The sequence below is a fragment of the Juglans microcarpa x Juglans regia genome, chromosome 1S (assembly GCF_004785595.1).
Source record: "Juglans microcarpa x Juglans regia isolate MS1-56 chromosome 1S, Jm3101_v1.0, whole genome shotgun sequence".
Lineage (NCBI taxonomy): Eukaryota > Viridiplantae > Streptophyta > Magnoliopsida > Fagales > Juglandaceae > Juglans > Juglans microcarpa x Juglans regia.
The window spans coordinates 2,678,977-2,751,065 of record NC_054595.1 but is presented as its reverse complement, the minus strand read 5'-3'; the positions used below and the strand labels follow the sequence as shown (position 1 = coordinate 2,751,065).

Sequence of the window (72,089 nt, the reverse complement as noted above, 5' to 3'; positions counted from 1 at the left end):
TAGTTATGAAAAGAAACGAAACTTTAGATACAGTAACAACGTTCAATATAGTCCCAATGAGGGGAATACGTGTAATGTTTTTAATAAAATATCTCTACGCAAACAGTTTAGTTTCAAGACAAAGTAATACTAATATTAAAAATAAAAGGAATAAACATACTTATATAGATTGTATCCATATCGCTCTCTTTTATTGTTTTAAAAATAGACATTATAAGTGATATCTGAGATAGAGAGACAGAGATTGTTGAGGGGTATCCATAATCTCCATATATCTTTATCACTACTACTCTAAAAATATGCATGTCATGTGGATCGATCTTTGTACGTAGGTTGATCGAAATCAGTAAACTTAATGCTTGGGCTAAGCTCAATATTCCCATGCATGCAGCCATGTGTGAATGGGAAGAGTAAAGTGGGAATGAAAGTAAAAGAAATGGGAGATGAGTAAAGTGGTCATCTTGATCATCTTGACGCGCTAGCTATGGGAGGGTAGGTAGTCATGTAATGGCAATGATTTCATGTGTGACGCTCAAGTATTTTCTCTCAACAGAACAATGACCAGTGCTGATCTGTTATAGAGAGCACATCCCCCCAACTCCGTAAGTTGTTATAGGGCGTCCAATCGGTCAATATCTCGAAGGAACAACAACAAGAACAACAGCCAGTTTTGAGATTATTTCCAGCAGTATCCGTACCGTGGGAATCACGTGAACCGAACAAAGCCAATTTGGTCATGATAATCACCTCAAGTCCCGAATCCGAAAGCCATCACAACATTTCTACCTTTTGGTGGGTAGTAGCAGTACTGGAATAGTAGAAGATCCGGAGATTTTGATCAGAGAGAAAATGAAAAAAAAAGCTAAAGAGAGTGAGAGAGAGATATTAAAGTATCCCAAATGTGATACTCTGCAATCATCAAAGCAACATCTGTTTCTTCTTCTTGGCTTAGCGTGAGAGAGGAAGATCTCTTGGGTCAAAGATACAAATTCTAAAAAGAAAAAGGGTCTAAGAATTTAGAAAATTAAGAAAAAAATAAACTAGAAACAGTAAAAAATAAATAAAAGGATGACCCACATCCATCATGGCCAAGTCCGAACAAACTCCTCTGGAATATCGACCCCATTCGATCAAAAGATTCAAAAAAACATATAGGGAGAGGGAGAGAGAGAGAGAGAATCCGATCGTCTAGAGATTGGTGAGCCACACAGTTCGACAAACGGGACGACCACCGCTTTCCAAAAGATGCTCTCTATTCGTTTTGTAAACTACGAGATAGAGCTTAGCAAACTACGATTAGCCCAAGACAAAACTAGCGTTTACGTTGTCATTTACACATGCACTTGCTTCGCGTGCATAGATCCCTACGCGACCACATTCCACGTGAGTCTTACCCTCCCCATGAAACACGTACTAGTACCGATCGCTAGTTTAATTCTGGCCTCACTCATGGGTACGTTGTTTGAGGAGCTAGCATGCATGGTATTGGTGCAGGTTTTTAAGTCGGTGTAGTACTCCTCTCGATCTCTCATGCTCTAATGCCAATAAATTCAGTACTTAATGAGGATCTGTTTATTCTCTTTTTAATGAAACTCTGGGATTTGCTTAATCCTCCTCCAAACCAACGAAAATAATTAGACGCTCCGGCCTTAATCATGATGTTATGTGGCTCGTTGGATTTGGTGGGACCCGGCCAGTTGGTTTTTGGTTCACACTTTTCCAAGGTTTAAGCAGAATATCGATCGTATCTGCTGCTGCCTAGCTAAAACCGATGGGATTAAATAAAGAATAAATATAGATAGAAATTATTATTGGAGCATCTATTTTACACACATGATATGGCATTATCTAGACCACACATCTTCTAAGTGAATGTTGGAAATAATCAACTAGAAGTAGCTATGCAGTGAGTATAAAGTGTACACTGCTAGAATAGCTTCTCTCTAACGTTACTCTTAAATAAATGCACAACATGTAATTATTATATTATCGTTAATCTAAGTGCCACGTGGGCTTCGTGGGGTGAAGATTTTCCTTTGCATGCATGCAAATGTGTTTATAAACAAGCCCTAGACGGACGGGCATGATAAGAATTTATTAATGAGCTTTGGTAGACAAAACAATTACTACATTCCTCAAAAGCAACGAGATACAACTGGAATGTTTGTCTATGTCTGTTTCTTTCTCAATTACATATTGTCTTTCTCTTTTTTATATTTGGCTAGCTGATCTGGGATTGGTCTAGTGATTTTGTTGTTGACCGAAATTTGTCTAAAGTTGCAGTATTTAAGTGCTGTAGAGATAAAGAAAAAGCGAAATCAGAGATCACTTCATGTGGACCAGCGTTTTGGAAAAGGGGTTGTAGGACTAGAAGCCTCTACTAAGCCGTATTTTGAAAGTTCAAGTTTTTTTTTTTTTTTTTGTCAGTGTGATGACCTAAGGGACACTGTACCCCCCCTAATTGTCTCCTCTAAGGAGGTCCAAGTGTCTTACTACTTTAGGCCAAGAAAATTACCCCCCCCCCCCCCCCCCCCCCCTCCTCTTTTCTTTTGCATTTATGAATTCTAACGTTGGTATGAAATAGTCATCATTTTAAGCAAATTTGGTTCTTGTTTCCTTGCTAATTTGATGGGAATTCATATTGAAAGATGTTCAAGATAACTGGCATCCTTTCAATGTGATTATATCTCTCAATATATATATATATATATGAAAAATGTTAATATACTTTTAAAAAAATATATAAACAACTTACTTCAATACGTATCAGTTATTAATTCGTTGAAAATCATAAAATTTGATATTTAAAATTTAAATTTAAAAAAAACCTAATAAAGTGAGTCTTACAACTAACTAAAAGTATAAGTAAAATCTTAAGTAAATGTAATATAGACAATTACTTGATCAGCATGTGCCAGAAAGTACGTACGTAGCTAGGTACCACCTTGCATGAACTCTATGTATATATCGTACCAGCTTGTATTCTGCATGCATGAGAGCATTTATGAAGCGACAAAGGCTAATTACGGTCCTTGATCAGCCTCCACATGATATATAGGCCGTAAATATAGCCATGCAGTACAGTGATCAGGAATTAACCAGTTAGCTAGCTTGGGTTCAGCTACGTACGTATGTACCGGCCTTTAGCCACCATTTCGATCCATCATGTGCAACTCCTAAAAAGCTACGTGCATGCATATGAGATATTCTATCCAACGTACGTACGCTAGCTCCTTATAACTATATAACATCTCGAGCTAGCTTTCACTAATTTTCTTTGGTAGTACTTTTTGGTCTCCTGTGATAAAGAATGAGCATTTATATATATATATATATATATATATATATATTTATACATACACGTATTTTCCCTTTTTTTAACAAGTTATAAAACATCCTAGATAGCTGATAATTTCATTAAAGATGACCAAGAAGTAGTAAAGTTAACTCACCGACATCCCGGTTTGCCCTAAAGTGGGGATAAGTAGGGTCGTACAATCTCTCAATCATTGTCTCGGATCTATGATCTCTCCTTTTTCTTAATTTCCTGTACCTTCGAATCTAGATCTTTAGCTAGCCATGCATGAGGCATCCAAGATCATTAATTAATAAGGGGTAGACTAATATATGCGAGCAATACCTAATTCACCATTGATCATGAAAATAAGTAAAAATAAAATTTGAAAGAGACTTATATATTTTTAAATGGATGTTATGTATAGTAAGATGACCTATTTATATGAAAAGATGTGAAATGAAATAGGGAAGTAAATAAATATAAGATCTGCTAATCAAGATAGTATTTTAATCAAAGTAATATGCATTAACATTCTCCCTCAAACTCTAGATGGTGGAACCAACTTGAGGTTGAAAACAAGATCATCGCGAAGTCAACCATGTGGATGAGATTTGGTGAAAATGTTAATAAGCTGGTCTTTAGAGGAGATGAAGCAAACAAGCAAGATGCCTTGCTTAAGAAGATGCCTAATGAAAGCAAGATGCCTTGCTTAAGAAGATGCCTAATGAAGTTACAAATCTGGATATGTTCAATATGTTCATGGAAAACGTTATTATGAGCATTTGTATGGCACTTTCATTGTCACAACAAATGGGAGAACAAATCGTTTGAGGACACTCATATCTGCCACAAGCCAATGCAACCATGCATACAAGCTCAGATGTAGTGTCAGCAAGAACATGATACTCAGATTATGTACTAGAGCAAGCAATAACAAGTTGTTTCTTACTATATCAAGAAATTAGAGAAGTCCCTAGTAATTAGAAGCAATAACTGATTGTAGATCGATGATCAGTAGGATCTTCAGCCCAATTTGCATCAGAATAAGCTTGAAACTCAAAAGATGAGTGAAAAGAAAAATGAAGTCCATGAAACAAAGTTCCTTTGATGTAACGCAAGATATGAAGAACGACAACATAGTGGGTAGTTCAAGGAGTACTCATAAATGTACCGCATAGAAAATATATGGTTGTGTGATGGTGAGATAAATAAGATTACCCCAAGTGCCTATAAAGAGTCACATCAGAAAGGGGAACACCATCAGTGGCAAGAAGCTTGACATTGGTCTCAATGATTGTTGACAGTCTTACTGTCAGTCAAACCAGTCTGAGAAAGCAAATCAAAAGCATATTTAGATTGAGAAATGTAACAACCGTCTATGCCAAAAGTAACCTCAATTCCAAGAAAATAGTTCAGTTTGCCCAAGTCCTTTATCTTGAAATTTTGACTCATAAAGGTTTGAAGACTTTGTTTCCCAGAAATGTCATACCCAGTGATCATCATGCCGTCAACATATAGAAAGATGATAATAATACCTGCATCAATAGTCCATAGAAACTATGTAAAGCCATATAAGCCATATAAGCAGGGAACAAACCCTTGTTGGGTGACCATAGAACTGAATTTGGCAAACCACGCATGAAGAGCTTGCTTGATACCATAAAGTGCACAACGAAGGCGGTAGACTTTGTGAGGAGGATGCTCATAGCCAGGTGGATGTTGCTTATATATACTTTTTCAACTAGATCATCATTCAAAAAGTCATTCTTGATATCCATTTGAAATCATTGTGATCGACAAACTACAGTAACTATAAGCAAAGACATAACAAAAGTAAGTCTTGCAACAGCTGCAAAATCTTCCTCCTAGTCAATATCGGATTCTAGGGAAAAATCATTGACAACGAGGCAAGCCTTGTATCGCTCCATTGGTCCATTTGCATGAGCCTTAATTTTAAATACCTACTTGCATCTAACTGCAGATTTTCCAGGAGGCAAATCAACTAGGTCCCAAGTAGGGCTGAAAACCGACACTATCGATGCGGTTTTGATTTTGAATCAAAACCGCATTGATAGTTTTTTAAAGAGGAGGTGCCAACCGAAACCGGCCAATTAAGGGGGAGAAAACCGGTGACATCAATCTCGATGTGATTTCGATCGGTTCGCCGGTTTCTAATCGATTATGCAAACACACACAAAGTTACGAACCCAGAAAATGACCAAGGTCCAAAACTCAATCACGATCCCCGATTGGTAACGGAAGCAACAAATATGGAAATTTTCAAAAACATACTACATATTCAATGATTTATATTGTAAAATTTCATAATAAACCGACTCAAAAAATCAAAATCATATCGATATAGACATACAGACTTTGGAGTCACAAACGTCAGACATAGAAATTCGCCAAGAGAGAGAGAGATCAGACATGAGCTTTGGAGATGACATCGAGGCGGGATGGATCTCACCGGCAACATGAAAAAGGAGAGATGATGTGCGGCTGCCGACTTGTGAGAGAGGAGAGAGTCTGAAAGAGAAAATGATAAAGAGAATCAGCAGGAGGAGGAGGAGGAGGAGGGGAATGGGTAATAGATACTAAATCCAAATGACGTTGTTTGGTGCATTAAACCAAACAACGCTATTTCGTATTATTATTCTTCTAAAACTTTGGTGTAAAACGATGTCGTTTAACTCACTTAAGTTAAACGACATCGTTTTAAGCAAGATATATATATAAAATATATATATATTTTCTATCGGTCTTTTCGGCAGTTTGACATTGGTTCAAACAGGGACCAAACCAATCGACGCCAATTTTACCAAATTCCTATGGTCGGCCAACCAGTTCCTGACTCCGGCGGCCAATTCCTGTCAATGATGATCGGTTTGATCGGTTCCTATACACCCCTAGTCCTAAGTACGAGTTCTGGTAAGTGCAACTAATTCATCTGACATGGGTTTTTGCCAAAGTGGATCATAACTAGTTTCACAATAAGTGCAAGGTTTATGAAAAGCAACAAGAGTATAAAAACAATGATAATCTTAGAGATGTGCAGGAGTTGCTCTTACCTAACTAGAGTGATGAAATTCAAATACTTGGGAGGGCTCTAGGACATGTGATGCAGTTGGAGGATCACTAGCCCTATCAAGTGTATCAGGAAGGGCCATAGAAAGACTATATGATGTGCAAGACGTCTCTACAATGATTTAGGGATTGAATCAATGGAAATGTTAGTGAAAATAAGAAAATACTACGAAGGTGAAGAAGAGAAACGAGAAAAACTTATAAACGTTTGATGTTCCAAGAACATCATGTGAAGAGAAACACGATGATTCAAATTTGGTGCATTCATGTAGAGGCAAGGTGATAAAACAAGCACACTAAAAAACATGAAGTAAAGAATATTGAGGGATTTTACCGTAAAGAAGCTCAGAAGGTGTGTGTAGTTGTGAATAGTTTGTAAGGGAACCCGATTAAGAGTGTATACTATTGTGAGAGCAACTTCACCCCAAAATAGTTCAAGAGCATATGCAGCGACAAGAAGAGTATGTATAGTGTCTACGATGTGTCTATGTGTTTCTTTTGACACGTCCATTCTGTTAAGAAGTGTAGGGACAAGATCTTTAGAAAATGGTCCCATGTTGGGATAAATAGTCAAGAAAATAATTTTCATTATACTCCATGTCATTGTTTAACGGAATATTTTGATGGAACAAGATAATTGAGTTTGGATCATTCTACATTAGACTTATTTATAATGTCTAATTACAAGTTATTATACTTTAGTAAATTGATATTATGTGTTATTAACTTATTATACTAGAGTTATTAGTTATTTATATACTTTAGTAATTTATTTCTATATAAGACTTATACTATAGTGTCTAATTACATGTTATTATACTAATGTCTAACTTATTTCTGACCTAATTATATACTAGACTTTCTAGTGTCTAATTATATGTTATTATATTTTAATAAATTAGGTTATGTGTTATTAACTTATTATACTAGACTTATTTTAATACTTGTGTCTAACGTATTTCTATACTTGATTATGTATGGTAGTAATATTATGATGTTTACATATACTAAACTATCATTATAGTCTATTCATATTATGATATAAGTATATTATTTTATAATAATTAGCTCATACTAGTATATTATTTAATTTAACTCTATAAAATCTAGTTAAATATTATATAACTATACTAGTATATATAATAAATATATAGATAAATACATATTTTTATAACATATTGTAATGTTGGAGTCAGATTTAAAGTTAGAGTCGGAGGGCAAAGTCGGAGTCGAAGCATAAAGTCAGAGTCGGATTCGATCGGAGTCAGAGTTGGTCTAGCGACACCTCTGACTTCGACTGAAAAATTAAAAAAGAAATCCGACTATGACCCCGTTTTGTCAAAGTCGGAGTAGAGCCGTAGCAGAGTTAGATTTTTGGACTTTTGCTTAGCCCTAATTAGCAGCACAAATGGCAGGATTAGAAGAAATCGTAGTTTTGTGGGAAAACAAGATAGGGTCATAAGAATATGGGAAAACATGCAGATTTGATGAACCATAAAGACTTTCCTAAAGTGACAAACAACACAATAGAAGATCGAGACAAAACCTAGTGGATTAGTGTCTCAACAGTAGACTCAATTGTAGATAGAGCAGATGGAGCAACTGCGATAGCCTATTGAGTGAAAGCCCATTTTTTTTTTTTTTTGTATTGTAGCTTGTGACATTTATTGATAGAGAGTCTAGTCTTTTTGCAGTACTTGGATAAAACTGACTTGGAGAGTAACTATGTAGGTGAGCGGCTAAATGAAGGCTAGGGGAGCATATGGAGAATTTGTTGCCACAACCATATCCATATATTGGATTTTCAGGATGGAACGATGGTTTTCTTCAAGGATGAGCTCAGAAACAGCAACCTCTAGATTTAGGATAGGTGTGCAATGCAAAAGGAAAGTCCAAGTTGGATCAAAATCTTTATGCAGTGTCATCATGAATTGCACAGATTTTCAACGATCATGATAGGTCGAAAATAATTCTAGCTCTTAAGGGCAGTTCAATTGAGGGTCTGTATTAGATAATTGTTCCCGAATTTGCATACTTAAGAATAAGAATAAGAAATAGGTTGACTTGATTCTTAACGCGTTTGGTAAAATTTAGCCTCTAGTTAAAACTCTAGCTCCAAGAAAGCATCATGAATGTAGTTGTATCGACGTGCTAGGAAATTTTAAGCAATGTTTCCATTCTCAAGCTTTGGAAACGGGCTATGAATAGAAAGAACTAAAGTATTGATAAACTAGGAAAATATCTTAAAGTGCATACTATCCCAATTCTCAAGATGTGAAGCAAAATCATCTTCTGTCTTGCCATCTTTAGGCTTAGGTGGAGAGATTTTGCCAAATACATAACCCCACAATCGACGTCCTCATAGGAAAACCTTCATATGTTAAGCCCACATATTGTAGTTGGGTTCATTTAAAATAGGATTGATTGAATGAATAATATTGTCTAAATTATAAGAATTTTGAGGCATTGAGAGAAGTTTAATGCAAAAACAAACATAAAATATGAAGCCAGTGCAAAATATTGAGTAGAGACCACCTGGACAAAGTCAGCAGTCAACGATTGATGTGGCACATTGGGATGGTGACACGTGTCTTGCATCTTAGTCCTGCATGTGGAGAAGTTTGACTTCTAGCGCATGGTCGGTGGCCAAATTCTTTGATTGGAGCGTGCGAGATCCTCTGGTGAAAATTTTGGTCTTGTTGAACTAGCCAACAACTTTTCTATCAGGAGGAAAATACTTGTGGTTGATCATGGTGTTGAGAGCCGAACATTGTGGTGGGCCATTGTGGTGGGCCTTGCAAGAAAAATAAATGTCGAAAAAACGACACAAAGAGTCTATAGGGAACATGTGGCTCTGAGGTCATGATGAAAATAAGTAAAAATAGAATTTGAAATACACTTTTATATTTTTGAATGAATGTTATGTATACTAAGATGGTCTATTTATAGGGAAAGAAGCCAAGTGAAATAAGAAAGTAAATAAATACATGATCTCCTAATCAAGGTAGTATTCTATATATACATATATACACATGTCGTACATGTGAATTTTCTTACCTCGCGCGCGCGTGTGTGTATATATATATATATATATATATCCGCGTATATATTGACCATATTTGCTGCATATATGTTTGGAGCACACTAAATCATGATCATTTTATACGCAACTCAAGATCGTATAGGAAATATCTATGCCTTCTCGTTTCCATTTTTAATGTTGCTAATTCTATCAAAAGTTGTTGGGCCACAAGCGAGACAAGACACAACGAATGTAACCATGCATGCATGGCTAATAGCTCATATAAATGGTTTGGACATTACCATTACAAGTAGTTTAATCATCATTTGCATAGGAAACTCAAACTGATAGGAAGTGGTAGAATTTATTACTCGAGAGTTCGAAATTAGGATATCTACTTTGATAGCATATGAAATCACTATTTATCAAAAAAGTTTAAATTAATGAAAAATTAATGGAAAGTGATAGATTTAGTTATTTGTATTATATTCTCTGTATTGCTCAACGATTCATCTATGTCACATTTGGAAACTCATTGGATTTTTTTTTTTTTTTTTTTTTGGGTGATCTAAATTATAACATAGACCATTCATCCATTTTTTTTTTTTTATGAATTATGGTTCAATGTATGGGGTGATTTATTGTTAAAATTAAGAATTAAGATAACTATTTTGAAAATGATTCAGACCTTGTATGCAATGAACTTAATAATTGATAATTCAGGCCAAATTGTATGCAACCCATTTGTTAAATGGATTGATGGCCAAGGATAAACCTTTATAGTTGAAATTCTTATATTCAATGTATATCGAGGAATTGGATGTACTGATTTCGATCATTTCCAAAGGTTTGTTATTTGTAAATCTGGTATGTTGAGCATGTAAAAAAAAAAAAAAAAAAAATAGGCTTGCAAATAATTTTTTTAATAATTTTATGTCGTTGTTTCCAAAGTGAATCATCAGTTATTATTATTGTAATTATTTTTATTTTCAATTTGACATAAATCATATAGGGAGGAAGGTGGAACTTGAATTGTAATTGCTTTTAGGCTTTAATCGTATCTGAAAACTTATATTATTAGGTATGACTCGGTCATATAGGGAGAAACATGGAACTTGTATTGTAAATATTTATGGGATTTTAGCCCCATCGAGAACTTATATTAATAATCAATTGTTGCGCAAAATGATTTTGGGCTTGTGCTTTTTGGCAAAACTCCATCTCCCACCTCGTTTTTTTGTTAAAACCTTAATTCTTTCCAAAACCATCTTTTTGCTTCTCACTCCCAAAATCGTTGCTATGTAGTGAAAACTAGTGAGGGCAAATAAGTCTTGTACATTATGTTGCACACCAGAGCTGTAAGGAAAAGATCCAGATAAACTCACTTCGAGTGGAGCACCTCTGTAGAGAAGAAGAATGGAAAAAGAGGAATGAGAAATTCTACTACTTTACTGGCATTTTCGTTGGCAAAACCAATAAAATCGCTGCCATTGACCTTTCCCAGCGATTTAAAACTCGCTGTATGTTAGCCGATATTATTCCCTGCTTCTGATCAACCCCAATGGAAGCCAAAAATCGCTGCTAAAAAGGTTATCTTCTCCGGCGATTTTGTTTCGCCGCAAATCTGAAATAAAACGCTGCAAATACCTATTTCGTTTGTCTATTAAATCACCGGAAAATATTTTTGCAGTGAATTATAGTTGTCGCTAAAAGTTAATTAATCGCCGCTAATAAAGAACTCTATTCCAACGACCAATTTAAATCGCTGGTAAAACTATTTGTGGCGACTATTAATCACCGCAAATAATATAAAAAGCGACGGTAAAAAGTATTTACGGCGAATTTTATCGCCGAAAAAGATATTTCACAAAATAAAAAAAAAAATCTACAAAATTATCCCTGATGAACTATACCCAAGCTATACTTTATATTAGAGACCCTTATATATAATATAATACACATCCAAATTATATTCACTATGAAATTTCTGGATGGCCACACAAAACTCAAGCTAATTGCAATTTAACATTTATATCAAACAATAATGTGAACTACTAAATAAATAAATAAATAAACACCCAAACAAGCAACATCAAGCAACAACTTTGACTCAAAATCTAGGTGCTCAAGCCTTTCGACTAAATTGCCACCTAAACCTCTGCATTCCACCAGTCTCTTTGGACAATGGTCCACCAGACTTACCAAGTACCTTTTTGGCCACTAGTCAATAGAATCAGTTCTACATCTTCTAATACTAACAGATGGCAATACCAACCTAAGATGAGTGATTATGCTCTCTCTCCAGGAATCGCTTTAAAATCTTAACAACATGCACTATCAAACTTTAAACAATTTGTCTGACAACTGATTCATTTTTATAGGTTATAAAGAGTGATCTCTCTTGTTAAACCAGTTCATTGCCAACAATAAACAACGAGCAAATTAAGCTACCAATATAAATGTAACACATAGTTCCGCTTCTCATGCATTTAATGCATGGAGCACGTCCTCAGAGTCTTTCATATCATTATAAATCTCTTTCCCTCTTTTCTCTATTAACTTAACTTACATATTTGATCACTAATCTTTATCCAACTGTCCAAGCTGTCATTTTAATCTTTTTTGCATTATCACTGGTTAATTTATTTTTTGATTCATGTAATGTTGAGTTACAAGATAAAGAGAAAATAGAAGGCTAGAAGTGAAGAGGGAAGACTAACCTTTGATAATGCATTGCAGCCTAAGAGAACAAAGGCCATGGAGGCAAGAAAATCTGTTCAGAACCTTGCTGAAACAATTCATTCTCTACTAGGACTAAAAGCCCATTTTACCTCCAGCTGGGTCAAATCGGTTTGTGATATAATAAGACACTTGCCATCCGAAGGACCATCCAATGACTTGAAAGCAGAAAATTCTAAAACAAGTGTTTCTTTTGGCAACAAAGAAGATGATTTGGCCAGTGCAATCTCAAAAATCAAACGTAAATCCTTTGTTTTCAAGTATGAAAATGTATCCGTGGGTACGGGAAAATTTCACTCTCTCAATTTCCTCCTTATGCTAATGCCAAAACTTTTCTTTTCCCATGAACAGATGAACTTGCTGCCTTAACTGCAAACATAAATCAATTAAATATTCAGAGAAGGCAGGTCCTCAATGATTTTTTGGACTTGAAAGGTTAGTCTTATTTGGCTGAAATTATTATTCTGTACATCTAAGTATGATATTTCGGCTAACTTTTTGTGAAAGATCAGTATTGCTTGCTTCAACTCATAAAATTTGAGTGGCCACCTTAGAAGGGTTCGATTCATTAGATAATAGGGGTCATCTTTAATCGGAAAAATCTATGTAAATTCTTTACTGAGACACACTAATATATGTTGTAGTAATATGCTCATCATACTTGCACTGCAGGGAACATTCGTGTATTTTGTCGCATAAGACTCGTCGCATTGGGGGAGAATTTTGGCAATTTTAAACCTATTGTAGCTATGGATTCAAGTTATGTTCTTCTAAGGCTTTCAGATAATAAGAGTTACAGTTTCGACAAGGTTTTCCTACCAAGTTCATCACAGTTTCGATAAAGTGAGAAAGGGATACCATTAAAGTCAGTACCTTCTTAAGAACATTTTAAAAACAACAAAAGTAAGGATGTTCCCATTAAAAGCATGCAAGCATTAAAAGCAGTTCATAGGAGCTTGTCCCAGATGTAGGGTATGCCATTCAGTTCAGCAGCAAACAACTTGGTGGTATGCTAGCCTAATCCGCGACCAACTTCACATGCTTACAATTGGAATCAAGTCTGAGCTTTGGAACTACTTAGTTTAAGCCTTAAAATCAAATTGAGACCTGAACAACTAACATTATCGGACATTAACCAACATAGAGATTCACAACTGTATGTGTTTACAAAGTGTCTTGCAAAAAAAATAAAAGCATATAAATCTCTTAAACAAAAAATCAAAGCATTTTAAAAGTGATATTGAATCTCAAATAAACAAAAAATAATTTGAATTGGTTGCATAGAAAATATTCTCAAGGAAAAAGAATCCATTTCTATAGTAACTTATTCACGGGATCCCAAGATAGGTATCCCTCAAATGTTTCAATCTTCAAATTGAACAAAGACCTCAGTAAAAGCTGCAAAAAAAAAAAAAAAAAAAAAAAAAAAACAACAACAACAACAAAAATGATGGGTACAAGGAGAAAACAACGCATCCCTAAACGAGAACCCACAACTTTTCTAGAGACATTACATACAAAAATCTACGGGAAGAAAAAACAAAAGAAAAGAAGAATCGGAACTCACAAGAGAGTGGCTGTGACGCCCCGACTCCCACGTACAAAAAAACAAGAGAATCGTGACGTCAGGATGGTGACAACACGGTCACGCATCCCAACGAAATGTGCTCAAGTGTGTGTGCAACATGCAAAGGTGCACAATAAAAGTCGCAGCGGATAATATAAATAAGTCAACTAAGTACCAGAAATTTAAATACAAATATTTAACACAATTCATCTTTAAAAAATTATACAGTCATCCCAAATATAATACAAAAGGTAAATACATAAATTGATAAAAAACGTAACTCACTAAACAGGAGCAATCCCAGATCACTCCTCCAACGGAGCCAAGCTAAGGCTCGTCATCATCATCTGCATCAAAATCTGCAATACCATAAAATGGTACCACAGGTAAGTATAAACCAAACAACTCTCGGGATAAAAATACATTAATGCAACCAACAATACGACAAAATACATTTAGCCATAAAATACCATTTTTTTCCAGAAAAATGATTATTTCCAACACACGCAAAAAATCCCATTTTGGCCCAAAATATCCGTAAAATATTTTCCCATAAAATGATTCACACAAACAACCCATTTATCGGACACTGTAGGCGGGAATCGCAGGCGGGACTCTACCACCGTCCCTGCTTACCACCATCCCTACGGCGTGCACCGTAGGCGGGAATCACAGGCGGGACACAACTACTGTCCCTGCTTACCACCATCCCTATCGCGTGCACCGTAGGCGGGAATCGCAGGCGGGAATCGCAGGCGGAACTCTACCACCATCCCTGCTTACCACCATCCCTACAGTTCCTTTACACACAATGAATACTTAACAGAGCACTGTAGGCGGGAATCACAGGCGGGACACAACCACCATCCCTGCTTACCACCATCCCTACAGTCTATTTTCCTTTTACTCACATGAAAATCCAATTCCAATAAACACATGAACATGTATGCAATCATGCGAAAACCCAGTTTTCTTTACAAACATGATCATGCATGCAATATGCGATGTACATGAACAAGCCATAACCAACAACCAACAACCACAATTCACAATGCAAACAAACACACAACTCCATCCACAATCCATCCGACCCCCGAAACTCCTCGGACTCAGTCCGGCAAAACAAACCAATTCACAGATAATATGTGTTAGTGCAAAAATATATTTAAATCACGAAAGTTCTTTAAGGAAAATACTGACAGTGCAATATAACAATTTCCGAAGGATCACGAAGTTGCAAGTGGTGATGTCTGAGCAACACCACAGTGTAAAATACACTGTGGCCGTGGGTCACAGATACCCACTTTTCAACGAGGACAAACGAAGACCCAAAAATGGTAGGGTAGGGCCTAGGGAGGTCGGTGAAGCCAATGGTGGTGGTGGTTTGTCGTAGGTGGCGGCGAAATGGGCGGTAGAAGACCAAAATTCCCAAATCGGAAATGTAGATGGTAGAGCTTCACCGGTGACGGATCGGAGCTGGGGTTGGGTCCAATGGGTTGCCAAGAGGTTGGGGATGAAGTGGTAGGAAGATGGTGGCCAATGGCGGTGCGACGGTGGCGCAACGACGGAAAGAGTGCCGCAGCTTCGTGGGCTTCGTGGGGCTAACGGCGGCACGAATGGAGGTGATATTGGTGGGGTGAGGTCGCCGGCGGCTGGGGAAGCTAGCGGGCTGGGCGGTGAAGGCCACCGCCGGCTCACGGCGGAGCTGGCGTGATAGTGGCCCGCGGCTTCGTGGGGTGGTGTGGGCTACCGGCGGCGAGATAGGGGCTGAGATTTGGGAGGTGAGGTCGCCGAAGGGAGGGGGAGCTGGTCGGCTGGGCGGTGTCGCGCACGGCGGCGCGACGGCGGCGGGCTGGGGGAGAGGAAGAACGGACGGAGAGAGAGGGAGGGAGAGGGAGTTGCGCGCGGGGAGGGGAAAAATAAAGAAGAAAAAGAAAAGAAAGAAAAGAAAAGGAATGAAAGAAAAATGGAGGGAAAAGAAATGAGGTTCAATCCTCATAACTTGGGTCACAAAAATGATCCAACGGAGATGATTTTAAAACCACAAGTTAAATAAAATAATTTAAACGTAATGGTAAAGTCAAATTGAAATAATTAAATCCCACGGTAATTAATTTAAATATTAAAAGAAATTTAAATGCATAACAATAAATAAATATTAAGAAAGCACATAAAAATAATTTTCACCAATTTAAAATCATAGAAATAAACTCACTAAAAATCCAACCAATTTAAAATAAGAGAATAAATTTTGATTACATAAAAATAATTCCTTCAGTAAAAATACACTAAAATACGGGGTGTTACATCCTCCCCCCTTAAAATAAAATTTCGTCCTCGAAATTTGTAGGGTCAAACATCACTCTAAAGCAGGATACCAAATACAACCAGAACACTCTTAAGAAAATCACACAACCTCCAACACCCAACGGGCATGGGTACAGCTTGCATAACTTTCCAAAACCCAAGAATAAACCACACATGGCATCCATTACGAAAGGTAAGATTAGACCCATACCTGCCATAACTCCAGCGTCCTGAGTCCCTGGAATCTCGTCGCCAGCACTACCAGGAGTCACCGCATACACCCGAGCCTGAACTAGTTGCCTCTGATTAGTCCTACCACCGCGATGACCACCCTGACTTCCTTGGGTCCAATTAGGGCACTCACGAGCAAAGTGTCCTGCCTGACCACACTCAAAGCACTGGTTCCAACCCTGACGACACTCGCCCTCGTGGGCTCTATTACATCTACCACAAACTGGAGCTCGACCCCCAATACGTATACCGGAAGCTGCCTGCGCTCTGGCCCCGATCCTTTGCACAAACTTCTGTGGCGACCCGGAGCTGCTCCCTTCACCATCAACGTTCAGTCGCTTCTTACCCGGAGGGGAACCTACCACAGCACCTCGCTCTCGCTCAGCAATTGAGGCCACATTGACCAACCTCTGAAAGTTCTGGATTTCTAGGCATGCGACCTGCCTGCGGATTTGAGGGCGCAACCCTTCTTGGAAACGTTCAGCCCGCATCTCTTCCGTAGCAATGAGGTGAGGAGCGAACCGTCCAAGCTCCATAAATTTCCTTGCATACTGCTCGACAGTCATGTCTCCTTGAACCAAATTATTGAAATCCCGAGCCATTTGCCGTCTCACCGAAACAGGAAAGAATCGATCATCAAATTCTTTCTTAAAACGCTGCCAAGACACAGCAGCCAAGGATCCCAACTCCATCTCTAAAAGTGACCGCTTGGTCTCCCACCAATTTGCCGCTTCACCTTGCAGCATATAGCTCCCATATAATACCCTCTGGAACTCAGTGCATCCACAGACTTCAAACGTTCTTTCCAGATCTTGAATCTACCTTCTAGCCCGTAATGGATCCTCTTCACCAGAAAAAGTAGGGGTCCTATGCGCTAAGAAGCGCTCATAGGTGCACCCGGCCTGCATCGCCCTGTACTGCTCTCCTTGCTGTGGACGAAAATTCTGCTGAAGAAACTCCGTCATCCTATTCAACGCCCTTGCCATGGCATAATTTCCATCACCCCTCGGTAATTCATCCTCGGGCTCATTAGCTTGCCTTCTTGGTCGTACCATTTTCCTGCCATAGCGTAACCCTTAACCCCACTATCAGCTTAAAACAAACTAAAAATATAATTATAGTAAAATAAATTAAAATACAACAATACCACATAAAATAAAATAAAATAAAACCAACAAAATAAAATATCATAAGACAAAAGGGATAAAACAAATGAAATAGTACACAAGAAAATAATTGAAACAAGTAAAATTGCCTGAAATATATAAAATAACTAAGTAAACTAAAATAACAAAAATAAGATAATTAAACAAACAATTAACGTACAATAAAATAAATAAATTAAATTAAAATAATATACTCCCAACAAAATAATTTCAAATCAAAATTTTAAAATTTTCTGGTACTACACCTATGGGACATGTGGTTTTACGCAGAGCCGAACTGCTCTGATACCACCTGTGACGCCCCGACTCCCACGTACAAAAAAACAAGGGAATCGTGACGTCAGGATGGTGACAACACGGTCACGCATCCTAACGAAATGTGCTCAAGTGTGTGTGCAACATGCAAAGGTGCACAATAAAAGTCGCAGCGGATAATTTAAATAAGTCAACTAAGTACCAGAAATTTAAATACAAATATTTAACACAATTCATCTTTAAAAAATTATACAGTCATCTCAAATATAATACAAAAGGTAAATACATAAATTGATAAAAAAACATAACTCACTAAACAGGAGCAATCCCAGATCACTCCTCCAACGGAGCCAAGCTAAGGCTCGTCATCATCATCTGCATCAAAATCTGCGATACCATAAAATGGTACCACAGGTAAGTATAAACCAAACAACTCTCGGGATAAAAATACATTAATGCAACCAACAATACGACAAAATACATTTAGCCATAAAATACCATTTTTTCCCAGAAAAATGATTATTTCCAACACACGCCAAAAATTCCATTTTGGCCCAAAATATCCGTAAAACATTTTCCCATAAAATGATTCACACAAACAACCCATTTATCGGACACTGTAGGCGGGAATCACAGGCGGGACTCTACCACCGTCCCTGCTTACCACCATCCCTACGGCGTGCACCGTAAGCGGGAATCACAGGCGGGACACAACCACCATCCCTGCTTACCACCATCCCTATCGCGTGCACCGTAGACGGGAATCGCAGGCGGGACTCTACCACCATCCCTGCTTACCACCATCCCTACAGTTCCTTTACACACAATGAATACTTAACAGAGCACTGTAGGCGGGAATCACAGGCGGGACACAACCACCATCCCTGCTTACTACCATCCCTACAGTCTCTTTTCTTTTTACTCACATGAAAATCCAATTCCAATAAACACATGAACATGTATGCAATCATGCGAAAACCCAATTTTCTTTACAAACATGATCATGCATGCAATATGCGATGTACATGAACAAGCCATAACCAACAACCAACAACCACAATTCACAATGCAAACAAACACACAACTCCGTCCACAATCCATCCGACCCCCGAAACTCCTCGGACTCAGTCCGGCAAAACAAACCAATTCACAGATAATATGTGTTAGTGCAAAAATATATTTAAATCACGAAAGTTCTTTAAGGAAAATACTGACAGTGCAATATAACAATTTTCGAAGGATCACGAAGTTGCAAGTGGTGATGTCTGAGCAACACCACAGTGTAAAATACACTGTGGCCGTGGGTCACAGATACCCACTTTTCAACGAGGACAAACGAAGACCCAAAAATGGTAGGGTAGGGCCTAGGGAGGTCGGTGAAGCCAATGGTGGTGCTGGTTTGCCGTGGGTGGCGGCGAAATGGGCGGTAGAAGACCAAAATGCCCAAATCGGAAATGTAGATGGTGGAGCTTCACCGGTGACGGATCGGAGCTGGGGTTGGGTCCAATGGGTTGCCAAGAGGTCGGGGATGAAGTGGTAGGAAGATGGTGGCCAATGGCGGTGCGACGGCGGCGCAAGGCGGAAAGAGTGCCGCGGCTTCGTGTGCTTCATGGGCTTCGTGGGGGCTAACGGCGGCACGAACGGAGGTGATATTGGTGGGGTGAGGTCGCCGGCGGCTGGGGAAGCTAGCGGGCTGGGCGGTGAAGGCCACCGCCGGCTCACGACGGCGCTGGCGTGAAAGTGGCCCGCGGCTTCGTGGGGTGCGTGTGGGCTACCGGCGACGAGGTAGGGGCTGAGATTTGGGAGGTGAGGTCGCCGGAGGGAGGGGGAGCTGGTCGGCTGGGCGGTGTCGCGCACGGCGACGCGACGGCGGCGGGCTGGGGGAGAGGAAGAACGGACGGAGAGAGAGGGAGGGAGAGGGAGTTGCGCGCGGGGAGGGGAAAAATAGAGAAGAAAAAGAAAAGAAAGAAAAGAAAAGGAAGGAAAGAAAAATGGAGGGAAAAGAAATGAGGTTCAATCCTCATAACTTGGGTCACAAAAATGATCCAACGGAGATGATTTTAAAACCACAAGTTAAATAAAATAATTTAAACGTAATGGTAAAGTCAAATTGAAATAATTAAATCCCACGGTAATTAATTTAAATATTAAAAGAAATTTAAATGCATAACAATAAATAAATATTAAGAAAGCACATAAAAATAATTTTCACCAATTTAAAATCATACAAAAAAACTCACTAAAAATCCAACCAATTTAAAATAAGAGAATAAATTTTGATTACATAAAAATAATTCTTTCAGTAAAAATACACTAAAATACGGGGTGTTACAGTGGCAGATCAGTAGCAAACCGCGTGGGGGCCGTGGTTTGTGAACAGAGCAAGGGAGAGAGGGAGGGCCTCGGGCTGCTGGGCTAGGCGTGGAGGAGAAGGGAGCTCCGACGGAGGACTGGCGATGGCGTCGAGGTGTGAGTGGTGGCGAACGGTGCCCCTAGCGGCAACGATATAGAGAAATTCGAGAGAGAGAGAGGTCGAGGCCAGATTCGGGGGAAAGGACATTCCCGCCGTGGGGGCTAAGAAGGAGGGGCTGGCCGTCGAGGTGAGGTGGCAGTGGCATGGTGGGGTTGCTGGCGACGGGCTGTGTGCGGCGGCGTGGGTTGAGGGAGAAGAGGGATTGGGGAGGCAGAGTGGGAGATGGAAAGAAATTAGGGGAAAATATAAAGCGGGTGGTTTAAATTTAATTTCACTTTTCGGCAATTTGGATTTGCCGCTAATAACATTTAATTTACTTAGATATGCTCTTGCGGCGAAAATACAGTGAATATTTTCGCCGCAAATAGTATCTGTTGCTTGATTTCTCTAATCCATGGAAATGTTTGTCGCTTACTCAATTTGCGTCGAAATTAAAATCGCTGCAAAAAGTAAAAGTAATTACTTCTCCACCAGCTCAAAAATTCGAGATGGAAAGCAAGCGGCAGCTTAGAAATCGCCGGAAAAAATGTTTATTAGTGGTATTTTTTGCTGTGACGATATTAAAATTGTTGGGAAAGGCCTATTTTTATAAAAGGCTATTTCCATCGCTTTTTATTCGCCGCAAACTAACTATTATGGCAATTTTCTCATTCGCCGCAATTAAAATACTGCTACAGTTTCTAATATTATTTGCGGCGATTTTATGTCGCCGCAAATGAGTGAACAGTAATTTTGCATCAGATTTTCGTCTACATGGCTTTGGATTTCAGCGGCGATAAGAAAATCACCGTAAGTAAGGGTTAATTGCAGCGATTTTTATTGTGGAGGTAATAAAATCCCTGGAAAAGACGTTTTTTTCTTGTAGTGAATTTCCACATGCCTTTACAATGTTCCCCAACAGTAATATACTGTCAGAGTCCCTTTACTATATCCCTATTTCTATGGCCATAGGCTAATATAAGCAAATAAGTGAAAAGGTCATGGGTCAACTCTAGTAACAAGGCAAATAAACAACAAGTCCAACTTTATTAGACCGGGTCACTAACGAACAACCTTCTCGACCCACTATGACAATCTACATAATAAGTAACATAAAGACCCATTAAGACAAGTCTATTGAACAAGTAAACATAAAGTAACTAGTTAACATAAGTTAACTGACTCAATAAAGAACAAAAACCACGAGAACTAAGGCCTTCTCCTACTTTCTTTCATCTCGAACCACCTCACACAAGCTTCTCCATTACTCAAAATACCTTACTCGCAAGGTGGGGAAAAGCTTCATTTAGCTGTGAGTAAGTTTTCCACGTTGTGTTGTCAGCTCCTTACCCATGTTAGTGAATCAACAACTCTACCTTCACTCTATTCCCAACCTTGGTCATTCAGCACTGCAGGACTTCCTTTGGTTCAGGGCTAAGGACCCATTGGTCATTGTTACACCCTCTTTTCTGATATTAGGAATGTCACGTGTTTTCATAAAATAGCTAGGCATGACATTTCATAATTTAATAAAATAAATATTTATTTAATAAAAAGAACTATTTAATAAAGCGTGTCTCCAGTAATATTAAAAAAAACTTCAATAACTGAATAAAATGTCTTTCACCAAAATAAGTTATTCTAAGAAGTTTGGGGGAACTAAATCAACTGCTTCATCTAAGCTTGACCTGCTTGCTCATACTCATCATCCTTACCTGGGTAGTTAAAAAATATAAAACAAAAATAAAATGAGTCGAAAGCACAGTAAAAAACCCATCACACATAAACATAATAAATATAAGGATTTCATAAAAATTTTCATACATAAGAGAATTAAAATTCATGATTGTTTTTACTAATATTTATGCTATGCATGACTTGTCTTGAATTATTTGATTTATTTGACTGGTTAACACACTTATCCTAATGTGCAAGATTGTGCACTGGCTTCACATCATATGGCCACAAGGGGAACCGCTAATAGAATTATAATATACTTTGGTAGACCATGTTTAGGTCTGTGGCTTGATCCACCCTTAAATCGCATGGGTACCACACATCTGAATAACCATCTTATTATATAGTTTGATCTTATCTTATACTTGATTATAAGAAACTTATGTGTCTTATACAACGTGAAATACATGACATACAAAATATGTACATAATTATAAATGCTTAATTAAACATGATGCGGAACTAACATGATCATTTACTATCATGAATGACATGCTTGTATAAAATCATAACATGCGTGGTACATAAAAATTGCCTAACAAAAAATGGCCTTAAATAGTAATCTATCTAACTAACTAATGTGCTAATCTTAATTTATGAACAAGCTACTTACTTCAATGCACTGCTTCTTGAATATTATTTTGTAGCTCATTAGTCGTTACCTCTATGAAATGCGAATCGTTAATAACATTTCTAGAAAAATGTGTCGTAACATTCTACTTAATTAAATTCATACTTGGAAAATTAAGCTAATAAAATATTAAGTTATATACTAAAATTAATAACTACTAATATCCTATAATTATTTAAATACTAATATAATATATAATCTTTCAAATATACTTAAGAATATATATTTATATCTAAGTCTATAAGAATAACGGTGAAAATATTCATTTCATAAAATAAACTTAATAATACTCAATATTAAAATTCTTGTAAACTATTATTATAGTCTAATTATAATTTAATACTTAATAATATATTTTAAATCCCTTAAATATTTTTTGTAAATAAAGTTTATAAGTTAACATATTTATTCAATTAACAACTAAGTCAACATAAAATATTAAGCTCAGCCCAATTTAAATATTATAACAATAAAATATTAAGTCCAATGCAATTTAAATATTATAACAGTTTATGTAATAAAAATATAACCAAGCCCAACATGCTTTAAAAAACATAAGTCCAATTTAAAAGTCAAGCCCAACCCAACTTAAAATATTATAACAGTTTATGTAATAAAAAAAAAAAAAAAACCAAGCCCAACCCAAATTAAAAAAAAAAAAAAAAAAGAACACAAGTCAAATTTAGAAGTCAAGCCCAATCCAAGCCAATATGTATTCTACCAAGGGTGACCTACTAAGGGCAACAACACACTTAAGCCCTCAAGGTCTTCCTTTATTAACAGAGACTGTACGATAATTGTGAAAGGAAGAGCAATGGTGCTAGCGTTCGATAGACTCACCAATGGAGAAAACATACAAGGGAGCTGGGGCTGAGGTGAGATCGATGGCAATGAAGCTTTGAGAGGTACTAGCCAAGGTGAATCGAGAGAGCTTGAGAAAGAGAGAGAGGGAATAATGTGAGAGGTGTTAATCGAGAGGTAAAGAGGGAGCACAGACTGAGAGAAAGTTTACGTAAAGGAAGAGGCTTACCATGAATGGAATTTTGTCCAGCGACAGCAACAATGGGTTGGGTGCAACTTGGGCCATCCGTGGTGGGAGTTGGTTGTGTATGTAGTCGATTTCAGTGGCTGGTTCCTTCCATGAGGTTGCCTCAGTTCCATTAGCTTGGGTCTTCTATGGAGTTAGCGTATGGTGATTGTTGCGGTTCACAGTTGGTGGCTAGTCGACTACACTTGATTCTTCATGGTAGTCAATTCTTGGTGATAACAGCTAAGTGGAAGGTTGTTCTATTTTTGCTATCGTACAATAGAGGATGTGGGAGAGGCTTGCAGTAGTTCTACGACAACGTGGCTCTCGATGGTTGGCTTTCAAAGGTGCTAGCAGAGGAAGGGGTGCTGTGAACATTCACGTGCATGGAAGGTGGACGTATGATGATGTGGTCTACAATGCAAAGGGCTGTTGCGATTTGTGAGGGCTTTATACGGTGGTCTCTGTGGCAGCTTCGATTTGTTTGCTTCATGGTGATTCATGGTGGAGGTCGCAACTTGTTCATGGTGCAATGGCTTCCTGGGCGTGCGTGGAGGCTTGTGGTTTTGTTTGCAGTGTATGGCTTGGTAGGTATGGAGGATGGGAGTCGGCAGAGGTGTGCATGAGTTCCTGATCCTACAAATATATATATTGCTTCTGGAAAGTGCACAACGGAATAGGTTGTGGCAGTTGATGCTTGCCTTGGCCTTGGTGTGGTGAAAGTGGGAAGTGAAGTTTCTTTTCAAAATGAAAACCCTAGATTTTGATTGAAGATGACAACTTGTATTGCTAATAGGTTATATAAATACATGAGTTAGGCTTTTTCCCCTGTTTTAGGTCTCAGGGTTTGGCCCATTTGCTCTATAAAAACTACTTGGATTTTAATCCAATGTTTTGGGTTTATAAAAATAATTATTGGACACCAATTTAAATGGGGCCAATTTGGTCCAAAAAAATTAAATAGGCTTCAACCAAGTTATCAAGCCCTTTATTTTATAATCCACATAATAAGTTTATGGGTTCGTGGCCTATTCAAAAGTATCTGATAAATTGAAATTGGGCTCTCTAATATGGTCCATAAAACAGAATTTAGGCCCAATAAAATCTTCCTTAAAAATATTGGGCTAGATTGTTATAGGCATCTACTGGAAGCAGCGTTAGAATTGCGGTGAACTTAGCACCCAGCTTTCTCTTGAGCTAAGATACATGGAAGGTGGGATAGATTTGAGATAAATATGGTAGATCTAAAGATAAGCAACCTTCCTGACCCTCTGTACCACCTAGAAAGGGCTAAAATATCGAGGGGCTAGTTTGTGGTTGTGTCTGTGGGCTATCGAGGTCTATCGATCTATCGATAAAGTTGAAGTCAAAAGTACACCAATTCTCCAACTTCAAACTCCCTATCCTTTTGCTTCAAGTTCAGATACCTCTTCATGTGATTTTGTGCCTCGTGCAGGTTGTGGCGAAGTAGTTGGGATACCTGGTCTCTGGATCAAAGGTTAGTTTCCACATCCTCCATTCGTGCCATTCCAGGTTTATAGTCAAGGAGTTTAGGGGGTGGATACCCTTAAAGAGTCTCAAATGGGGTAAGTTGAGTCGACATGTGTGGTATAAAATTGTACCACCACTTTGCTAGAGGCACCCATAAGGACATGCAATAATCCACTTGGATGAGTGTTATCTACTTTAACCCTCTAACATAGATCACAACCTTGAATGAACTGTTTCACGTCCTTTTTAAGTTCAGGCCAATAGAAGTCCCTTTTCACCCTGTGTATAAACTTGTCATATCTAGAATGTCCTCTCCAGGGGATACTTTGTGCCAACTCCAACAACCTATTTTTGAATTTCTTATGTTGGAGAATATACAATTTGTTCTTGTTTAAGAGCATCCATTCTCTCATTGTGAAGTCTGAGCTCAATATATCCTCTCGAAAAAGGGACATGATGGTCTGCAATTGCTCATCAATGGCGTATGCTACCCTTAAGTCATCCATCGAATCCACAATTGGAAATGTGATTAATATTATGGTGCATTTCTCTTCCTTCTCCTTTCTTGAAAGGGCCTCAACAACCCTATTTTTGGTCAATTTTTATATTCTACTACAAAGTCATACCCCAATAGCTTGGTGATCCCTTTTTGTCGCATAGGGATACCCATATTTTGGTCTATCAAGTATTTGAGACTTTATTGATTAGTTTTGACCACATAAGTCTGTCCCAAGAGATATCTGCTCCACTTGAGTACCTCCAAAACAAGAGTCAAAAACAATTTCTCATAAGTGGACATCATTAAAAATCTTCCCTTTAGGGCTTGGCTGTAAAAAGCAATGGGCCTCCCTTGTTTCCTCAACATTACTCCTCCAACAGGCCTTGAAGCATCACACTCAATAGTGAAGGGTATAGAGATATCTAGTAGTGTCAATACTATAGGGTGAGTTAAAACTTCTTTCAGCTGATAAAAGGCAACCTTAGCCTCTTCACTCCAATTAAAGCTATCTTTCTTGAGCATCTAGGTTAAGGGTGAGACAATTCCCCCAAAACCTTTGATAAACCAACAATAATACCTTGTCATTTCCAAAATTCCCCTTAGTGCCTTCAGGGAGTTAGGCAGTGGTCATTCTTTCATACCTTGTAACTTGCCAGGATCAACTCAGACCCCTTGAGCAGAATTAAAGTGGCCAAGATAAGCAATTTCACTGCACCCAAAGTGATACTTGGATTGTTCGACATATAGTTGGTGATGTCTTAGGGTTTCCAAAGCTACTTATAGGCACTTCACGTGCTCAATCTTTGTCTTACTATACACCAAAATGTAATAAAAAAAAATAAGTATAAACTTCCTTAAGTAAGGACCAAATACCTCATTTATGAGACTTTGAAAAGTGGATGACGCATTAGTTAGCCCAAATGGTATAACTAAGAATTCATAGGACCCCTCATGGGTTCTAAATGCAGTCTTATGTACATCACTAGGCTTGACCCGAATATGATGATAGCCAGATCTTAAGTCCAGCTTAGGAAAGATGATTGCTCCATGTAATTCATCCATAAGCTCCTCTATCAATGGTGTATGAAATTTGTCTTTAATTTAATACTGTTAAGCTCCATGTAGTCAACACATAATCTTTATGTACCATCAGCATTCCAATAGAATTGGAGAAGAGTATGAGCTTTGGCTAGGTTGTATAAGCCCCGAGATCCGTAGCTCTTGGATTATTTTCTTTATCTCATCATTCCTTTTAGGATTTGATTGATATGGGTTTAGTGTCGGGGATCAGATTAATAGCATGATCATGGGTTTGAAGGGGAGGCAGCCTTTTTGACTCACAAAATACATTTGCATAGTACTTCAGTGAAGACTGTATTACTGCAGGAGGTTCACTTTTAGCTTCCTGTTTATTGGTCAACTCCTCTTGACTTGCAAAATTACTCATCTTTTTTTCAACTTGTTGAATTTGTTAATGGAGCCTTCTTCAATCATTTAAGTTGTAGCTAACCTTTACAGTTCCACCATTTTCCATCATAACTAAACTTCATATTGAGTTTCTCAAAATTCTATATAATGGACCCTAGTTCTCAGAGCCACTGGATGCCCAATACCATATTACAACCTGCCAATACCAATACATGTAGCTCAACATTAAATGTAATTCATTGGATTTTAACCCTAACCCAATTGCACTTTCCTTTATTGGAAATTACTTCTCCACTAACAACCCTCACTTTAACCCTTTCAATATAATCCAAGGGCAATTTGACATTGTCAACTACTGGTAGGTCAAAAAATTTGTAAGTTGATCCTGTATCTACAAGGATGGTTACCAATGGGCTCCAATATTTCCCTTTATCTGCATGGTTTTGGGTTATGAAAGCCTATTAAAGCATGTAAGAATATTTTAGGGTTCCCTTGGGTTGCATTCAGGTCCACTTCTCTTGCTTCCTCCTGCTTCCCCACAACCAACTGAAAAAACAACTTAACTTATAGGTGTCAGAGAATCCCCTTAACTTGTTAGACAATGTTTCAAATCTAGCCTTGTAGTCTTCCACAGTCCCATTTAGTCTAAGCCTAGTGAGAGACTCCATAGGGTCATCATAGGCATTTAGTCCAAAACTCACCAACAATGCCTTGATAAAAGAATCCAAGTCAGTTATTTGCCCAAATTCCTCCAAGTCTTAGAACAATATCAAGGCTCTACCCTCCATGTGAAAAGATACTAGTCTGATGCGATGATGGGGCAAAGTATTATGAAAAGGAAAGAAGTGATGTAGCTTGTAAATCCAGACAACAAAGTCTTCACCATGTAATACTGGGAACTTCAGGCATACGGCTCTTGATTAAACTTCACCCATGTGGTATTGGTTGATAGCTTCATGTCTCATCCAAATGATTGCAAAATATTCATCTTGACTGCTATTTTGATTTTTCCTTTATAGCTTCACTATTAAAGCTGCCAACTGTTGTACTATGGAATCGATTTGTCTCTTAAGTGGCAACATCTCGTTTTCCAGGTTTTGATACTATGAATGTGTCAATTATTTTTAGAGCATTTAGCTCATCTTGAAGTTGATTCAACCAAGTACCTTCGGCCATTATATGTATTCTCCTAGCACAGAGATCAATGTTTCTCTGATACCAACTTTGTAACACACCAGAGTTGTAAGGAAAAAACCCAGATAAGCTCAGTTCAAGGAGAGCACCACCATAGAGAAAATGAAGGAAAAAAGAGGATTAAGAAATTCTATTACTTTCCAGATGTTGTTACCATATTCCTTAGTAGTACATATACTTTTAGAATTCCTTAAACGTATCCCTCTTTCTATGGCCATGGACTAATATAAGCAAACAAGAGAAAGGCCATGGGACGACTCTAGTAACAAAGCAAATAAACAACAAGTCCAACTTTATAATCTAGGTCACTAACGAACAACCTTCCTGGCCCACTATGATAATCTACTCAATGAGTAACATAAAGGCCCGTTATAATAAGCGTATTCAACAAGTAAACATAAAGTAATTAGATAAGATAACTGACTCAATAAAGAACAAAGCCCCCGAATATTGTGTTGAATCGATTAACTGAGTCTAAGTTTCAAGATGTCACCTCGTAGTAGTGTTTGTAACCTTTTGGAACTGAATGGATCAAATTTTAATAAGGAGGCAAATTCCAATATTTCGGAGGTAATCCAAGATATAGCACAAGAGGTTATGGAAAAAATTGCACAAAACCTCCTAGCTCGCAATTGCAACAGTATTGTGAAGGATTGCATAATCAAGCAACTCAATCGGATACATCCACCCTCCTTTGACAGAAGTGGCGACTCATTTATGGCTAAGGATTAGATCCAGGATATCAAGAAGATGCTCCGAGTCCTCAAGTGCACAGATGAACATAAAATAATATTCTCTACCTTTAAGCTAGTTGGTGAAGCTATTCGTTGGTGGATTGTAGAGAGAACTATCAGGAAGGCTAATGTGGGATAAGTCTCTATTAGCTGGCCCCACTTTAAGTAGATCTTTTTTTAATGCTTTTTCCCAACATCTACTAGAGATGCTAGGTCTAATGAAGTCACCAACTTGATTTTGGGAACCATGATTGTGCATCAGTATGATGCTAAGTTTACTGAGTTGTCGAGCTTTACCAATTACTCGATCCCATATGAGAAGAAGAACTTTTGGAAGTTTGAGGAGGGCCTCAAATTTCAATCACAAGATATATGAGTAAGTTGTGGGCTTTCAAACTCAAGATTTCTCCAAGTTGGTTGATAAGGAAACTGTGTTTGAGCAAAGCCTCAAGAGCAATGCAGGACTTTAGAAGCAGAGAAAGAGGTCTACGACACAAAGGTGCCACTCTAGCGAGGATCAAAGACCACGGAAGAAAAGGAACAAAGGGAACAACTCAGGCCAGAGACAAGTGCACAATCAATAGAATAAACATTGCAAGTCATACAATGTACTACACTTTGGAAAATGCAGAAGGAAAGTTGGACAGTGTTTTCGATGTGGTAATGTCGCCTCATTAAAGATTGTCCAGGGCAGTTAGATGGCAGTAAAAATCCCAACCCGCTTCATAGGACCGATCCAACGATACAGGGTGACAACCAACGCCAATGTTTTGAATACCGTACCGGACGCCGTACCGGTCAAGGTACTGGAACGAAATATTTCGTTACCGGTACTGTTTCGGGATAGCGTTTCGGGATAATATTTCGGGATAGTCGATATATGAATAAATTATATATATAAATATATATAAAAATTATATTCCAAAATAATTGTCTATATATAAATAAATTATATATAAATACATATATATATATATAAATTATAAATAATCTAGTCTGAATTGGGGGTTAAAAAATAAATTTGTAGTTTGAAAAAATGAAAAAAAAAACAAAAAAACGCAGGCCTAAATATCGGCCGGTACCGGCCGAAATATAGGCCGGTACAGGCCGAAATTTAGGCTGGTACCGGCCGGTATTTTGGCTGGTACGGAACAGGTATAGTACTTGTACCGGCCGGACAGCCGAAACAAAAAATTTCTACCGTACCGGCCGGTACGGTACGAAATTTAAAACACTGATCAACGCAATACAGTGTCGACCCTAGTTTATGCACTAACCCCTAGAGAGGCTAAAGACAACAACGATGTGGTTACAAGTACTTTGTTTGTCTCTCCAAGAAAGGTACAATGTTATTCGACTACGAGGCTACTCATTCCTTTATTTCAACGGATTATGCCTATGTCATAGAGGATGAAGTGTTGGGTAACAACTTGGCGATATCAACCCAATAGGGCACATAATTGTATGTAGTAAGGTCCTTTGTGGGTGTTCAATTTCTATTGAAGGAAGGTTGATACTACTAGACACTAGAAAATTATTTTTTTTAGAGTGTGCAGCAGAGGCATGGGACTTAGTAATATGATGGTTTATAATAGATCTTGTGAGTGAGTTTATGGTGGGTTGATCATGTTGTAGCACAAATTTATGGTCATTAATGGGTAACATTTAAGGAGACGAGTAGGTGACCAAAGTGTAGAATGGAATGTAGAGTTGAAAGTGGAGGCTTAGGCATCAATTGTGGGCTGCTCGATGGAAAACGTGAAGGTAATAATCATTAGGATCCATTGTGTTGTAGAACTTATCCTTGTAGAATTGAAGATTTTGGATATATGAACTATATCTTAGGATGGCAGATGCAAGTACTATTTGAGGAATTGATGATAAGCATATATTTGAAAAATGATGTAAAGAGCAGTATACTAAAATAAGAAATCAATCGTATGACACAAAGATTTATGTGGTTTGACAACGTGCCTATATCCATAGAGTTGCAAAGGATTTTATTATCTTGAGAAATGACAAAATATACTTTAGGGCAAAATATATTGTTCCAAATGACTATATTTTTCATCATAAACATATTTATAGGGTTGTATGACAGAAACCCTAATTTGACAATTATCGCGTTATTCGCTCGAGCGACATGTGGTATGAGTGTTGAGCGAACTCTCTGCTCGAGCTTCGCTGGAGCAACTTGTCGGGCAAACTTTATGTCAAGCGACTTATCGCCCAAGCCTATGCTCCATCGCCCAAGCCCCATTGAAACTCAATTTAAAAATCGTAACGAATCTTTATCGAGTCGGGTCATCAAATTGGGACACCACAAGAATAAACCTGACTCCACAAACTTAATAGAGCACATAGGACGAACAAGTGGAAGTGGACGTGGAGATTCTTATAACCCTTAGGAAATTTCGAAGACAAAATTTTTATAAGGGGGGAATGTAATGACTCGGCCTTTGTTAAAACCCAAGCCTAAATTTTTTAAACCCAACCCTTGTAGAAAAAAGAAAAACAAGAGAGGAGGAGGACCCAATACAACATTGTTTTAGGCTAACACTTTTTTAAAAAGAAGAAAATGGTACCTCAATTTTATTGATAATCCTAATTTATATCAGATAAATACCTTATATAATAGGAGCTTGAGGGTTACATTCAGAATCCCAAAATCAAGATCCTAGAAATTAAATGGAAATGATTAAAAATAATAAAATGTTCACAAATAAGAATTTATATAAGGTAGAAACAATTAATGCCTGAGGCTGAAAATACCTGCATGATCCAAAGCAATAAGACCAAGCATATATTTAGGAAGTTGAAAAGGGGAAGGGAAACTTATCGTATTACCATATGCACTGAATGAGGCAAGATTATCAACTAAAGCATTGCCCTTCCAATAAACTCAATGGATTCTAAAAAAGAAATAGTTTTTAAAATGCAAAATATCATCCCAAATATTAAAAAATTTTCAAGAGGGTTGTGAATTGGAATTAATCCAATTAACCACCGAGAGTCAGATTTCACAATAACATCTGACATATCCAATTGGTAACATAAAAGCAAGCCAATCTTTAAAATTGAAAGCTCAACAAAAGTGTTAGTGTTTGTGCCCAAAAAAAAAAAAAAAAAAAAGAAAACCTAGCAATAACAAAGCTATTAGAGGCCTTTAATTTGCCCGCACAGCCAGCAAGACCAGAGTTACCTTTAAAAGCACCATCATTGTCAAGCTTGAGAGTTCCAATTAGAGATGGATCCATTTCATAAGGAAAGGTTTCTTAGTTCTAATAGTGGTACTTGAAATATGAAGAGACTCGAGGACCAAAGCATTGGAAAGAGACAATAAATCATTTTTGCTCTTTACAATACATTATCAAAACCCATTGTTTCTATTTTAACTAACGAATTTTACAATATATCATATATCGGCATATCTATTATTTTTTTATATTATTTAAATATTCTTACTTTCTTCATTCTTCATTTTAAATATTTTTCTAACTATCATTAAATTTGTAATATTCTCAGATATTTCAATATTTCTCATATATTAATGTGAACACAATATCTTTCTGTTGCCAAAATGATGTCAATATCCCAATATAAAATTAGAAAGAAAATAAAGATGAAAGAAAACTCATTCATCCTTTTTTTTTCCCTAACTTTTTATGATTTTATCATGTTTTGAAAATTTTCTAACATGACTATTTTTCTTTTATTAAAATAAAATGTTCTAATAATATTATGAACTTGTCATGTTTTGCAAAAAGGAGTGTAAATGTGGGAAATATAAATAAATATTAGGAAAGAGAAATCAATGATAAAAAAAATATTTACATTTCACTCTCTATGATAATAAAATATTATTATTTTTGTCATTTATTTTTTAATGCATTTTTTTAATTTCTTAAAATACTTTTATATTTTCATTTTCATAATCTCCAACAATCTCCAATAATCATTTTCATGTTCACAATCTATACAATTATATAATTGATATAAAATTATGAAAAATGTTAAATGTACTTAAAAAAAATTTATAAAAAATTTATTTCTCTAAATGTAAATTATTGATATACTGAAAATCATGATATTTAAAATTCAAAAACTTTTTTTTGACAAGTTGAATTTCAAAAGAAAACTTTTTTTTTGGATAAGTAAAAAAAAAAACTAACAAAATAAGTGCTGTAAATAAAATTATAAGTACATATAACACAATTTTTTTTTTTATGGAAACAGACTCATTTTATTAATGAACTGAAGTTACAACTGTGACTTATCAATACATGAAAAAATTCAGACTATAAGCCAAACTACGCATCAGCACTAGGGCTTCCCCACACATAAATTTTTTTGTGGCGGACATTGTCTTAACTTAACAAATTTTCTTGTAATAGAGAAAGCGCTCTGTAAAACAGAACTTAAAGACCCCTTCTATCTTTTCTGGGAAGAAGAATATGAGACACTGTTATGGAGACATTAAATCCAATAGCCTATTTCTATTGTATTAATAACTAAAATAACAAAAAAATACAAATAAAACACATTAACAATTACCAACTACAGAACCACAAGCACCGGTGCGACCTCGGACGTCACACCTACCTCAAACATCGGCATCTCGAACCATGACGACATGAGCACCCAGCTCACACACGTACAAAAGCAACCTCCAATGATCAGACAACACCTACACGCGAGCACTGGCCATACGGACACCAGCCGTAGCATCACCCACCACTCTCGAACAACTCTTGCCCCAGATTACGTCCGATCCAAATGATCAACACCTTACTCGGGTCAACAAAACAACAGAAATGAAAAAACATACAACAACAAAAATACTGGAACGGAACAACAAAAAAATTGAAAATCAAAAGCGGATGAACAGTGCACGATTTGTCGACAGAGGCGTGCAAGGCACTGGTCACTCGGGGAGGAAAGCTGATGGTCAATCTTGAAAGTCCCATAGTTAGGGAGTTCAGAGAAGTCGAGTATGGCGTCGGTAGAGGGCTCCTCGGTGGTGCGTGATGGCCACGCGTCTACGAGTTCCAGAACTTCATCTCGCGCGTGCGGGCTACGCTCTACTCCGATGGACGCCATATTTGGTGGTCTTGAAGATCGACAGCTGGGCATCATTCCGGTGGGACGCGTGTAGACGGGTGACGGCTGAAAAGACCCGAACGACGATCCTCCCTTATTTAGCCTAAAAAAAACAAAAATAAAACTAAAAAAAATACTACACAGAAAATAAAATGGACAAAAAAGAAGGGAGGAAGGAAAGAAGAAAGAGGGAGAGGAGCCAAAGCTCTCACTCCTTTCGTTTGATATGAAGTTTGAGAAAGTTTAGAGAGAAAGACGAGGATTTTTCCTAGAGAGAGAGAGAGAATGGCCGCTAATGCAAACATATGTTCATATAACACTACTCTAAAATTATATAACCTTACTACAGCAGCAAGTCATATTTATTTTGGCTTTGCCTTTACTGTAATTAATGGTAACATTACTAAATTAAGAGCTCAAGTGACATGCTAGCCAATGGGTTGCTGTAACCTGGGTTTCCCAAATCTCCCAAATAACGACGGAAGACAACAAGCGGGCGGGCGAGAGGCTTAAACCCTAAAACCCTAATTTTCTTCCCTAAGCCCTCTGACCCGACGCCTCTCTCTCTCTCTCTCTTCTCTCCTCCTGCGCAGACATCCCCTCCCCAACGCCTCTCTGGCTGCCCGTTTGCCTCTCTCACGTACCCTCTCTTCTCTGTGATTGTCGCTCGCCGCCGCACTCAACTCCACGCTGTCCGTCTCGGTTCGTGCTGTGCCGCTCTCCGCAGTTCAGTTCCGACCGCCGACACCGTGAAGCTCAGCCGCACCAAGCCCTTGTTTCCCAAGCCGACACTCTTTTCTTTCTCTCCTCTGCACCTCTTCTCACCGTGGAACGTCCAGCGCCGCCACCTGTCTTTCCCGATGCCGATTGCAACGCCGGTAAGTCCTCCATCCGTATCTCTCTCGTGCTCTCATTTTCTCTCTCTGTCTGTGTCTCACTCGCGATATCTCTCTCTCGTGCGCTCTCTCTCTAACTCTCTGTCGACGTCTCACTGTGTCAGTGTTAGGCTGACCGCGGCGACCGACAAAGGTCACGGGAGCCAGCGTGCGGCCCCACGCCACCAAGGTATGTCTCGGTCTCTCTCTCTCCCGCTCGTCTGCCTTGGTCACTCCCTTGTCCGTCTCGGCGTTCCCTTCTCCCACTCCGTCCGGTTTTGTTCTCCCGCCATGTGTTTCCTGACCATCTCGAACTCGTTTTTGATGTTGTTTTCACTGTCTCAGAGCATCCCGAAATTCAATAGACAATGCCGCCACGCCCTCGACTCTGATCGATCACCACTTTGAGTCGAGGAAGGTACCCTCTATCTCTACCCACGCTATTACCCTTAGTTTTCTTGACTGGTTTTTTTGGTGCTACTGGAAGATTTGGTTGTCTATGTTGGATGTTGGAATTGTGGTTTGAGTAATTTCATGGCTTGGTTGATGTTGGAAGATATGAGTTGTTGTTTTGATGTATCGGGAGTACGAATGTAAACGTGATGCGTGTTGGAATGAGATTTAAGTGCATTGAAGGGGGTTGGGCTAATCTATTGGTGGAGTGATGTTTCCGGACGTTGTACTTGGGCCATTATATAACCGAGGCACAATGATGGACTATTTTTTAATGGGTTTATATTGTGCTATAGTTTTGGGTAATAGAATTTTGTCAGTTAGGTTGGTTTTGTACTGGTACAGGTTATTAATATGTTAGCGATATCTTCCTGGTAGGTTGTGATATTGCTACCATTCGGGTTCAAAGCTTATATAGTATTATACTTCAAAAGTTAGGCAAGCAGTGCTCCTATATTAGACTTTGCCTAAAACCAATTAAGGTTGATTTTGTGAAAAACTTGCATATTTTGTTATGAAACAGCTTCGGTTATTTTTTACACTTGTCTTTTTATCTGAACTTCGAAATCTGACATTTTATCATGACTGGTCTAGACATGAGCAATTTATGCACTCTTATCATATTATCTGATTTTAAGTGACAGGAATGAACTCCTTGACCATCCAGGTACGGGGCATTACACCATGGACTTGAAAGTGAGGGAGCTCCTCAAGGAGGTCCGGCTTAACTACTCGCCTGCCTTCACCAAGCTTGTTGATAACACTGTTGCGGCCATCAAAGACGCCATCGATAAAATTCCTGAAGACTTGCTGGTCCTTATCTTTTTCTTTCATTTATCTTTTACAAAATCCTAAGTCAAATTTTCTATAGCTATAATAGTTACTAGTTGAACTTGATGGTAGCCATTAATGAAATATGGGCAGGTTACAGCAGATGAAGCTTCTGGTTTCGTCCGGGACATTGGTGCGGACAAAGTTGAGTTCAAGTTTAAGAAGCCAAAATCTATCGATGCTGGTGGCAGTTATGCAATGCAATGCATGGCGAAGCCTGATATAAACGTCGATCTTTTTATTCGGTTGCCAAAAGTATTTGCCACTCTAATCCCGTAATACATATCTGTGTGTATGGAAATACATTATTTGTATATTTTTTCATTATCGGTGGAAATATAGGTGTTAACATTATTTGTCAGGTTCATCATTATTGTTGCTTTGCACAATGTCAGGATATAAATGTCAATTTTAAGATATTGTAAATGTGAGAGCGTATTACACACTACTCACTAGCCAAATTTCTTCTTTCAGGAGTGTTTTCGTGAGAAAGATTATTTGAATCATCGATACCATGCCAAACGATGCCTATACCTCTGTATAATCAAGAAGTACTTGAAGTTATCTTCATTAGTTCGCAAGGTTGAATGGTCTACCCTACAAAATGAGGCTAGAAAACCTTTATTAGTTGCCTATCCAGGTTTGTTTTTTCTGTAGTGCACTGCTGCACCTAATTCTTGGAATTTTGGACTGAACAAATGCTAGTGGCATTGCAGCTATGGAGCTTGTTGAAGTTCCTGGGTTTTTTGTAAGGATAATCCCTACAGCAAAATCACTGTTTGACATCAAGAAATTGAACCTAAAGCGGAATAATGTCCGTGCCCTGAATCATGGTTGTGTGTTTTCTTCAGTACTAATATGTTCTCATCTTGGATATGTTTGATGATGTCTTTACCCAAACTGGCTGAGTATTTATAGATTTTCTTTTTTCTTTGTCAAAGGGAGTATTCCTCAGGCTACACCAAAATACAATAGTAGTATTTTGGAAGACATGTTTTTAGAGGATAGTGAAGAACTTAATAGGAAAAATCTTTCAGGAAGGAAGGAGTTTGGAGAAGCTTCAATTTTATTGAAGGTATAATTCCAGAATACCAATGTCATTTTAACAATGTATTTAGTAGCTTTGTGTTGGGATATGGAAATATTGAGTTTGTCTTTCTGGTATAGGTTTGGGCTCGGCAAAGATGTTCAATATATGGTCATGATTGCCTAAATGGATTTATAATTTCTGTCATATTGTCATACCTTGCTAGTCAGAACAAGATTAACGCTTCGATGAAGGCAATGGAGATATTTCGTGTTACCTTGAGCTTCATTGGTACATTTAGCTTTTCTTTTCACCCTTGTTTTTCAGATTTTTTCGTTTTTGTACTCCGAGATTTGTATTTTTAATGGTTGTTATGTACGCATGGTGAAATACATTCAGGTATTAAACTATTCAGGAATTGAACTTGAAGCTATGAGATTGACATTCCATTTAAATTGTAGAATTGCAGTGTATGGGATTAGGTAACTTATGTAGCTCTGTGGACGACACTGTAATTCTTCTCAAGGTTAAGTGGTGCTTAGTATTGATGAATATTCTGGCAGGTGTAAATATTGTTCAAGAAAAAGAGTTAGGTTATATAACTGTTAATCTATGCTTAAAAGCACCTTGTTTGTTTTGTTAATCAGGGTTGAAGAAATTTAAATTGGGTACTTGTTGCCAAATTGGAGGATGTTAGTCAACCTGGCAGATTTTGTATTATCTTTTGTGATATTTTTGTGTTTCTTGTTGCTAGTTTTTCTCTGTTTTGGTTACTGAACTCATGTGCTAGTTAATTGCTTTACCAGGAAAGAAAAAAAGAGGGGAAGGGGGGGAGGGAAGAAAAAGGAAAACAAATTTCAATAAACAGTGTTATTGAAGAAGGTCAACTTAGCCAATAAAGTTTTTATTGTTGTTTTGCTTTAGGCACTATCTTTTCAATAAAATCCAGAAAAGCCAATATGTTTGTTCTTAGTTACTGCACAAAGGTCAATATGGGAGGAACAATGCAAAAGAATGCAATGGAAGTGATGATTTACATTAAATGTTAAAATACTATGATTCTGAATATTTGATTGAGGTCATGCATCTATGAAAGGAAGTTTCCTAATATGCATCTCTTTAACAATGCAGCCTCTTCAGAATTATGGAGCCGTGGGCTCTACTTCAAGCTGGAAGGGCAGAAGGCTATTCCAAAGGAGGTCTGATTACTTACTGTTTGTATGATAAATGGAAGAAAGTATGTTCGGTATCAAAATAAATTTAGAATCTTTTAGAAAAAAAATATTCAATTTCAATCCAAACATCTTTTAAACACTAAACAAATTTTCATTTCTCAAAAAGAAAAACAAATCAGTAAGCATTAGACTGAATGCTCATGAAAAAAAAAAATACACAAACCAAAACATCTTTCACAGGAACCAAAAAAATTACATCTCACAAAACTTATACTAAAAAATGTGATATTGCTCTTCCATCATTGTTGTTTATGTATCAGCTATGAACTTTGGAACTGCAGGAAAGGATGCCGTATAAAGATACTTTTCCGGTGGTTATATGTAATCCATCAGCAGCCTTCAATCTAGCATTCCGCATATCAAGGATTGGTTTCATTGAGGTATTGTTTACCAGGACACTTGACTTTTGTTCAATATCTGTTACGTTGAAGATGATAATTTGGACTTAATTCTTATCAAAAAAATATTGAAGATGAGATTTCTTTTTCACATTTTCTTCTTTTTGAATCATATTGAACTTAGTGAAATGCATGTATATGTTCAATTTTCTCAACATTTCAGCTCCAAGATGAAGCTGCTTTGACACTTACATGCTTAGAGAAATGCAGAGATGGTGGATTTGAGGAGATTTTTATGACCAAGGTTGACTATGCTTCTAAATATGACTATTGTATGAGGTAAGACTATTTAACTAATACCTTTAATGGGTTGCCAATTATTGCTTCGTAGAAAACTTATTGAAGGATGGAATCTAGAAATAAATTATTCTTTCTAGATGTTTCTGCTTTTGATTTAATAGTGGAATTACAATATTAGGCTTGAGAGCTGAAGGTTTTGTTTTATTTCATTGTATCAATAAAGAAGAGTGCATATTTTTGGTTTGTAGCATGCTTTTCTTGTTATTACTATAGAAATGTATAATTTCATGACATTTATTAGGTTGTAATTTACACTAATATTTGTGCCATGGACTAATATGTAGCATCTTAATCTCTTTTCCTGGCCTTAATGACATGTAGCATCTTTATCAGTTTGAAAGTAAGTGTTCCATCGATCAAAAAAAGAAAGAAACTATTCCATCGATATTATTTTTCCAAATATCAAAGTAGATTTTCTCCCAATGAGCTCAAACTCAAATGTGACCTCATCATCCAATGTGAATTGGGTGGAGGGTGTGCTTTTGGGTTCACGTCGCATCAATCTCGAATAATAAAGCTATACCTCTTTCTGTTTACATGCATTGTTTTAAGACAAGCTGTTGTGAATCAAGTGTAGGCTGTTGAAAAATAAATTTAGGCAGGTTGTCGATTTGTGTAGTTTCTAAACTTCAAGCATGAACCATTTGCCAATTTAGAATATATACTGCAGTCAAAATGAGAATGCTAATGTCGATGATTGTAAATACCAGGAGATATAGTATAAGGAATGAGGATATCTATTCAAATATTAGGTGATAGCTATTCATAAAAAGGTAAGGGATAATCGCCTATGTAATGATTCAAGAAAAGCCCAAGCCAGTCTGGGCCTATTCTCCGAAAGGATCTATTGATGTTACAATTGGAACCCCTTGGAATCATTAAAAAGGGCAAGAATTTCTCCCTTCCAACAATTGTGGGATTCCATTCATCACATCCCTGTACTCAATCTTGGGCATTACAACCTAAGATGGTTTAACCATGTACAACAAAGTTAGATAACTACAATGGTTAGAATGAGTGTTATCTAATTTAAGGAGGGGGAAAGGCTGGAGATGAGAAATAACGAAGTTAAAAATAGTGATGGACATGATAAATCGGAAGGTGACCTAGATTAGGAGTAGATTTTATAAACCTAGCGAAAGAGAGATGTTGATGATGGATGCAATCGAGTCGGGCCCATTTATTTCATAGAACGACTTAGTTGAGTTGACTATATCAAGGATGGAATTTGAGTCAATGGTGGTGTCTAGTGGTAATATACCTTGGGTTCAAGTTTCCTTAGGAGACTGCAGCTGAGCTATGCCTCATCTTATTATTATCTCCTGTAGCCCAAAATTACCTCCCTTAATGTTTCTCATGTTGTATGGGGATATGTATTTCATGTTGTTCAAGTTAGAATACTTTTTGTTTGGAAGAAACTGGGATTTTGGAACTGACACATCTCTCCGAGTTACACTCAATTATCCTTCTATTGGAGTAAAATAGCCATTAACAGAAAGCTAAGAAGTCAGATGGCCCCTATCCTAAGAAATCATTAATTAAGATTTTAACTTCAAGCATGCAATGAGCTTTTTGTTAAGAGTGATGAAGAAATAGGATGTTCCCTTTATGATGATAAAAATTGAGGATAATAAGTTCAAATTGGAAAATGATGATTTATTCAGCACTCAAGTTCACAAAAGTCAAGCAAATGACTACTAGGTCTTCTGCATGTTTCTTCTTTGGAAAATGATCAACCTACAACTCTCTTATAACTCTTTGACAAAACTACCATTCATTTAATATAGAGTTGTAAAAGAGTTGTAGGTATATCATCACTGTTCTTTAGTACATGTTTGTTCAAATTTCTGGTGGAAAACCTGAAATTAAATTCTTGGAAAATTTGGCAGGCTGGTATTGAATTTGATTATTTTGGGGCATTCACTGTATGGTAAACCACTTACCCCTATAAAATAAATATAGCATACAAAAATTTTGAGGATTAATATTTGACATAGCAAATAAACAGCTTATAGTTCAGAGGTTTCTCTAAATACCATTTAATAACATAAAATGCACACCTTTCCTTTCATGTAATTTCTTGTTCCCATGTCTACAGTTGAGAAAATGTTTTACACAGTGCATTCTTGTTACTAGTTGTGTTAATTGAATAATTGCGGTGACTGCTTGCTTAGCATTGTTTTAGGTGCACTATATCTTTGATACTCTTTCACATTTTTTGCTTTTCAAGATTGAACTTGAAGGGGAAAAGTGAGGTTCATGCATCGGGATTTTGCATGAATGATGAATGTTGGAGGCTATATGAGCAGAAGGTGCATACTCTTCTGAATCAGGGGTTGAGTGATAGAGCAAAAATGATTCGTGTAACATGGAGAAACACATTTTCAGGATGCAGTATTGAAAATGTATGGAATCAAATTTGATCTTTGATACCTCTTTCCATTGATTAATTATGTCTTTTATAACCATTTTCTAATTAGCTTGTCACTGCAGGGCTTGTCAATATTTGATAGAGAGCCATTACTCATTGGAGTTTCAGTGAGCTCTTTGGAGAAAGCTTTTAGGGTGGTTGATATTGGTCCAGATGCTGAAAATAAGAATGAGGTATTTCAGTTTTTTATTTTTTATTATTTTTGGAGAGGGAAAGGGGGATAGGGCAAATTATATCTTCTGATTTGTGTTGATTTTACTCATTTTCACTAGGCTCTCAAATTCCGGATGTTTTGGGGGGAGAAGGCTGATCTTAGGAGATTTAAAGACGGTAAAATTGCAGAAAGCATAGGTAAGACATTACACTTCTGTTGGTGCTTAATTCAGTTTAGTTCCTTTGGGATGATTTGAAAGCCTTTTTTAGCGTTTGGGCTAATATTAATTGTCAAGACAATAACTCTGATGAATTTTTTTTTCTAATTTCATAGTATGGGAAAGTGAGCAGTGGACAAGACATCTCATTTTGAAAAGAATTTCTGAGTATGTGCTTGTGCGGCATCTTTCCTTAACAAAGGAGAATATTGTGCATATGGTGGATCAGCTTGATTTCTCACTACTTCATGGTGTTAATGGTAATGATATTGGGCACAAACTTCTTGTAGTTTTTGTGAGTTTTCTTCCTTGTTCTTTTCAGTGTTGGTAAAGCATGCTTAAGTGCAAACTGCCAAGGCAAAGTGCATTTGCAATTGCAAAATCACGTGCTTTTTGACGCTTTATATATATATATTTATATATAACTATTACTTTTGTCTGGACCATTAATTTAGATGAAGTAGATGAGGAAGATGATAAGGGTTACAAATCTTTTGATAGCAATGATGATGGTCCTATGCATAATAATGAGATGGTTATATACCTTAGAATTGCATTATAATGCAATTTGCTTATGTTAGCATTTAAGTCAATACCTATAATTATTGTGCTTGTTTTGGTCAATTGCCTTTTGGGTATATATTGATTCAACCATGTGCCTTATTTTGGTTATGGCCATCAAATATTATGTGTATATTTTGTAAAGTACACGATAATTATATAAAATCCTATGTTCAAATTTTTTATAGTTAACTGATCACTTGATTGCATGTTGCATAATATCCTAACAAATTGAGTTGATAGGCCAAATATGTTATTTTCTTGCTATTTTTCAAGCTTCTGATGTTTTTTATGGATATTTTGTTATCATGCATTATTTTTTATAACTTGTGCACTTTACTTCAATCAAATGCGCGCTTGTGCATTGTGCCTAGACTCTGGATGGCGTTTGCGCTAGTGTGCCACAGATTTTTGCCAACACTAGTTCTTTTCCTCTCAGAACTGTTGTAAAGATAAAATTTTATTTTTTCAGATCCTGTGTCATTTTCTGGAAGTTTGCTTGGAGCACTTGAAGTTTTAACAAAGCGCCTAGGTCTTATCCAAGACATTCCGTTGAAGGTTTCTAGTGTGCAGCCAATCGACCCAGGTACGCTTTCTATAGCTGGAAAATCTCTTCATGTGTTGCTATATTTATTAAAGAGATTCTTTTGTTGTTTGATAAAGTTATGAAGGTAGCTTGGCTCAAAAAATTATGTGGAGCATTGTTTTCATACATAATTTAGTTAAAGTAACATCTTCATTCGGCTAATCTTTTATAGCCAGTTAGTCTTCCTCACAAGCAATACTGTGTGCTTATCATTAATTACAGCTTTCAGGTTTACCTCTGTCTTCCCTCCTGAACCTCATCCATTGGTTATTGACAAGGGTGATGTTCCAAGGACACATAAGTTAATGTCATCATGCATTCAGCCTCTGGAAGTTATGATTCAGGCATGATTTCTTGTTGATCAGACATGATTTCTTTATTAATCATTGTTATTTAATTTCTGAAAGTTATTATTTTTTATGATATAGTTGGAAGGTTCTGGGAATTGGCCAATGGATGACTTAGCAATTGAAAAAACTAAAATTGCTTTCCTTCTTAAGATTGGTGAGAGGTGGGTCAAGCTGGGGTTTTTTTGTTCACAAGGATGCTAATATCCTTTTGACAAATCTATCTAATGATACTACCTTGGCAGTCTTCAGAATTCCTGGGGGATGAAATGTACTGCTACTGAAGATGATGTGGATGTTTTTATGTCTGGATACGTATTTCGTCTTAGAATTTTGCATGAGAGAGGCCTGAGTTTGGTGAAAAGGGAAAGTAAGAACTCTTATCCCCACATGTATACAGTTGTGCTTGTAAGACTTGTGATGTTGACTAATTAAACAAATTAATTTGCAGTTGGAAGTGACCAAGTTAAGCAGGTCACTTCTGCAGACAAGAAACTTTTTGTTCGCAGTCAGCATTCTAGCATGATTAATGGATTACAGGGTCGTTACCCAATATATGCTCCTGTTGTTAGGTGAGCATTTGATTTTTCATGCTAAATTATTTTTTGATAGGTAATCAATATTTTCATGCTAAATTATATTTCTAGTTTAGTCCCTAACTGTTCGTAACTTGTTTTGGTTATTGGTGTAGGCTTGCAAAACGATGGGTTGCTTCGCATCTTTTTTCAGCTTGCTTGGTAGAAGAGGCTGTTGAGCTGTTGGTAGCTTACATCTTTTTAAAGCCCTTACCATTCAATAATGCTCCTTGCTCCCGCATAAATGGATTTCTAAGGTTGAGTTATCTGTTCCTGCTTTAAAGCATTATAAATATTTAAGTTAATTCTGCTGAAATGCTTGTTTTGCATCTTAAATCATTGATATTAACTTAAAACTGGGACCCTTTCTTCCAGTTCTCTCTGATATGCAATCCTAAATTAATGATTGAATTAGAAACACATAAAACTTAATTATTCATTTCTATGTTGGTCAATATCCATTCTGGTGGCTCCAGGTATGGGCTTATATAATATATGGGTTGGATTATTATATCTGTGAACTATTTAACAGTCTTCTTGGGCCTAACATTGTTTGGTTATATGCATGCCAACTTCATTTACAGGTTCCTACGATTACTGTCAGAGTATGACTGGACCTTTTCTACTCTGGTTGTTGACATAAATGATGACTTGAGCATAAATGACGTGAAAGAGATTAGTGTAAGTTCTGCATCTGAGTGAATTATTACTGAAATTATGATAATTTTAGTGTATACTTTAGAATGTGTGATCTTATTCTTCACTTGACAGCCATTATGCATGTCATTTTTTTAGGATAACTTTATGTTGAGTAGAAAAGCTTCCGAAGAAACCAAACAAAATGTAAGTGCAGTAATGTTTCTGGCTACAGCTTATGACAAAGCATCTGAGGCTTGGACCAGATTTTCCCCAAATTCATCGGTTAGCAGTTCTCTTTTGAATTGAATTTTGTAGCGTAACTGTTCATTAGTTGAAGCTCTCACATATATTCATGCTTGGTAATTAATCATGTCTGTTTTCCCTCCGTTTTTCCTGTTTGCTTCATAATTTGTTCAACTCTCAGTTAACCCCTAGGGGTGGGCTCAAGTGGTAAGGGTCTTGGTCTTGGTGGTATACTCTTTCCAGGTCTAAGGTTTGAACCCTTGGGGGCAAACAATTTCTAGGGTCCATTGGACTAGGGAGTTTTCCCTTGAATTACCCGATGTGCACTTACGGGAAACTCTTTGCCAAAGGCTTGTGCACTCCCGTGATTAGTCGAGATTTTGTTCCCTGATACTCGGAGCCAGTTAAAAAAATATTTTTTGAACTCCCTGTTGGCTGTTCCTCTTCCACTAAAACATGTTTTCTGATTTCCTTTTGTACCCTGAAAGATTCTGGGTAGTTTTTCTCGAAGTCTTAATTTAGTCACACAGGCAGGATGGTGTTTTGTATGATAGAGATTTTGTATAACATTGGACTGAGTGAACTGTAGCCATAGGGAACATTGCATTGAACAGCAGTTCCAAGATTGACTTATCTTTTAATCTTTCTCGGTCTACACTGTCCTAGAGGCACTCTCAAAACCTATATGCCTTCACCCAGCTCTTGTTATTACATAGAATTAGATTAATTATTTCATGGCTTTCCGGGCCTATTCCTCATTGACATTTGGAAATTGTTGACTTACTAGGATCTGAAACGATTGGTGGCTTATGCTCGAAGCAGTGCAAAGTTGTTGACCAAACTCATATCACAGGAGCTGAACGATTCTTATAAGTGGGAAGTGAGTGGTTTCGTTTACTTGCAGCTCCCCCCCCCCCCCCCCCCCCCCAAAGAAAAAAAAAAAAACCTTTTTGTACACATGTTACAACAGAGTTTTTGGTTTGCAGTGCCTTTTCCGAACTCCTTTGAACAACTATGATGCTGTAATTCTTCTCCACGGGGACAAATTACCTTATCCCCAACGTATTCTCTTTCCTTCAGAACTAAACCAAGGTACACTTTTATCGCCTTTTTCACAAGCAGTCCTGAATTTTTGGTATGGTGAATTCTATAACGTGCGTGTCCTGGGCAGGGAAGCTTGTGGCCCGTGGTAATGCTAGCAAGTTTTTCCACCCTTTGATGTTGCCCAGAGACTTAAAGGGGAGCTCAGATGAAGTTAAAACGAAGTTATTGGTGGACTTTGATCCATTGAGGTGCTTTGTCGGGGATTTAGAGGCAAGCATTTTCATTGCTTCGACGTTAATCTTTGAAGCATGGCTCTGCTATTTACATTGTCTTTTTCCATGCAGAACGAGTTCTCCAGCACATTCAAGGTATGGTATGATTCTCTGGGAGGTGATGCTGTTGGCATAACGTGGGAGAGATTTTCTTCCAAGGTATACTTGAATCTCTCCTAAATTCTAATAAGAACATGATGTGATGTTTATGGTTTATTTAAGTTATCAGCTTATCCTCTCCTCCTGAATTTATCTACTACTTGCAGAAACGTGGCCGGGAGGAAGCGGGCGAGGAAGGAAAAGAAGATCCAGTTGATGTTTTAAAAGCTGTTGGTGAAGTTGGCAAAGGATTTGTCAGAAGTGTTTATTTCCTCAAGGCACCAAGGCTTACGAATTAACCCTTTAGTCGTGGCGTAAAAAGTTCTGCGATCACATATATGTTGCAAGTATGTTATATAGGTAAATTTTGGCCCCATTTTCCTATTGACACTACAGTTTCCGTTTTTTAATATTTGTGGATATTGCTTTTTAGAAGGAATTGATTATTTTCAATTGTATCAAGTTCAGTTAATTAAAAGTGATTAGGGTAATATTCCATGAATTTTATACAATCATAATCCATTTTTTAATATTTGTGGATATTGCTTTTTTTTTTTTTTTTTTTTTGAAAAAAGAAAAGACAGATTTTTTTGACAACTTGTTGGGAGTTTTGACTTGCATAATTCAAACAATAAAATCGTCACTGGAGAAAGCATGCTAGCCAACCAACGGACCCTTTCAAAGCAATTAAAAATAAGTTTTTTTCCCTGATTGAGATTCTGTATTTAGTTAATCTAAAGTTAAATTTATTAAATTAAAAGAATTCTGTATTAACTTGGCTACCATATTTTCAGGCTTGATTTAATAAATTGAACATTTATAAGACTTAACTATATAATAAATTGTGAGCTACACTGTAGAGGCAAACCGAAAAAAAATAGAGTCGGCCGCTTGATTGCCTGGAGTCCTGGACGGTGAATGTGATTAAAATATTAGAAAGCGAATTTTATTCTCTCAAACTATCTATAAAACTATGAAAGTTGATGTTTTATTCATCATCTCAATTTTCATTATTCTCTCATCATCTCAATTCGATTTTTACACCAATTCGATTGTGAGAAAATAAATGATAAATAGATTTTTACACCAATTCGATTGTTAATATCGAGTTAGGGCACTGTCCTGAAATAGATTTGGCAGTAGCCATTCTTCCTGAGTAGACATTGTTATTTTACAAACGGCAAACTAGGTTGGTGTTAAGTGCATAGCGACTGTAAAAGGTATCTTGGAAATTCTCAAGTGGAATTTTGTTACCGGGATTGAAAAAGAAAAAGAAAAGCAAGGTGTCATAAAGCAAGCTTGCCTTTTTCCAACGCTTTAGTCACTGAACCAGAGCAAATAAACACATTTATGGACTTGGCTTATAGATTGAAGTAGGAAGAGTGTGAACAAGACAGCCAGCTGGTGATACAAGTAAACATACATAATTCCTCTAGCCTCGAGAGGGTATGGTATGGTATGGTATGGCATGGCAATGGACAGTGTTCTATCCATGATTAAGCTTCCCTTGGCTTTGATGAGCTCCTTAACATGTTCCTAATTTCTACATTGAGCAACCAAAAAGAAAAGATGGTGTTCCGTGCTCTCCTCCTAGATGATAATATTGGATCAAATACTTATTTTTGAAAAACACACTTTCTCATGAAATAACATGGAGAGGTTTTAGTATCTTATTAGAGAGAAAATTCCATATTGATTCAGAGAATACCTGATCAAATATATTACACAGACCTGACAACTAGTTTAGAAAAAGGCTGTCCATGCTGCAAGGATTCTCTGATTTCAACGGAGAGGCCAAACTCATCTTGGAAAAATGAGGCACTGTCCATCCACAAACTGATCTAAAACATTCTCCAGCAATACTTAACCCTCTTTGCACTCATTTTGATTTCTTTCCTTGCTTCTTCTTGATAACTTCGTCAACGTACATAATGCCCTTGCCCTTGTACACTTCAGGCGGCTTACAGCTACGAACGGTAGCAGCAAACTGGTGCACTCTTTGCTTGTCCAATCCAGTGCAACATATTACATTGCTCTTGAAGCAGAAAACACGGACAGCCGGAGGAACAGTCAATTCAACCTCATGACTGTATCCCAATTTGAGAAACAAGAGGCGTCCTTCAGCTTCAGCTCTGGCTTTGTACCCAACACCCACAATCTTAAGAAATCGAAAAAATTTGGCTTCCATTGAGAATAAACCAACAATAAACGATCCCCTGAATTCTTCTGAGATAAACATGTGGCAGCAGTGAACAAAATTTTAGCATGAAAACATAAACAAAAGGAACCACAAATTTTCTTCAAGCCTAAGGGAAAGCACATACCTTTCTTTGGAGCCAAAAGAGAGTATAAATAAAATAGCAAGTGCATATATAGATCATCTCACTGATAAGATCAGGAAGTTTAATCTTAAAAAAAAAAAAACCTCGTTCATTTTATAAAATAGCAAGTGCATATATAGATCATCTCACTGATAAGATCAGGAAGTTTAATCTTAAAAAAAAAAAAAAAAAACTCGTTCATTTTATAAAATAGCAAGTGCATATATAGATCATCTCACTGATAAGATCAGGAAGTTTAATCTTAAAAAAAAAAAACTCGTTTGTTTTCACAACTCCTCTCAACTCATCTAATCATTACAGATTTTCAAAATTTTCACACAAAATAAAATAAATAATTTAACTATTTCAAATCCTAAATAAAAATAAAATTAAAAAATATATATTCTAACAATATTTTATTCAAATTTTAACTTTAATCTCATCTCATCTCATCTGAGGCTATTTTTAAAATTTCAAAAGTTGAAAGGGAAAAGTATATTGGGTTTTGGAAGCAACCTAAGGTATTCAACTCAAACCACACTGTTTGTGCTCTTCATGGCCAACCCTAGTTCCCAAATCGAGACTCAAAACTCCAACATTTTAGTCATGCTACAATAACCCATGGCAACCAAGTTTAAAGTTAACAGTTCATCTCTCCAAAATCCCAAAAAATAAATCTTCAAATACTTCCTCCAACACATTCATAAAAAGCCTTGCAGACATTTCTCTATGGGGTTTCGGCCTCATCCGCGCCCCCTCCCCACAAAAATAAAGGCGTAAACCACTTCCCATACTCCCAATGGTTGAGCACAATAAACTCCCAACAATCACACCTTAAGACCAAATTTTTTAACTTTTCATCTCCCCAAAAACCCCCAATTCTGGCCCTTTCAAATCACATTCTCAACCTCCATTCACTTGCATTAATCCTTACCGCCCATACGTATAAACATGAATCAAGCATTTCGATTGAGAAGTTTCAGAGATTACCTTAATTTTGAGGTAGCGAACCTACAGACGCTAGCTTCTAGCTCCAGTGAACTATTCAGGATTTTTCGCCGGAGGATAGTTAGTTCCGATGACCGGAGGTGACGGCTGGTGCGTGAGTGTGCGAAGGAATCGAGTAAAGGAGAACGACAGACTGCGGCCATTTGGGGGTGGAAGGTTTTTTCTTCTCTTGTTCGCGATAAAACGATGTCGTGTCTCTACCAAGCCCATGTCTAATCCTAGCCTCCTGCTCAGCATGGGCTGACCCCAAAAAATTTACTGAAGCCCAAGGGCCCGATCCACTAAAATAAAATAAAAAAATGATAAAATTGCCATGTTTTATATTTTTTGTATAAGAAATATTACTATACTTCTTAATTTATATCACTCACTTTATTTTCTTGATTGACGTGACACCATAATGTGATATCACGTGACTTATTAAAAAAGAACTAAAAACATGAACATAAAAAGAGAGAATCTAAAATTTTAGTCCTATATTTTTGTGTTTTTGGAAAGTCATTTTATTTTAAATATATATATTTTTAATAAATCACGTGGCATCACATTATGGAGTCACATCAAGGGGCAAAGTAACTTAAGTAAGTAGTATAAATTAGGACGCATTATTACTCTTTTAAATGCTATCGGAAAATGAGCAAGCAGCAGCATTTTTAATAGTATTTTCGCTCTAGAAAATTAGCAAGTAGTCCTTGCTTATATTTGTTATTTTCTTCAAATGCCTCATTTATTATTGTTTTGGATGAATTTTATCACTCATGTCATGAGTGCAAGCAAATGACTTTACTTAAGTTAATAAAGTGGATAAAAAGAATGAAAATTGGAATAAAAATGAGTTGTGGAATAATTAAATATGGGAAGCATGAAATAAGGCATGAAACCAATTTTAGGGAGCAATGTTTTTTTGCCTATCTCGAACCTTCATTTTGGTAATAAGTGGTTTCTTTTTTAATGTGATAAATTATTTCTGTCATTTGAGCACCAACGTCATAACCACGTGCTACCGTAGGACATTTTCAACTTTTCCTTTCATTCCACCTTCCCATCCGACCGGAGTCACCTTTTGAACGATCCTTGGTCACGTTCAACACCTCTCAACAATATTTCAAATTATTTGTTGTTAGGGAATTTTTCCCCATCGACTGGTGTAGTAGGCCTGCAAGGGATTATTGGGGAGTCAATGGGCAGTCAAGGACTCCACCAAGTCTAGCCAAGTCCAATGATCTTCCTCTGAAGAGAGGCTATGGGCTTTTGCGAGGTACTCGGCCCATGAGTAAAATCCTTCTGTGAAGCAACTCACATGAGGATAAACGGGCAGTAAAGACTAATGAGACTCGCCACCTTGATACCTCCCTGAGAGTATCCTACTCATAGGAACTTGGGCGGATAGGATAAAGCAAGTCAGGGAATTATGCCGAATTAATCACACTACTCCCCAGATTGCACGTCGCATTGATGACGCCACCCTAGAACCATGCCGCATCAAAGGATGCTAACTAAAGTAAATGGCTGAAAGAACATGGACTCCACGGAGTCAGATACGAAATGTATCCCCCAAAACCTAGTATAAAAGCCAATCCCGATGTACGAAGAACTCTCTTTAATTCCTCTAAGTTTACGTACAAATTCATAAGGCGATATTCTAACTTTGGACTCCCCAGCCTCCACCAAGGCTCCTCATTCTTCGTGTTTTCTCTAAGTGTGTAGGTCAAAAGCCGAAAATCAAAGTTGCTAGAACTTAACCTAAAGGCGTACGAAACACGAAGTTAACATTTGTGAATAATAATAAAATAATTTGTAAATAGTAATAAAATAGTTTATGAATAGTAATAAATAGTTTGTGAATAGTATTATAGTAATGATTTATTTATAAATAGTAGTGAAATAATTTGAAAAAAAATTTGAAAACATTTTTGTTTTTAAAGAGGTGCTTAGAGGCTAACCCTGTTTCGATTCAGAAATGGTCTCATCTTATCTCATCATTATAAATTTTTCAAATTCTCATACAAAATATAATAAGCAATTTAATTTTTTCAATATTTAAATAATAATAATATTAAAAGATAATATTATAATAATATTTTATTATACTCATCTAAAATTATTTCATCTTATCTTATCTTATCTTATCTTACTATCTAAATCTTGACTATTTGTTAGGATTCTCCTTAGCCGTTGCCACTATGGGAACTATCTTTTGTTTTTAATATATTGTTTATCTTGTTAATAAAAAATAAAAAAGGAAAAGTAACGAGCAAATAAAATTGCATGTATGACTGGTGAATAGAAAAGAGTCAAAGCCAAAAAGGTCCCACCGAGATTTGAACTCGGGTTACTGGATTCAGAGTCCAATGTCCTGACCACTAGACCATGGGACCGACGACGTGCATCCTGGTCACATTATTACTATTGAATCATCTGAAAAAGTTTGTAGGTTTCTTTACGTTTCCTTCCAAAATATACGATCGGCCAACGGTCCCAAAGTCCGAACCGAGACAGCGACATGGGGTCAAGAGGCGTCAACAGCAGTGCGACTGCAACGCGCCTTCTCAAGGAGAAGAAATGGGACGCGCTGGTCATCGGCGCCGGCCACAACGGTTTGATAGCAGCCACTTACCTCGCTCGTGGGGGCCTCTCTGTCGCTGTGCTCGAGCGCCGCCACGTTATTGGTGGCGCAGCCGTGACCGAGGAACTCATCCCGGGATTTAAGTTCTCTCGCTGCAGCTACCTCCTCAGCCTCCTACGTCCCTCCATTATCAAGTGGGTTCCCCATTAAGCCTAGAAATTACAGCGTGCTTGATTCAATGATTTGTTTCGTACTTGAAATCAGTAACTCGACGTTTATATGCGATTTCGCGGTTACTTCTTGCTGTCTCTAAATTGTGCCTCCTTTTGTTATTATGGCTTATTGGAACCGAAGGGAATTAGAGTTGGTGAGACATGGGCTGAAGTTGTTGAAGCCGATATCTCAATCGTTTACGCCTTGTCTTGATGGGCGTTATCTTCTTTTGGGGCCGGATGACGAACAAAATTATTTGGAGATGTTAAAATTCTCGAAACGAGATGCTGATGCTTATCCAAGGTGATTTTACGTTGTCTAGATAGATAACTTTTTGAACTATGTCTGTATGTTTCAACTTCCGTAAATGGATCCAGAGCATGTGTCATTTTAGCTGCTGTCAGCTGTCATCAGTTCGTAGAATGTATAGCAGAATATCACTCAATCCGCTATAATATATGTAACATGTGCACTGGATATAGCAAGTATGCTCCGAAAGTTGCGAGTTGATTGTCACTAGGTTGGTAGTGGTGCAATTGAGGGGCTTCTCTTGCTCTCCCATCCCTTGGAGTGTGAATGGCTCTATATGCATTTTGTACAGAATCTAATGAGTAAATGGAGCATTATGAATTGGGGCCATTGGAAATGTTGGGGCCGTCATCATATTCAGTTTGGATCCTTAATTCTTTAAAGATGCTCTACAGAATACGAATGGAACTTTCATCTAATGGACTACAATATATTTACTTTGTCAAATTCAAAAATAGGACAGCTGAGTTTGTCTTAACTTCTCTTGAATAGATGTAATATGCTTGGGGCCTAATTTCTTCATACCAGCTCATGTGCCTAACAGTGCACAATACTGTTAATTTGGTTTCTGTCATGAAATCGTTTATCTATTTTTACTGATTTCTAGATATGAAACTCAACTACAAAAGTTCAGTAAATTCATGGATTTTCTTTTGGATTCACAAACCCCTGAAACTCTGCAACGGGATTCATCTTTAAATGATTGGCTGAGGGATAAGTTGCACAAATCAGTTTTCTGGACTCATTGCCTGAAGCATGTTCTCTCCTTGGGGCAAAAAGATATGGTGTAAGTGCTACCTTTCCAAATGAACAGTATATTGGAATATTTTATTCGTTTCTGTTTGTGGGATTCCCATGCACCAAACCAACTTGATGTAATGATTATAGGTCATCTTTGACTAGTATGGCTTGAATTTTGAATTTTGTATGGTATTTAAGGAATTTCTATGATTTGACAGGGATTTTTTGGACCTTTTGCTCTCCCCAACATCAAAGGTTCTGAATAAGTGGTTTGAGGTTGTCACTTGATCACTTTGAAGTGTCATTTGTCATTTGTTTAGTATATCCGAGAGGATGATGCCTTGGTGTTTTAATTAATCAACTTTGATGATTCCAAGGTACTGGCAAATATTAAAAAAGATTACATTTTCAGCTGTGCGACCTTGTAGGCCTTCAACTTTGCTCCATGATGATCATGTAAAATGAAATTTTGATGAACTTATGTTTAGTTTTGAGTCCTGAGGGAATTTCCTGGCCATAATTTGATGGTGAGAGCAATGATCACTCAAAGCCAGTTTCCACTTTTTTAGATATTGTCACATAGTTGCTGTAAATGTGGATAAACCAAAACATAACTACTTAATAATATGTCCAATGAGCTCTTACACAGCAGGTAATTCACATCAATATAATCTGCACCTGTATCTGAGATTATGTTTAGAAAAAAGATAACTATTTTTGTAGAGGACTGAGGTGCTAGGTAAAAAAAGTATGTGCTAAATCAGTGGATAGTTGAAGCTTCAGTTGGAGGAATGAGAGTTAAATGTCTGTGAAAGTGAAGATTATTATCTAAAGGTTATTAGAGCTGCCAATTTATTGTTTTGTATGATTCCACAAGATTTTTAATAATTTTATGCAAGCCTTATTATTACTCACTTAAGAAAGGACGTTGACCTTCTTTTCTAATGATACATGCTATTGATTTTGGTGCAGTCGGATGTAGTGAAGGCAACACTTGCAGCTGATGCTATGATTGGAAGTATGGTAAGACAAGACTTCTATGCTGGATGCATTGTGCAGCTGTTTAATTGTCATTTGCATTTGACCATGAGGGAATACAAATTGATATTTCACTTAAAAGGTCACAACAAAAGGCCACGATTTTCTTTGGCTTGTCTTTTCCTTCATTTACGTCATTCATGACTATAGTACCTAGAATAAATGTTACGTTTTGTCCTTTAATGCTCTTCAATTTTATTTATCATGATGTGTATTAGTGATAATGTTTTATTAATACGTCGAGGACTTGCTATTAGCTTTCAGGATGCAACTCTTGTTTTGAGCAAAGCATTCTTCTTTTGCATTTGTGTTTGACATCATTGCTGTTTCCATATAGCATCTGGTTGCACTAAACACTGCATTTTGAAGTTGCAAAATTTGCTACATGCTAGAAAACAAAATCCACCACAGGGTACTTTTCACTTTTTTTTTTTTTCAATTCCTTTTTTTTTTTTAAATGGGAGATTTCATTTTTTATGAAAAGGAGTTTTTACAGGAGCGAGCTGTTCATAACTTATCAAAAGGAATTTTGTAAACTGTTAAGTACAAGCATCTACCACCTAAAATTTACTTGGGCGCTTTGTTTAAGTATTATCTATTTGCTTCCCATAAAGAAAATTTTACTTATCAAAAAAAAAAAAAAGAAAATTTTAATTACATCTACTTTAACTAATTGCATGAATTTCTTAACTCATACCATTGACATTGACTTATTATCATCCACACGCTTGTCAGTAAGTGTATTTATGCGTCAAAATGATTCATATTTTCATTTCCATTGTTTTGTGCAGTTTATATTTGTTTGAATCACAATAACATGAGCAGTGTTCCCATCTTTTGATTTAATTAAAGAAAAAGGGGGTATTCCATTTTTTCAGTGTTAGTAAAGTGGCATTCTCAGTTTTGTTTCATAGGCAAGTATTCATACACCTGGGAGTGGATATGTCCTGCTACATCATGTGATGGGTGAAACTGATGGTGAACATAATATTTGGTCGTAAGTATCTCATATATATCTCATTTTTAAGGTTTTTTTTATTGGAAGATCAATTTTGTGATTATACACTGTAGAATAGCAAGCTCAGCCCAGATATATGTATATTTCTGTGTGTTATCTGGTTCTACATATCTCATATGTGATACCTATTTCTGTGTTGATATTCGAGCTATTTTCCTCACCCATGCTTTTATCATCCTTATTGTTGATTTAATGCGATAGGCATGTTGAAGGTGGGATGGGTACCGTATCTCTGGCTATTAGTAATGCTGCTAAAGAAGCTGGTGTTCATATTTTTACAAATGCAGAGGTTTGCTTATTATTATTTTTAGAAGATGTTTATTAACAGTATTATGATGCATGACCCTTTATACAAGGGATTCTTCCTCAATGTGTTTATTTTTCTTTCTTCCTTAACATTTCTGAGTATCATTTAGGGGAGTTTATACTCAGAAATGTTTATTTTGATTGATATGGAAAAATGATGTCACTTCTTATTTTAAATGAAACATGCTTCTTTAAGCCAATTAGCTTTAACTGAATTGGCATTATTCTTCCTCCATAATAATTGAGTGGAAGGTGAGGTTATTGGTTTATTATCCTCTTGGTGCATGTGTAAATTACTAGTTGAAAAAGAAAAAAACTAGTTTAGCCTTTTTCATAGTTAGCTCATATTGAATAAGGAAAAATTCTTCTCATCAACCACTATTCACTACCCCACACCCTACACCCAATGAAAGATACCCCCACACCCTATGAAAAACACCCCTACACCCTATGAAAAAAAAACCTATAGGTGTGGGGTGTGACTGTGAATAGTGGCTGTTTCATAGAATTCCTCTTCAATAAGATGGTTTAGTTTTCATCACTCTATGCGACAATTCACTTCCCTCTGTTACAGGTTTGTTGTCTCTCAACCTTGAAAGTTCATTTTCTGTTCAGGTTTCAAAATTGGTCATTGAAGAGTCTGGCATAGTAATTGGGGTTAGTTTGGTTCTATTGCCTCAACTGAATAATCTCAAAGCATTCATAAAATGTTCTGAGATCTATATCGTGTTGACAATCTAGGTATTGATGGTTGATGGGGAACGATTGCATTCTTCAATTGTTTTGTCAAATGCGACACCTTACAAGACTTTCATGGTAAGAAGCTTAAAATTGCTGTTTTTGCATTTCCTTATTGGGAGTAGCATTGACAATCACGTATTATTAAGGAAAAATGTAAACAAATTATCCATTGAAGGTGATAGATAATAGATTCATGCACTTTTTGATTTTTTTGCGACATCTTTTAGGCCCATGCACTTTCATATGCATACACTTTTCTCTCCGTACACGTGAAAAATTCACGCAGCTGGTGTTTCTTCGTCGTTAGCTTTCTGTTAATGGCGTAGGAATATTGCGGTTTTTCTTTTCATTGACGTTGGTGGTTGTGGGTGTTTGATAGTGTACTATTACACTGGATAATGCCATCCATGAAATGTGTTGTGATTGAGGCTAAGCTTTTTGAGGTGAGTAGGGATGGGCGTTATGTATTTTTGAGTGAGAAAGGGCGGAAAGGGGTGAAAAATATGAGAGTGGGGGTGGGGACTGCTAGGTGGTTTTGTAGAGCTCTGGAGGGTGGTCTGAAGGCTACAACTAGGGGCTTCTACTCTACTCATAGGGATTGGGACAGAGGCTATATTGCTCAAAGCTATTCCAATGCTCGAGGGACTTAAATGGTTCTGGTGGAGTATGGAGGTGGTGGGAGAAGGAGTGTCATCTTTATCCCTGAAGGCAGGGGTGGTATGGGCTGGAGGAACCTAATTTGGTGTTGCAGGATGCTGTTAAAGGAGATGTTGCTGCTTTGACGGCACCCGCGAAACCTTTGTATGGAGTTCTTTCGTCGTCATTCAAGGAGGCGTTAGTTGGTCGACATGAGGGGCCTTGGGTTGCGAAGGGGTCAGAGATGTCAGGATTGCCCAAGTCTAGTGGTGTTCCATCTTTGGAGAGGGGTCAGTGCAGCGATGTTAATGGCAGGGATGGTGTTGGTCCAAATAAGGAAACTTTGGTAGAGGCTTTAGCTGTTATCGAAACACGCTTGGGAGAACTAAATGATATAGTTGGTTGGCTGAAACGCAGCGTTTTGGAGCAGGATATGGAACCTCACGGGGGCTTAGGAAAGGGACAAGCTTTGGGCCCAAAGGTCATTCTCGGCCCAGTAGTCTTCGTCGGGATTCCAAAGGCCGTTGCTGACCCATTGGTCTGTGGGCCCAAATCAACATCGTCAATGAGGCCTCAGGTGGTCTCGCCGCAGGTGATCGTGCCGATGGTCTCGCCGTAGGCTGTCGCTCCATCGGTGACGGCATCTACGTCGACGGGTCCTTTTCCAGAGCGTGAGGGTCTGGTTCGAAGCCAAATTGAGGGAACTCTTCCTTCTTTGGTTGTGGGACCTTCACAGACTTGTTCGACGATGGTCGCTGACTCGGCCTCGACTCAGGTTACACCAGCAAGGGTGGTATATCAAATTCTACCTTCGCGCGAGGAGGAGAAATCGCAGATTCAGTCTACGTTCTGGAGCTTTCAAGAAGTTGACTCCCAGCAATCGCCGATCCATACCTTAGAACCCTCATTTCTTCAGTTGGGTCTTTGTTCTACCTATGATGACCATCTGGAGACATTATCGGAAGAAGGGGAAATAAGGAGGGGGTTTTTCTTGGAAGATAAAGCTGGGGGGTTATCGCAGGGACTCTTGGAGGTTAATGTGGACTTCTCGGATTCTCTTGCAGTGGACAAAATGGGCACTGTAGTAGAATGGAAAGGAAACAATCTGTTTTTTTTTTTTTTTGGGGGGGGAGGGGGGGAGGGAGACGCAATAGTAAGGGAGCCTTTTCCATTGTACTGTTTGTTATCGAATGATTTTGAGTTCTTTGAGTGGGTATTCCAAACAGCAAAGGACATCCAATAGGTTGTGGGTATGAAATGTGTGGGATATGAAGAACAGTTTATGGCCCTCCTCACGTCCATTGAGACGAGTCATATTCAGTCCAAGAAAGCTGATTCTAAGAAGAAAAGGGAGCTTAATAGGCTTAATTGGTCATTGAATGAGGGTAGCTCAAGCCGCTTTAGGTCCAAAGGGAAGGGGTCGATTGTGTCTTTATGAAGCCAAAAATTGTATCTTGGAATGTTCGCGGGTTGAACGATGCTAATAAACGGCTACGCATAAAAAATCTACTTCGGGATTGGAAGGCGGATATCGTATGTTTACAAGAAACCAAACTGAAATTGGTAAACAGAAAACTCGTGAGGAATGTGTGGGGTTGCCCGCATGCAGATGGGGCCTATCATGCTTCTGAGGGGCATCGGGCGGTATTTTGGTGATGTGGGATAAGAGGGTTGTGGAGAGGATGGAGGAATTTGTAGGGGAATTTACAGTGGCTTGCTCTTTTAAGATGGTAGAGGATAATTTCTTGTGGGCTTTTGCATGTGTTTATGGACCGAATGCTGACAATATTAGAAGTCGTTTGTGGGATGAAATGGCTGTTATCTATAGTGGGTGGGAACTTCCTTGTTGCATAGGAGGAGATTTTAATGTAGTAAGGTTCCCTAGTGAAAGATCTGGAAGCACTCGATTACATCCAGCCATGGCTGAATTTTTAGAGTGCATTTTTTACCTGAATTTGGTTGAACTCCCTCTAGTTGGTGGTCTCTTCACATGGTCTAACAGTCAAACTTGGTCCCGGCTGGATAGATTTTTAATATCGCCGAACTGGGAAAGCCATTATCCGGAGGTATGTTAGAAGTGACTGCCGCTCCTATGCTCGGATCATTTTCCCATACTATTAGATGGAGGTGGTGTTCAAGGAGGTCGTCGTTCTTTCAAGTTCGAAAACATGTGGCTTAAAAGCGATGCCTTCGTGGAGATGGTAAGGCATTGGTGGTTTTCTTATCAGCTTTATCATACCCCCTCTTATATTCTTGCAGGCAAACTGAAAGCATTAAAGGAAGATTTAAAGCTTGGAATTTCCAATCTTTTGGAAATATAGGGGAGCAAAAGAAAACTCTAATGGAGGAGTTACAGAATCTTGAAAGGATTATTGAGTATAGGGCTCATACCCCAGAGGAAGCTTCACGTAAGATAGCGCTAGCATCAGAGTTGGAAAGGATTTTAACTTTAGAAGAGATCTCTTGGCGACAGAAGTCAAGAGCTCTTTGGTTGAACTAACTCTCATCGGAGAACTAACTCAATTGAGATGCTGAAAATCAATGGTAGTGATTGGATAGAGGCCTCTGTGATCCGGGAACATGTGGTGAATTTCTATGATCTTCTATTTACAGAAAATGAGGGCTGGAGGCCCAAACTAGATGGACTTGGTTTTGAGTCCATAGAACCACAGACAACATCCTGGTTGGAAAGATCTTTTGAGAAGGAGGAGGTATTGGATGTGGTTCGAAAGATGGTAAAGGATAAAGCACCAGGTCTCGATGGCTTTACGATGGGGTTTTTTCAAACATGTTTGGAGGTTGTGAAAGATGACATTATGATTGTGTTTCAGGAGCTTTTCTCGGCTGGGAAATTCAAGAAAAGTCTGAATGCTACTTTTATTGCTTTGATTCCGAAGAAATCTGGAGCTGTGGAGTTGGACGTTAGGCCCATTAGCCTCATTAATGGGATATACAAAATCATTTCAAAGGTGCTAGCTAACAGATTGGGGGTGACAATTGATAAAGTAATCTCAAAGCCACAAAATGCTTTTGTAAGGGGTCGTCAGATTCTGGACTCTGTCTTAATTGCAAATGAATGTCTGGATAGTAGATTAAAGTCTGGCACTCCAGGTATTATTTGCAAACTAGATATGGAAAAAGTATATGATCATGTAGTAAACTGAGAATTCCTCTTGTACTTATTGAAGAGATGTGGCTTTGGGGAGAGGTGGTGTATGTGGATCAGATGGTGCATTTCAACGGCAAGATTTTCAGTCTTGATCAATGGTAACCCAGAGGGTTTTTTCAGTAGCTCTCGAGGCTTAAGACAGGATGATCCCATGTCCTCTTTGCTTTTCGTTATCGTCATGGAGGCTTTGAGTAGGATGTTATCGACTGTGGTTAGTCATGGTTTTATGGCTGGATTTTCAGTGGGTGTTCCACAGATGGGCCTTATCTCGGTCTCCCACTTATTATTCGCAGATTACACTTTAATTTTCTGTGATGCAGAGCAAGATCAACGCACTGAAGGTGCTTCTTTTTTGTTTCGAAGCAGCGTCAGGTTTGAGAGTTAGTGCTTGTGGGGAACGTCAGCATTTCTCGGCAGTTGGCTAACACTCTTGGGTGTAAGGTCATTTCTCTTCCTATGACATATTTGGGGTTACCATTGGTGGCTGCTTCATGGGCTTTGTCTATTTGGAACACAGTTATTGAGAAAATAGAACGAAGATTGGCTAGGTGGAAGAGACTATATTTGTCGAAAGGAGGCCGGGTGACTCTTATCAAGAGTACTCTCTCTAACTTACCAACTTACTTTCTATTTTTATTTCCAATTTTAGCTAGTGTGGCGGCGCGAATCGAAAAAATTTATCGGGATTTCTTATGGAATGGGATAGATGAATTCAAGTTTCATCTAGTCAGTTGGGATAAGGTATGCAGACCAATTCCTTCAGGTGGATTGAGGATAAAGAATTTGATAACTTTTAATCTGGCATTGCTTGGGAAATGGCTTTGGAGATACAATGTGGAACCAGAAGCTCTATGGAAATTAGTGGTTGATTGCAAACATGGTAAGATGGGGGGGGGGGGGGATTGGTGTACTAGAGAGGGGAATGAGTCCTATGGGGTGGGGGTTTGGAAGCACATATGACGTGGTTGGGGGGTGTTTTCTCGTCGTACTAAATTTTTGGTGGGGGAGGACACTCTGTGTAAAATTTTGGAGAGACATTTGGTGTGGGGAGGAGGCTCTAGCGGATGCATTCCCTTTCGTTTTTCGTGTGGCATGTGATCAAGAGGCTTCAGTGGCGGATCTCATGGTTCGTTTAGGGATCAACTCCATTGGAATGTCACCTTTAGTAGATCAGTTCAAGACTGGGAACTTAACAGTGTTCAGGCGTTTTTCAATCGAGTGTACTCTACAAGGATGTCTGGTTTGAGAGAAGATAAGTTGTGGTGGAATCCGGCAGGTAAGGGTGTTTTTTCGGTTCGCTCTTTCTATAAGTCCCTTACTAAGCTTCCAAACACGCATTTTCCTTGGAGAGGATTGTGGAGGAATAAGGCACCTCCAAAAGCACCATTTTTCACTTGGACAGCGGCTCTGGGTAAGATTCTGACTACTGATAATCTACGGAAGCGCCAGGTTATTATTCTAGAATGGTGTTGTATGTGCAAGAAAGCTGGCGAGACAATGGATCATCTTTTGCTACTTTGCGAGACAGCTAGAGCATTGTGGAGCGATATGATTATTCGAATAGGGTTGAATTGGGTCATGCCTGCTACAGTGGTAGAGTTATTGACTTTCTGGTTAATGCCGGGTGGTGCTCCACAAATCAAAGCTGTGTGGAAGATGGTTCCTATTTGTATTATGTGGTGTATATGGCGGGAACGTAATGAGCGGACATTTGATGATAAGGAGCGGACAATAGAGGATCTTAGAATTTTATTTTTCTGCACCTTACTTCTGTGGGCTAGTGCTGTAGATTTTAATGGCCTAAATGTACATGATTTTCTTCTTTCTTTTTTTAGCAACTAGATAGGTCCTATCTCTTGTATAACACCTTGTATGCCTGGGCTTTGCCTATTCTTATTTATACGACCATTTACTTATCAAAAAAAAGATTAAAGTCAGCTTTGCAAATTTTCTATAATTAATGTTTGTTTGTTTTAATTTGGTTAAAGGTTATGCCTTCATGATACAGGAGTTGGTGCCTCAAATTTTTCTTCCAGACGAATTTGTTCGTGCTATCAAGTACTCCGATTATAGTTCTGTAAGATTCCTTCACACGGGAAATTATTGAACATATATTTTCTCGTATTTTTTGGATAACTATATTTGAGCTGTTGGTTGTGTTTTCTTAGGCGCCGTGAGATCCTTAGAGCACCACAGTTTCTGGAGTACTTCTAGATAAAGAAGAAATCAAACTGGAAAAAATGGTCTTTTCTTTGCCACAAATTTGTGGCCTAAAGAATGGTAAAAAGGGTAGATGAAGAACAATAGTGTAACTATAGAGGATAAAAAACTTGTACTTCCTGATGAGTTTCCATCAAGAGTTGGGTGTAATTTCCATTAACTGTTAGTTCTACGAGGTGATGTGACCATTTTTTGTTTTGTTATGAGACAATTTTCTTTTGTCTATGTTTCAAATGATTTCCAGTTATGGAGGTTACGACATCTTTTGTCACTGACTGCTACAGGGAACGACAAAGATTAATGTAGCTGTTGATAAATTGCCGCAGTTCCAGTCTTGCAACTTGAATCATCCAGAGGTGGGCCCTCACCATACAGCCACCATTCACATTGGTTCGGAAAGGTATTCTAGCATGTACAACATTGCAATTTTTTTTGTGTGCACGCGTATGTGACTCATCACTGGAAAACCAAAAAAACAGGACAATTATGTTGTAACTTTGATTGCGAACTCAAAAGTGGTCTATTTCTGACTCCAAAAGCATTGCTCTTGATGTTGATAGTGAAAATCTCATTAGATTGATGTCCTAGTAAAGCTTCTACTAACATGGTGTTGATGATATTCGACCTAGGGGTAGGAAGCGGGGCCCCGCACCCTGCTGCCCCGCCCTGTCCCCTGCCCCTCACCCAATTTTTTTAATATAAATATATATTTATACCATACGTAATTACATATTTATAATATTTTTTATTTTTACTGTATATAAATATAGTAATATGTATTAAGTAGAACTTTTACTTAATACTTTGTGTAAGTTGTAATGTAGTAGGGTAGCCCTTTTATAGATTGCCTTCACAATACAAGTCTCACACTTAAGCAATGTGAGACTCTTGTATTGCCTAAATATGCACTAGCAAATTTAAAAATTACATAGTTTTTAAATTATAGTCATATTTACAAATATAAATTTACAATTTGGGTCCAAAAATGTGTTTTTGATCACTTTTAGATCCAAGAATAATTTTTGGGCCTAGTTGACTGTAGTCCATTATTGAAGTGGGCGTGAGTCGGGGGGCAGGGAGGGGCTACCCCGCACCGTATGGTGTGGGTAGCACCTGTAATTCAACCATCTGGCCTACTTATGTAATTAGTACCAATTCACTATTTATGTTATCAATTAATGGTGGAAATTTAAAAGTTAAGAGGATGTTGGGGATCTAAAAGTTTCTCAAAATTTTCTCACTTTCAATCCAAATGTCTTTGCGGAAAAACAATCTCAATTATCAAAACATACTACAATTTTCGTAACAAACGAAATCAAACAACTTTCACAGAACTCAACAAGAACTCTCAACAAAATTTTCTTGCCATACATATTTTCAGTGGGCCTCACCACTTTCTAAATCCCTGATAAAAACATCTCTAAACAAATTCTCAATTCAAAGGTATTTTTAGTATGGCCCACCATTTTCACAAAAATTGTCAAGAAAATCTTACATCCAAACATCCGCTAAATATTTTCCCGGTAGTGAGTGATGTATATTATCTTCGTACTTTTTCCTGTCCTTTTGGGTCTATATTTGCTAGTATGGAGGAGATTGGTTTGGCTTGTCAAGATGCTTGGAATGGCTTACCATCACGGAGGCCTGTTATGGAGATGACAATTCCTTCTTCATTGGACAAGACTATATCTCCACCTGGTACGACCAAGTTTATCATCCTTTTGCTATGCATTCAGTCATAGCAATTTGAGTCATTTTTTTTGGTTGTGTTTTGATCACTAACTGTATGCACCTAGAAATTGTCATCTATTCCTGGTTATCCTTTCCATTTATTATTTAAGTATAGGGAAAACCACAAAAAATTCCTTAGAAAGAGAATGTATTATTTAATTCAACGATGTTGGTTTGATCTCCATACCATCCAGGTTTTGGTAACAAGCATAGACAGAACATTCAGAAACATTCAAATACTCTCCTGAAACAAAATTTTATACAAATTGACTGAAGAATGATTAGAGGACCAGTTGTTCTTGTCAATGGATCCATGTATTCTTCATTTTTTAGTGATGCCGATTAAATTTTCTACCGCTTCAATACATTTTTCATAATAAATTCTACTTAAAAAAATCCTTAATAAATTCTAGGAGACCTTTCACTTTTTTATGGTGAGAATTGAGTGCATGCAGTTGAGTTGGATGTAATAACGACAATACCAAAAATGGACGAGTCCCAAAGTGACTAATGGTTTTTGCTGTTCTTATGCTTTAGCCATTGCAGTTTGGCGCATGGTCTTTGTTAATTCTTCATTTTTATATAAGCTTTGTTGTTATCCTGGATTAAGTTATGGAGCTTTACTTGTAAAATGTCAACTCTGTATCTTTTTGTAGGTAAGCATGTGGTCAGCTTATTTACACAATACACACCATATAAACCTACGGATGGTAGCTGGGAAGATCCTACATATAGAGTAAGTTGCTATTCTACCTTCTGAGAGTGTGTTTGTGCAAAGGCATTTGCATTGGCACTCTAATTGTCCATTTGCATGTACTGTAGGTGACCAGATGTTTCTTGTGTAGCATGATGATGCAGTATTTAGCACTTCAAATTACTAACAGTTGTACTGGTTTATTTATTTTCCTTTTCTGAATGCAATGTATAAATCATTTTTAACTCATAACAAAAAGCAGACCTGCACAATTCATTGATATGATTCTCTGTACGTAGGAACTATATGCACAAAGATGCTTCAATTTGATTGATGAATATGCCCCTGGCTTCACCTCATCAGTCATTGGTTATGACATGCTAACACCACCAGATCTTGAAAGGGAATTCGGTCTGACAGGTAAAATATTCCAGATATGTACCTCTATGTTCTTTATAACTGAGTATCGACATAATGAATTGTATGTTTTTTTTTTTTTTTGTGAGACTTGCATCTTTGTTTTGCCTGTGGAAAAAGTAGTGGTTGAATGGATAAAGCATGCTTTTATGTTTCCTTGCTAGACTATGAGGACGTGTGAGACATATTGAACATTTTTGCATTTCCAATTTTATTACTAGATGAAAATAAATGTTAACAGGTGGGAATATATTTCATGGTGCTATGGGTTTGGATTCACTTTTCTTGATGCGACCCGTGAAACAATGGTAATCCTAACAGCCTTTGGAAGTTACTATAGGGGATGATGAAGGATATTTTAATGCAAGCTAGTATGTATGAATGTAACATCTGTTTTTTTCCTGGACACAGGTCAGATCATAGGACGCCAATTAGAGGGCTGTATATGTGTGGAAGTGGATCACATCCTGGAGGAGGGGTGATGGGTGCAGCCGGCCGTAATGCCGCATATGTGGTTCTTCATGATGTTAAGAAGCATTCTCGTTAGAAGTCGCTATACATTTCCGATTGATGCATCTCTCTCCAGTTGGATTGCTTCTGTTATTTGTTAACAGAACCTTCAGTTATCTTGGATCTCCCCTCGGAGCTTAGTGGTCAAGGTGCTCGGGATCTGAGTTGTAGGCTGTAGTTTTTAGATTCGATTCCATATTTGGGATACTATGTTTCATGCTAGCGTTGGGATCGCATATTTAAGATTTAGCCAATGTTTGGATGCAATTAAAAGTATGACTAGTTTGCTAGTTTAGATTCGATTCCACCAAGCAGAAACAGATTTGGCTACCAGGGCAATAGAACTGGAGGCAGTTTCTAACCTGCATTATGTGTAAATGCGGCTTCCATTAATCGATGTCTGTATAGACGTGCAACCAAACCTTTGTCTCTTCAACACACGCATGCTCATAATCGATCTTTTTGACAGATGCAGCCGTGCGACAGCCAATCACCCAAAATTGCAATCATGCGTCCTTCGGGTGTGTCGAACTGTTATGATCCTGAGGGTTAAATGTTTAACTAAATTAATATTCAACAATTGTTGAGTTTTTAACAATTGGTATCAGAACAGAGATTACGTCACATGTTCAAGTCACGGAGGGGTGACCTATATGATGGATTAAAATGCTTAGGTATTATGTATGAACATAGTGTTAAGTCATTGACTACTGATAGATGAGTGAAGCCGCCAAAAGGGAAAGGCCTACCACCGGGTTAGTGTTAATAAAGTGGGCCACTGTGAACGTCGGTTCAAAAGTGTGGTGAAATATTATGATCTTGAAGGTTAAAGATTTAACCAAATTAGTATTCAACAGTTTTAAGGCTTCTGGATCAATGGTTGGGTCTTTAACAAGAACTTGTTTCCAGCACAAGGCCTCCAAAAAAATATCTCATCTAGAATAGTTTGAATCTTCTCAGGGAGATATAGCACGTATTTATTTTTGGTAAATAAGAGAACAAACGAAAGCAAAAGACAACGAACAAAAGATCATAAAAGAATACAATTTACGCCCTTCAACAGGGAAGGGAGATCTGTAAATTTTGCAATGGAAATAATGGGTAGGAGGTTCACTTTAATAACAAAACTCCCCCATGCCAGTGATCACTTTAATAACAAAACTTGGACCCCACAAAAATGCATGTGTCGTCAACAATATAACCATTTGAAGAAATCGATTGAATCCTTGTTCATCTTGAAGTCATGGAAGTCTTTTACACTCCCATCGGCATCTAAGTTGTTGAAATTTATAGTTAGTTATCTACTACCAAAATAGAGATCTTCAAAATTAACACAAAAGGGCAAAAGTACTCAAGTATGAAGTTAGAGAGAAACATTAAATAGATATCGACTCCAACTCAATATTTATTAATATATTAATATATATTATGAGAATTTTATGAATATTAAATATTTTTAGCTACAGTACTAATAATATTTTATATCTCAACGGAAAAAATGAGGGAAGAAAGTTTTTGGCAAACTAATCTACCTTGAATAAACAGTTTATATTTGTCAAATACATATATAGAGACGTGATCCTTCTGATCGCTTTTGATATTCTTCCCATTTGTTTGGAGTACCAGTCTCCTAGAAACGAAAATGAAAAGACTCGAGAGACTTTTTAGTCAGAATCCAAAACGTAAACAAAGAAAACAACTAAGAAATCAATGCAATGGTTAAGTAGCCTTGTTCTTAATTGAGGGGTGAAATCTTTAAGAGGTTTTTTTAGGCCTCGTTGGTTACTATCGGAGGTTCATAAAGGATTATGGTTTAATTGCAGCTCCTTTGACTGCCCTTCTCAAGAATGATTTCTTCCAATGGCCACCTTCAAGCTGCCCTTTTAAATACTTAAAGAGTGTAGCTTAAAGAGTGTAGTCACAACCCCTCTAGTCCTTGCACTGCCTGATTTCTCCAAAAGTTTTGTTATAGAGTGTGATGATGCTAGTGGTGATGGAGTAGGAGCTATATTGATGCAAGAAATGAGACTTTTAGCTTATCTTACCCAAGCTTTGAGAGGAAGATCTCTACAATTATCTACCTATGAGCGTTGGCATTGAGAAAATGGAGGTCCTATTTATTAGGGAATCCATTTTTTATCAGAACTGACCACTAGTGTTTAAAGTTCATTTGGGAGCAAAAGGTGGGCATTTCTGCTCAACAAAAGTGGGTGCCTAAGTTGTGAGGTTATGATTTCATTAGTAAAAGGGGGGATGCCCTATCCAGGCAGTTTGAGAAAGAGTCTGGAAGTTCACTTGCTATTCTCATATTTCCCATTATCTATAGTACTATTAAAAATGGTGTCCTATTTTGAAATGGCAGGATTTATGTTCCGTACCATATAGTTTTCAAGCAAAAAATTCTTAATTTGATTCATGATGAATCTATTGCAGGTCATTATGGTTTTTACGAAATATTACAGAAGGCTCAATCTATTTTTTATTTTTATTTTGTGAACTAGAATGAAGTCTCACATCAGGCATTATGGTAGGAATTGCTATAGCTGTCAAAGGAATAAATGAAACCATGCACCTTGCTAGATTGTTGCAGCCTTTACCTATTCCTACTCCAGTATGGATTGGCATATCCATGGATTTTATGGAAGGTCTGTTAGATAGAGGACAATAGGAGCAGACAGAGCACAACATAAAATGAACTCTTCTCATTGTATTCCATTTGTAAGGCTGTATATATATACACAGTGGAAAGAATAAAAAAGGAATCTAAGTTGTTACAAGTAACAGTGGAGAATAACCAACACAGTGCCTCTACGGTTGCAAGTTGGATTGCATGTCAGCTGTTTGTGTATTGTTCTGCTCACGTATGACTAATGGTATATCATAGATATATAGTCTAATACGCCCCCTCAAGTTCAGGGGTGTTTCTACAACATTAAGGCTTGATCTAAAATGTAGAAATTTGTCAGCTAAAAGGAGCTTGGTAAGCACATCAGCGATTTGATCTTGTGAACTACTAAAACAGACTTTGAGAGTATTTGCAGCTACTCGGTCTTGGACAAAATGATAATCAATGTCCATGTGTTTAGTCCGTGAATGATAAACAGGATTTGCCGAGAGGTAGGTGGCACAAAGGTTGTCACCCCATAAAATTGGAGCTTGAGTTAAAGGAATGCCCAGCTCACGTATGATTGTTTGTAACCAAATAAGCTCAGCCGCAGATGAAGCAATAGACTTGTACACTGCTTCAGTCGATGATCTAGCCACAGTTGGCTGTTTTTTGGAGCTCCATGGGATGAGATGTTTGCCTAAGAAGATGCAAAAACCTCCTGTTGATTGACGATTATCGGGACACCAACCCCAATTGACATCAGAGTAAGCTTGAAGTGTAAGGCTTGACTTTGAGGCAAAGAATAAACCATGATTGATGGTGGACTTCAAGTATCTTAAACTCCGTTTAACTGCACTCCAATGAGGAAGTTTGAGTGTATGTATGAACTAACAGACTTTGTTCACGGCAAAGGAGATGTCGATGTGATGGATAGATACTGTAAACCACCCACGATGCTTCTGTATAAGGTGACATCCTTAAACTCAGGAGAATCATGCTTGGTCAGTTTTAGAGAGGCAGCCATGGGTGAAGACATAAATTTTGCTTGAAGCATTTTGCTTCGAGTGAGCAGATTATTGATGTATTTATGCTGAGATAAAACAACACCATCTCTAGTATAGTCTACTTCAATGCCTAGGAAAAATACAAGAATGCCAAGGTCTTTCACAGGAAATGCACAGCCTAAGTCATGTATTAAAGATGCAATGGCTGATTGAGTAGAAGATGTGATGACAATGTCATCCACGTAGACTAACAAATAAATTTGAATATCATTGTGAGTGAGAATGAAAAGTGATAGATCTGCTCTAAATGCAACAAAACCATAGTCAAGTAACCAGGTATTTAGTTGTGCAAACCAAGCTCTTGGAGCTTGCTTGAGGCCGTAAATGACTTTCTGATGTTTGCAGACATGATGAGGCCAAGTGGAATCAACAAAGCCCTGAGGCTGCTGCATGTAAGCATCATCCGTTAGTATACCATGCAAGAAAGCATTTTGGATATCAATTTGGCGCAAAGGCCACCCTCAAAACACTGCAATTGAAAGCACCAAACCAAAGTCAATTCCGGGTTGTTGATGAAACCCTTTGGCAACTAAACATGCATTTCTCCTTTCAAAGGAGCCATCGACATGAGTTTTGGTGTGGTAAACCAATTGACATCTGAGGACATTGGATTGATCAACAGGCGGCACAAGTGTCGAGGTATGATTTCGAATTAGAGCATCTTATTCTTGGGCCATGGCATGAGTCCATTCACAGAACTTGGCAAATTGGGAGAAACTTGAAGGTTCATCGGGAACCTGTGCAGAGATGGTGAGACAGTGTCTAGTAGGATAGGGGTGGTACCATCAAGAAACCTTCGAGGACGGGAGGAGTTTGCCTGAGCACGAGTGATTATAGGAGATCGTGGAGGAACAAGAGGAGGAAGAGGAGAAGTGGGAGATGAAGTATGTGAGGAGTTAGGATGAGGAGGAATAGAGGATTGAGAGGAAGAAGATGGAGATATTTGTGGGTTAGGTGGAGTTGGTGAGAGTGGAACTGGACCAGGGCCTAGAATGGATGTACTGGAGACTTGAGTGGATGGGCTTGAATGAGGGCCCAGAGTCGGGGTGGGAAGAATTGGTAATGCATCCTGAGCAGAAGTTGGATTAAGAGAAATGGTATTGTGTCGAGTTTTGGAGAGGGGGAATGAGGTTTCATTGAAAAGAACATCACGGGAAAGTTTATAACCTTTATGAGCTGACAAAGCACAATAGGAGCAGACAGAGCACAACATAAAATGAATTCATCTCATTGTATTCCATTGGTAAAGTTATATATATATATATACACAGCGGAAAGAATAAAAAGGAATCTAAGTTGTTACAAGTAACAACAGAGAATAACCAACGCAGAGCCTCTACGGTTGCGAGCTGGATTGCATGTCATTTGTTTGTGTATTGTTCTGCTCACGTATGACTAATGGTATATCAGAGGTATATAGTCTAATAAGGTCATCCCAGCTCTAAAGGCTTTTATGTTGTTATAGTTGTGGTGGGTAGGTTAACTAAATATGCTCCTTTTGTACCCTCAAACACCCTTATCCTGTTGCTTTTCTATTTATGTCTAACAATTTCAAGTACTTGCATGGGTTGCCTAAGTCAATTGTTTCGGATAGAGACCATGTCTTTTTCTTTTTGGCATGAGCTATTTTGTCTCCAAGATGCTACTTTGGCTCATAGTTTAGCTGACCATCCTCAAAGTGATGGCAAGACAAAAGTAGTGAATAAGACCATTGAACACTATTTGATATGTGATTTTGGAGCTAAACCAAAGCCGTGGGTGGATTGGCTTCCTTTAGATGGATAGTGGTATACTATTGCCACTTATTCCTCAACCAAGACAACTCCATATGAAGCTGTGTATCTTGTGACCTGTCTTAAGCTACAATCTTACGTTCCTAGTACTACTCACTATCCAGTAGCTGATGATTCTTGGTGGACTCGTGATCAAGTGCTTCTTGTCCTTAAGCATAATGTCTTAGCTACACAAGAAATTATGTAGTTTCGTTATGGCAAAAGTAGAACAGAGAAATCATTTGACATTGGCGATTGGGTCCACCTCAGACTTTATCCTAACGAGCAGCAATCTTTAGTTGTTTGACGAGATTTAAAGCTTGCCCATGCTTCTTTGGTCCATTTCGTATCCTCCATCGGATTGGTCAAGTTGCCTATAAACTGGACTTACCCTTAGATTTCAACATTCATCTTGTTTTCCATGTTTGTTGTTTGAAGAAGAAGTTGAATAATTGTAACGTTTTCGTGCCAACTTTGCCACCAGTAGGAGAACTTAGCCTGAGCTAGAGCAGATTTTACAGAGGTGTAGTCGATAGAAGGCTAATCATGCCATTGTTGATGTTTTGGTACAATGGTGTGGTGCAAGTACTAAAGATGCTATTTGGGAGCCCTGTTGGTTCGTACGGAACCGTTATCCTCACCTTGTGGGGAAAATGCTTTGATGGGGAGAGATGTTATGTACCGAATGAATGGTGAGCTTGGGAGTAGGGAGATAAGGCAGAAGTATCGGGAGCTATCCGGGGTGGTAAGTAGTG

The 72,089-nt window shown here is 37.7% G+C and overlaps 3 protein-coding genes and 1 non-coding gene across 8 annotated transcripts; 2 read left to right on the top strand and 2 right to left on the bottom strand.

The window, feature by feature from the left end:
- The first annotated feature begins 34,416 nt into the window (after positions 1–34,416).
- LOC121245822 (nucleolar protein 6) lies at positions 34,417–46,743 on the top strand. 2 transcript variants are annotated; one of them, XM_041143691.1, is made up of 29 exons: positions 34,417–34,843; positions 34,972–35,030; positions 35,186–35,258; positions 35,938–36,106; positions 36,218–36,379; positions 36,599–36,764; positions 36,841–36,957; positions 37,066–37,199; positions 37,292–37,442; positions 38,283–38,350; positions 38,668–38,766; positions 38,948–39,063; positions 41,315–41,489; positions 41,578–41,688; positions 41,788–41,866; positions 42,003–42,146; positions 42,920–43,033; positions 43,256–43,377; positions 43,462–43,544; positions 43,626–43,750; positions 43,832–43,952; positions 44,072–44,212; positions 44,540–44,636; positions 44,751–44,876; positions 45,625–45,717; positions 45,824–45,929; positions 46,009–46,151; positions 46,226–46,312; positions 46,420–46,743. In XM_041143691.1, the coding sequence occupies exons 4-29, from the start codon at positions 35,978–35,980 to the stop codon at positions 46,549–46,551; spliced, it is 3,141 nt and encodes a 1,046-aa protein (XP_040999625.1). In that variant the 5' UTR covers positions 34,417–34,843; positions 34,972–35,030; positions 35,186–35,258; positions 35,938–35,977; the 3' UTR covers positions 46,552–46,743. The 2 variants fall into 2 exon arrangements, with proteins under 2 accessions (XP_040999625.1, XP_040999624.1); XM_041143690.1 differs by having other exon boundaries at positions 34,418–34,843; positions 35,961–36,106.
- Positions 46,744–47,894: 1,151 nt separating this feature from the next.
- LOC121245825 (60S ribosomal protein L6, mitochondrial-like) lies at positions 47,895–49,762 on the bottom strand. 2 transcript variants are annotated; one of them, XM_041143697.1, is made up of 2 exons: positions 49,564–49,762; positions 47,895–48,475 (listed from the first exon to the last, which is right to left on the bottom strand). In XM_041143697.1, the coding sequence occupies exon 2, from the start codon at positions 48,438–48,440 to the stop codon at positions 48,132–48,134; it is 309 nt and encodes a 102-aa protein (XP_040999631.1). In that variant the 5' UTR covers positions 48,441–48,475; positions 49,564–49,762; the 3' UTR covers positions 47,895–48,131. The 2 variants fall into 2 exon arrangements, with proteins under 2 accessions (XP_040999631.1, XP_040999630.1); XM_041143696.1 differs by having other exon boundaries at positions 47,895–48,478; positions 49,564–49,759.
- Positions 49,763–51,887: 2,125 nt separating this feature from the next.
- Positions 51,888–51,959, bottom strand: TRNAQ-CUG. Its single transcript has one exon. It is a non-coding gene; the product is annotated as a tRNA-Gln (tRNA).
- Positions 51,960–52,024: 65 nt separating this feature from the next.
- On the top strand, positions 52,025–66,179 carry LOC121245823 (pyridine nucleotide-disulfide oxidoreductase domain-containing protein 2-like). 3 transcript variants are annotated; one of them, XM_041143694.1, is made up of 16 exons: positions 52,025–52,341; positions 52,502–52,663; positions 53,277–53,456; positions 53,629–53,686; positions 54,383–54,433; positions 55,363–55,445; positions 55,668–55,755; positions 56,388–56,429; positions 56,514–56,588; positions 62,327–62,395; positions 62,823–62,938; positions 64,124–64,236; positions 64,926–65,005; positions 65,263–65,383; positions 65,622–65,688; positions 65,797–65,937. In XM_041143694.1, coding segments are annotated over exons 1-16 (1,563 nt in total). In that variant the 5' UTR covers positions 52,025–52,084; the 3' UTR covers positions 65,798–65,937. The 3 variants fall into 3 exon arrangements, with proteins under 3 accessions (XP_040999628.1, XP_040999629.1, XP_040999626.1); XM_041143692.1 differs by having other exon boundaries at positions 52,026–52,341; positions 65,792–66,179; XM_041143695.1 differs by lacking the exon at positions 53,277–53,456 and having other exon boundaries at positions 65,792–66,179.
- Positions 66,180–72,089: the final 5,910 nt, after the last annotated feature.

Excerpts from the sequence above, each read along its gene's own strand:
- LOC121245822 (XM_041143691.1), top strand. The coding sequence starts at position 35,978 with ATGGACTTGAAAGTGAGGGAGCTCCTCAAGGAGGTCCGGCTTAACTAC. Across the intron at positions 36,380-36,598 it reads TTTTTATTCGGTTGCCAAAA|GAGTGTTTTCGTGAGAAAGA; the intron begins GTATTTGCCACT and ends TTCTTCTTTCAG. Across the intron at positions 44,213-44,539 it reads CGCATAAATGGATTTCTAAG|GTTCCTACGATTACTGTCAG; the intron begins GTTGAGTTATCT and ends CTTCATTTACAG.
- LOC121245825 (XM_041143697.1), bottom strand. The coding sequence starts at position 48,440 with ATGGAAGCCAAATTTTTTCGATTTCTTAAGATTGTGGGTGTTGGGTAC.
- LOC121245823 (XM_041143692.1), top strand. The coding sequence starts at position 52,085 with ATGGGGTCAAGAGGCGTCAACAGCAGTGCGACTGCAACGCGCCTTCTC. Across the intron at positions 62,939-64,123 it reads ATTCACATTGGTTCGGAAAG|TATGGAGGAGATTGGTTTGG; the intron begins GTATTCTAGCAT and ends TATATTTGCTAG. Across the intron at positions 64,237-64,925 it reads CAAGACTATATCTCCACCTG|GTAAGCATGTGGTCAGCTTA; the intron begins GTACGACCAAGT and ends ATCTTTTTGTAG.